This window comes from Epinephelus lanceolatus, chromosome 10, assembly GCF_041903045.1.
Source record: "Epinephelus lanceolatus isolate andai-2023 chromosome 10, ASM4190304v1, whole genome shotgun sequence".
Lineage (NCBI taxonomy): Eukaryota > Metazoa > Chordata > Actinopteri > Perciformes > Serranidae > Epinephelus > Epinephelus lanceolatus.
In genome coordinates this window covers 405-72,493 of record NC_135743.1, presented here as the reverse complement: position 1 = coordinate 72,493, position 72,089 = coordinate 405, and the positions used below count along the sequence as shown (strand labels likewise).

The following is a 72,089-nucleotide window of genomic DNA, read 5'->3' as shown; positions in this document are numbered from 1 at the left end:
CTGTAACAGTCCATGTCGTATCTGTCCCCACCGTTTTAAAAAGTAAGTTACATGACTGCATCCAGGTAGCCAAGCCTTCCTGTTGTACCAATTACATGAGAAGCCTCTCGTATACACTTTAGCTTTTTCACTGGCTTGTTGGCTAATTTTGATGTCCAGTTGATCTGGGCCAAGCTGTTTTATTTGTTATTTTTCCACCAATGTTCTTCTCTCAAATGGATTTTGGAGAAGAGACCTGATTGAATTAGGGGGCTGCTGCTGAAATCATCTGTCTTGAGTGTCCGCATCCATCATTGTCAGTGTCTTCAGATATCCACTCCGTCACCGACAGACTCAGCTGGGGCGATAAATTAATCGCCCTTTAGGCATCAGATCCGATGACGCTAATTGGATAAATTTCTGTTGCTATGTGCATATCTCATGTCAGCAACAGGTCAGTAATTGGCTGTGCTGCTGCACAGACTGAGCGCTTTTTCTAGGCCTATCGCCCCAGAAGCTCCAAAGAGGTTAGGACTGTGACTCTGAGTCCTGATCTCAACTCTGGGTTGTCAGGATTTTGAATTACTAATAAATTTTGCCAGGTTTCTAGATATGAAAGCAGCTCCATCCAAAGTGGGATGAATGCTGTCTCTCCTAATAAGACCAGGTTTTCCCCAGAAAGTTTGCCAATTATTAATGAAACCCACATTGTTTGCTGGACACCACCTGGACAGCCAGCGATTAAATGATGACATGCGGCTAAACATGTCATCAGTGGTCAGATTTGGGAGGGGTCCAGAGAAAACTACGGAGTCCGACATCGTTTTTGCGTATTCACACACCGAGGCAATATTAATTTTAGTGATCTCCGATTGGTGTAACCGGGTGTCATTGCCGCCGACGTGAATAACAATCTTACTGAATCTACATTTAGCTTTAGCCAGCAGTTTTAAATTTGATTCAGTGTCACCTGCTCTGGCCCCAGGGAAACATTTGACTATGGCCGCTGGTGTTGCTAACTTCACGTTCCTCAGAATAGAGCTGCCAATAACCAGAGTTTTATTCTCAGTGGGTGTGTCGCTGAGTGGGGAAAAGCGGTTGGAAACATGAACAGGCCGATGGTGAACCGTGGGCTTCAGTTACCCAACCTCCTGGCTGCATGGGGGTTACAGTGGGGCCGCTAGCAGAGGCTATGCTAAGTGGCTCCATGCCGGTTACAGGGGGCTGGCTAACTACCGCAACTACCGAGCGATTTTCCATGGTGCGGAGCTGCACTTCTAATTCACTAAGCCTCGCCTCCAACGCAGCAAATAAACTACACTTGTTACAATTGCCACTGTCGCTAAAGGAGGCAGAGGAATAACTAAACATCTGGCACACCGAGCAAGAAAGAGCAGAGGGAGAAGGAGAAGCCATCACTAACTGTAAAGCTAATGTAGCTATCAAGGCTAGTAACATGCAAACAACAGCTAAGAGATTAGCAAGAAAATTGTAAAAAAGAGGAGAGCTATAAGTGCTTAAACAGAACTAGTGTAGGTTAAGACGTGAATTAGATGTTAAGCAACTGAGGTGGGGAAAAAAAGAAAGCAAGCTGGTAGGAGTTTGGTAGACAACACGCTTACTACAGTACGTCAGCACGTCAGCACCTGACTCCTTCTAGTAGTTGATTGTACTACACTGTTGTTTTTATCATTTGTTTTGTAGCACTTTGAGATTCCTTGGAATGTCAAGTGCATTATGAATAAAATGTATTATTATTATTATTATTATTATTACTGTTATTATTATTATTATTATTACTACTATGTTGTCTCGTGTTTGAGCTTTGGACGTCACAGTGATGAGTCCTATCTGTAGTGATGACTAAGTGTGCAGTCACGCTGATTACGTCTACATGTCAGCATCAAATCTTCTATTTATTTCAAACATGTTTACAGTGTTCATATTTGACATTTAGAGTAGTTTCCAGCGTTCGTGCTAAGCTAAACTAAGATAAGCTACAGGGATGATACTGTCAGCCTGTCTGTAAACTGCCCTGTGTAGATTCATTAAGGTGAAACCGACGTATGTTACATATGTCACGTGTCTGAACACAAAAATAAGCTGAGAGGAAACTGAATGAATGATTTCTGACTCCCAGTAAACATCAACATTAAACTGGTTTCTGTAAGCATCACCAGTCGCTTGTTTCCTAGCAACAGTGTTGTGATTAAACTGAGGCCTCACACACGACGTGCCAGACAAAACGAAGGGTATATAGACTGATTGTGCTGTAAGTATGTAACCATCACCATAGCAACAGGCTGCAAGATACACACACACACACACACACACACACAGGAAAACATTTCTTCCTTCAGTTTTGAGTCTTTTCATTTTATAATCATTTTTAGCAGGTGAAAGTTTGTAGACAAATTTTGAATGAACAACTTGAGAAAACAGGTGAGCAGGTACAGGACAATGTACCTGAGCAGTACCTGATTAGGTAGAGGAAGGAGTGCCTGAGCAGGTAGAGTACAATGTACCTGAGCAGGTAGACTACAAAGTACCTGAACAGGTAGAGGACAGAGTACCTGAGCAGGTAGAGGACAGAGTACCTGAGCTGGTAGAGTACAGTGTACCTGAGCAGGTAGAGGACAGAGTACCTGAGCTGGTAGAGTACAGAGTACCTGAGCAGGTAGACTACAGTGTACCTGAGCAGGTAGAGTAAAGTGTACCTGAGCAGGTAGAGTACAGTGTACCTGAGCAGGTAGAGGACAGTGTACCTGAGCTGGTAAAGTGTACCTGAGCAGGTAGAGGACAGAGTACCTGAGCTGGTAGAGTAAAGAGTACCTGAGCAGGTAGAGGACAGTGTACCTGAGCTGTTAGAGTACAGTGTGCCTGAGCAGGTTGAGGACAGAGTACCTGAGCAGGTAGACTACAGTGTACCTGAGCAGGTAGAGGACAGAGTAACTGAGCTGGTAGAGTACAGAGTACCTGAGCAGGTAGACTACAGTGTACCTGAGCAGGTAGAGTAAATTGTACCTGAGCAGGTAGAGGACAGAGTACCTGAGCAGGTAGGGGACAGAGTACCTGAGCAGGTAGACTACAGTGTACCTGAGCAGGGAGAGTACATAATAACTTAGAGTACAGTGTACCTGAGCAGGTAGAGGACGGAGTACCTGAGCAGGTAGAGGACAGAGTACCTGAGCAGTTAGAGTGCAGAGGACCTGAGCAGGTAGAGTACAGAGTACCTGAGCAGGCAGAGTACAGAGTACCTGGGCAGGTAGAGTACAGAGTACCTGAGCAGGCAGAGTAGAGAGTACCTGAGCAGATAGAGCACAGAGTACCTGAGCAGGTAGAGTACAGAGTACCTGAGGAGGTAGAGTACAGAATAACTTAGAGTACAGTGTACCTGAGCAGGTAGAGGACAGAGTACCTGAGCAGGCAGAGTACAGAGTACCTGAGCAGGTAGAGGACAGTGTACCTGAGCAGGTAGAGGACAGAGTACCTGAGCAGGTAGAGGACAGTGTACCTGAGCAGGTAGAGTACAGAGCACCTGAGCAGGGAGAGGACAGAGTACCTGAGCAGGTAGAGGACAGTGTACCTGAGCAGGTAGAGTACAGAGCACCTGAGCAGGGAGAGTACAGTGTACCTGAGCAGGTAGAGGACAGAGTACCTGAGCAGGCAGAGTACAGAGTACCTGGGCAGGTAGAGTACAGAGTACCTGAGCAGGCAGAGTAGAGAGTACCTGAGCAGATAGAGCACAGAGTACCTGAGCAGGTAGAGTACAGAGTACCTGAGGAGGTAGAGTACAGAATAACTTAGAGTACAGTGTACCTGAGCAGGTAGAGGACAGAGTACCTGAGCAGGCAGAGTACAGAGTACCTGAGCAGGTAGAGGACAGTGTACCTGAGCAGGTAGAGGACAGAGTACCTGAGCAGGTAGAGGACAGTGTACCTGAGCAGGTAGAGTACAGAGCACCTGAGCAGGGAGAGGACAGAGTACCTGAGCAGGTAGAGGACAGTGTACCTGAGCAGGTAGAGTACAGAGCACCTGAGCAGGGAGAGTACAGTGTACCTGAGCAGGTAGAGGACAGAGTACCTGAGCAGGTAGAGGACAGTATACCTGAGCAGGTAGAGTACAGAGCACCTGAGCAGGGAGAGTACAGTGTACCTGAGCAGGTAGCGGACGGAGTACCTGTGCAGCTAGAGTACAGTGTACCTGAGCAGGCAGAGTACAGAGTACCTGAGCAGGTAGAGTACACTCTACCTGAGCAGGTAGAGTACAGAATAACTTAGAGGACAGAGTACCTGAGCAGGTAGAGTACAGAATAACTTAGAGGACAGTGTACCTGAGCAGGTAGAGGACGGAGTACCTGAGCAGGTAGAGTACAGAGTACCTGAGCAGGTAGAGGACAGAGTACCTGAGCAGGTAGAGGACAGTGTACCTGAGCAGGTAGAGGACGGAGTACCTGAGCAGGTAGACTACAGTGTACCTTAGCAGGGAGAGTACATAATAACTTAGAGTACAGTGTACCTGAGCAGGTAGAGGACGGAGTACCTGAGCAGGTAGACTACAGTGTACCTTAGCAGGGAGAGTACATAATAACTTAGAGTACAGTGTACCTGAGCAGGTAGAGGACAGAGTACCTGAGCAGTTAGAGTGCAGAGTACCTGAGCAGGCAGAGTACAGAGTACCTGAGCAGGCAGAGTAAAGTGTACCTGAGCAGGTAGAGTAAAGTGTATCTGAGCAGGTAGAGGACAGAGTACCTGAGCAGTTAGAGTACAGAGGACCTGAACAGGTAGAGTACAGAATAACTTAGAGTACAGTGTACCTGAGCAGGTTGAGGCCGGAGTACCTGAGCTGGTAGAGGACGGAGTACCTGAGTAGGTAGAGGACAGAGTACCTGAGCAGGTAGAGTGCAGAGTACCTGAGCAGGTAGAGGACGGAGTACCTGAGCAGGTAGAGTACAGAGTACCTGAGCAGGTAGAGGACAGAGTACCTGAGCAGTTAGAGTGCAGAGTACCTGAGCAGGCAGAGTACAGAGTACCTGAGCAGGCAGAGTAAAGTGTACCTGAGCAGGTAGAGTAAAGTGTACCTGAGCAGGTAGAGGACAGAGTACCTGAGCAGGTAGAGGACAGTGTACCTGAGCAGGTAGAGGACAGAGTACCTGAGCAGGTAGAGGACAGAGTACCTGAGCAGTTAGAGTGCAGAGTACCTGAGCAGGCAGAGTACAGAGTACCTGAGCAGGCAGAGTAAAGTGTACCTGAGCAGGTAGAGGACAGAGTACCTGAGCAGTTAGAGTGCAGAGTACCTGAGCAGGCAGAGTACAGAGTACCTGAGCAGGCAGAGTAAAGTGTACCTGAGCAGGTAGAGGACAGAGTACCTGAGCAGGTAGAGGACAGAGTACCTGAGCAGTTAGAGTGCAGAGTACCTGAGCAGGCAGAGTACAGAGTACCTGAGCAGGCAGAGTAAAGTGTACCTGAGCTGGTAGAGGACAGAGTACCTGAGCAGGTAGAGGAAGGAGTGCCTGAGCAGGTAGAGGACGGAGTACCTGAGCAGGTAGAGTACAGAGTACCTGAGCAGACAGAGTAAAGTGTACCTGAGCAGGTAGAGGACAGAGTACCTGAGCAGGTAGAGTAAAGTGTACCTGAGCAGGTAGAGGACAGAGTACCTGAGCTGGTAGAGGACAGAGTACCTGAGCAGGTAGAGGAAGGAGTGCCTGAGCAGGTAGAGGACGGAGTACCTGAGCAGGTAGAGGACAGAGTCCCTGAGCAGGTAGAGGACAGTGTATCTGAGCAGGTAGAGGACGGAGTACCTGAGCAGGTAGACTACAGTGTACCTTAGCAGGTAGAGTACAGAATAACTTAGAGGACAGAGTACCTGAGCAGGTAGAGTGCAGAGTACCTGAGCAGGCAGAGTACAGAGTACCTGAGCAGGTAGAGTACAGAGTACCTGAGCAGGTAGAGGACAGAGTACCTGAGCAGGTAGAGTACAGAGTACCTGAGCAGGTAGAGGACAGAATAACTTAGAGTACAGAAGACCTGAACAGGTAGAGTACAGAATAACTTAGAGTACAGAATACCTGAGCAGGTAGAGGACAGAGTACCTGAGCAGTTAGAGTGCAGAGTACCTGAGCAGGTAGAGGACAGTGTACCTGAGCAGGTAGAGGACGGAGTACCTGAGCAGGTAGAGTACAGAGTACCTGAGCAGGTAGAGGACAGAGTCCCTGAGCAGGTAGAGGACAGAGTCCCCGAGCAGGTAGAGGACGGAGTACCTGAGCAGGTAGACTACAGTGTACCTTAGCAGGTAGAGTACAGAATGACTTAGAGTACAGTGTACCTGAGCAGGTAGAGGACGGAGTACCTGAGCAGGTAGACTACAGTGCACCTGAGCAGGTAGAGGACAGTGTACCTGAGCAGGTAGAGGACAGAATAACTTAGAGTACAGAGTACCTGAGCAGGTAGAGTACACTCTACCTGAGCAGGTAGAGGACAGAGTACCTGAGCAGGCAGAGTACAGAGTACCTGAGCAGGTAGAGGACAGAATAACTTAGAGTACAGTGTACCTCAGCATGTAGAGTACAGAGTACCTGAGCAGGTAGAGGATGGAGTTCCTGTGCAGGTAGAGTAAAGTGTACCTGAGCAGGTATAGGACAGAGTACCTGAGCTGGTAGAGTACAGAATAACTTAGAGGACGGAGTACCTGAGCAGGTGGAGGACAGTGTACCTGAGCAGGTAGAGTACACTCTACCTGAGCAGGTAGAGGACAGAGTACCTGAGCAGGTAGAGTACACTCTACCTGAGCAGGTAAACTACAGTGTACCTGAGCAGGTAGAGACGATACAAAGCAAGTAAAATCTGAGATGAGCGTCAGAGATGATATGAGGCAGTAAAAATATGTGGTGAGCGTCAGAGACCATACGAAGTAGAGCGATGTGACAGTCTGTCACATCGCTCTACTTCGTATGGGGATAGCTAAGATGGCGCTAGCGTGTGAGACGTGCCGTCAGCTGCTCCGAATGTTGCATGTGTCTGCCGCTTGTAACACTTGGTACACATACTGTCAACACTCATGTCAACATACCTCTGTTGTACTCCAGCATCACCCCCGCGGCAAAAACGTCACCGCCACTGGGGTAAGCGTAGTGGCTGTCTGGTGAGGCTGAGGGCCATGTTGGTACATCCTGATCACGGTGGTTATGGAGCAGTGTCTTGCCTTTGTATCTCCCAGCGTTCGCTGGACCCTGTTGCTGCCTGGTTGGCACCGGTGGCCAGCTCGGATGAGGTGATCCAGCCCTGCGGACTCTGCTCTCCACATCTCCGGTGGCGCAGAGTGAATCTGGGGAACCTGCGGCCTCTGTGTCATCTTTGCCCTGACCGGCCAGCTCCTGCCAGATTTGGCCTGGTAAATGCCAGATCGCTTGCGAATAAATCATTCATCCTTAAGGATTTCTTCATATCCTGGGAACTGGATTTCCTCTATATCCACGAGACTTGGCTGAGACTTGGTGAGTCCAGTGTCTTCATAGAACTTTTACCTGGCGAGTGCTGCTATTTTAACTCTCTATGGACGTCTGGCCAAGGAGAGATTGCGACTACTTTTAAAAGTGACTTTAATTGTAATCAGACATCACTTTCATCCTCCTTCACCAGCTTTGAACTGAGTTTATTTGAGCTGGGGCGTTCTTACACAGTGCTGTGTGCTGTGGTTTGTCGGCCTCCCAAATATAACAGAGACTTTTTAACTGACTCCTCTGTGTTCTTGGCAGATATTATGCCAAATATGACCGGGTCCTTATTGTTGGAGATTGTAATATTCATGTCTGTTGTCCTGATAACCCTTTGGCGAAGGACTTTTTAAACATCATTGACTCTTCTAATCTTGTGCAGTCTGTACTTGGACCTACACATGAACGTGGACACACACTTGATCTTGTTTTATCATATGGTTTGCCTGTTTTTAACTTGGAGCTCTGTGAGGCTTTTTTCTCTGATCATATGCCTGTACTTTTTGAAGCTGCTGTGTGCTGTAGCACAGTAAAACATCATGCTGCTGCTTGCAGATGCAGAGTTATTAACCCTTCCACTGCTGGTCACTTCTCAGCTGCTTTCAGTCAGAACTGCATCATTCCTGAATCTGTGTGATGATACAAAGGCTCTTAGCTCATGGTTTATCAACACCTGTCAAACTGCCAGCTCCATTAAAGACCAGGAAGCATAACGCTAAATCAGAGCCTTGGCTGAATGAAACAGTCTGCACTGCCAGACAGGAGTTTCGTAGAGCTGAGCACAAGTGGAAAAAGGACAAACTGCAAACGTCATTTCAAATGTTGAGGGATTGCTGGTGTCGTTACCAATCCATTGTGAAAGAGGCTAAAAGAAAATATTTCTCAGATATGGTAATGTTAAATTGTCATAATCCTCGTGTGTTGTTTAAAGTTATCAACCGTGCTCTGAATGCACCACAGACTGTCGGAATTGAGGCCTCCCCTGCTGTGTGTGAAAACTTTCTTCACTTCTTTATTGATATAGTCACTTCTACCAGAGCACTTATTTCACCTCCTGCTTGTGATCCTTCAATGTCTGTCCCCTGCTTTGCTGCTTTTGACACGTTTGAGTCTGTGACCCTGCCCTTTGTGCAGGAGATTGTGGGTCATTTGAAGCCATCAGGTTCTCCAAATGATGCTGTCCCTCCCTGACTTTTTAAGGAGGTTTTCCCCACTGTTGGGCCATCTATTCTAACAATTATTAATAGCAGTCTGTCCTGGGCTGGATCCTACTGTTTTGGCTAACTCCGGGCCAATCTCTAAATCGCCTTTCTTTTCTAAAATCTTAGAGAAGATTGTTCACTCTCAGCTCATGGACTTTTTAAATGAACAAAATATTCTTGAAATTTTCCAATCCAGATTTAAAACATTCCACAGCACAGAATCAGCGCTTTTAAGAGTTTTTAATGACATCTTTTTAGCAACTGACTCTGGTCATTGTGTTATCCTTGTGCTTTTAGATTTGACTGCAGCATTTGACACAGTGGACCATGACATCCTGATTGCTCGTTTGGAGCAGTGGATGCGCATCAGCGGCACAGCACTCGATTGGTTTAGGTCCTACCTGTCACATCGGATTTTCTGTGTCAGCCTTGGAGACTCTGTGTTCACCACTGCTCCTCTGTCATGTGGGGTTCCACAGGGCTCTGTGCTAGACCCTCTTCTGTTCTCTCTCTGTCTATTCCCACTTGGTTCCATTCTCAGGAAGCATGGCATTTCTTTTCACCGTTATGCGGATGACAGTCAGATCTATGTGCCCCTTAAAAAGACTGACTCCTCCTCTGTTAAGCCACTGCTAAACTGTCTAGATGACCTCAAAACCTGGATGGCTTTAAATTAGCTAAATTTTAATGAAAAAAAGACCAAAGTGATGGTCTTTGATGGCACCTCAGTGACCCCCCTAGTTGATCTGGGTTCCTTGGCACAGTATCTCAACCCAACTGTAAATAATCTGGGGGTAAAAGTGGACACAGAACTTAAATTTGACAGCCAGATTAAAGCTGTGGTGAAATCTAGCTTCTAACTTTGAACTGAATGCATTGAAGAACTGGGAGCCAGTGGAGGTTCTGAAGGATGGGCCTGATATGGTCGCGGGAGCGGGACTGGGTGAGGAGACAGGCAGCAGAGTTCGGGATGTACTGTATTTTATGGAGGACTTTAGAAGATGAACCATACAGAATGCTATTGCAGTAGTCGAGTCTGGATGTGATGAATGCGTGAATCAGAGTTTCTACAGTGGCGAAGGTGAGTGAGGGGCGGAGCCGAGCTATGTTTTTTTAGATGAAAGAAAGCGGTTTGGTGATATGATTAACGTGCGGTTCAAATGAAAGGTTGAGGGTAAGGAAACTGGGGCTGATTATGATCATTTGTCACAGTTGAGTTCTAGAAAGTTAGTTCGCATCTAGGATTTTATTTCAGTGAGACAATTTTCAAGTGTGGAGAAGATTGCTGTCGTGATGGATTTGGTGGCGATGTAGATCTGGATCTATCGTCGGCATAGAAGTGGAAATGCCATATCGGCGGATGATGTTAACAAGGGGGAGGATGTAAAGAATGAAAAGGAGAGGACCAAGCACAGAACCATGGGGGACGCCTTGGGACAGAGGAGCGGTGGAGGAGGTGCATTTATTGATATGGAGGAATTGCTATCTGTTGGAGAGATATGATCTGAACCAGGAGATAGCTGTGCCAGTAATGTTGTAACAGGTTTTAAGATGGGAGAGGAGGGTGGAGTGGTTAATCGCATCAAACGCAGCAGTGAGGTCGAGCATGATGAGGATGTTGAAGTGTCCAGAGTCGGCGGAGAGGAGGAAGTTGTTGGTGACTTTGAGAAGAGCTGTTTCAGTGCTGTGTTGTGACAAGAATCCGGATTGAAACATCTCAAATAGGTCCTTGCAGGTGAGGTGGGTTTTGAGGTGAGTGGCAACAATGCGCTCCAGGATTTTTGACAGAAAGGGGAGGCTGGAGATGGGCAGGAAGTTGGTCATGATGTTGGGATTGAGCCCGGGTTTTTTGAAGATAGGAGTGACAGTGGCAACTTTCAGAGGACCTGGGACTAAGCTGGAGCTGAGGGAGGCTTTGACGATTCTGGATTCTGGACTTAACCCTATGGGCCCGAAAGAGGCATTGTGCGTCCAAATTCACACCTGTTCTTCTCTATTGATTTTCTCCGCAACCGTGCGTCATAGCGATAATCCACGCATATCACATGAAACAGCAGAATCATACCTTTCCGACAAGACCAAGCACTTGTTGGTAGTCCAATGTTTTCACAGCGAAAAAAAAGATAAACTTACACTAAAATGATGTATAACAGAGCTTTCATGCAGCGCTGCACACACATTACTCTTGGATGGATTACTCACGAATGCAGGGTCGCACAGAAATGCCACACATATCACATGAAAGCGCAGGAGCAGAGCTTTCCAATGATACCACACACATCATTGTGCTGTCATCCCATCATGCTATAAATACAGATTGATTGTCTACAAAATAAAAACCTGACGAATTTCTTTACAACTCATTATACAGATCTTGTTATCAGTCACTTCATATAGTGAGGAAAATCATATCTTACCACGTCTTAGGCTTGCGTGTGTTTCTCCCTGTCTATCCACATTTGTAGTCCGGCTTTCAAAATGCAGACATCTCCATATTGTCCAGTTGATACTCCATCAAACTTTGTATGACAATACAAGCGCACTTCACCTTTGCGCACCCAGACAACTGCAGCCTAATTATGCATGCTGACAGGGCTGTAGTCACCATATACACTGAGGGGGACACGTGCCCCCCCACCAACAACAACAGACTTTGTTTACTGCAAACAAAGTGGCAAATATTATCTTGGAGGACATTATTGCACTTGGTTGACTATTTTTCTATGATCTTAGATGTAAATATTGCATGTTTCTTTCAGATAAAACACATTTTTGACTTGTGAATGAGTCAATGGAATTTCTTGCAATAATGAAAAAATACTGGCAATCATGTCCGCCTGGCACAAACTACATGTTTTGGACAACTGTGAAGTGACAGAATGTCCCACCATCATGGTTCTTATATTGCCAGATTCCAGAGAGTCTCCCCTCTTCATATATGGTAGAATATGTCTTTTTCCAACTTGCTATGGTGAGATACATGTAAAAATGTAAGAATTTAGTCACACAGATTTGTTTTTTTCATTGATATAAAAATTAATATAAAATACAGGCACATAGAAGGACATGAAATGATGGCAAATCTGGTTAGCCCAGATTGTCCTGAAAAAAACAAGATATAGCATGTGTATGTAGCCTTTATGACTGTGATATGAGCTTAAAAGTAAAGGCAGTAAAAAATACCCCAAAAACGCCTAGGGCCCATAGGGTTAAGAAGTGAGGAAGGGATTGGGTCGTGAACTGATGTAGAGTTACTCATACCTGTAGTGGCTTTTGTGAGGTCCAGAGGGGTCAGTGTGGGGAAGTGTGACAGTGGCGGAACGGAGGTGAGGGGAAGAGTAGGTGGACGGGTCGGGAAGGTGGTCAGGTTGCTGTAGATGGTGTTAATTTTTGTTTGGTAGAATGACAAGAATGAGTTGCACTTGTCGACTGTGAAGAATGTGGAGGTGTTGTCGATGGGTTTGAGAAGTTTGTTGTGGAGAAAAGAGTTTTGGGGTTGTTGGAGCCAGAGTGTATGAGATGAGAGTAGTAGTTGGACCGGGCTGTGTTGAGGATGTTCTTGTAGTGCAGCAGGTGGTCTGTGTAGGCTTGAAGGTGAACTGTTAGGCTAGTCTTCTTGTAGAGTCTTTCTGGTGGACGTTTTCGGGATTTCATGGTGTGGAGCTCAGGGGTGTACCAGGGGGCAGAGTGAATGAAGGAGACAGTTTTAGTGTTGATGGGGGCCAACTGATTTAGGCAGGAGGAGAGGGTAGTGTTATAATAGTGGACAAGGTCAGTGGGGTCGTCGGAGAATGGGGGAGGGGAGGTAGATATTTTGCTGGTGAGTGAGGCTGAGAGAGCTGAGGGAGTGATGGATTTGAGATTTCTTAAGGATATTGTGCGGTTTACTTTAGGTGTTTCATAATGATTTCCAGGTGGTCAGAGATATGGAGATTGATGCTGGAGACGTGGTGTAATGTTAGACCAGTTGAGCAGACCAGATCCAGGATGCGTTCATGTGAGTGAGTGGGGAAGTTAACATGTTGTGTCAAGTTGATGTAGTAGATCCAGAAATTCAGTGGCACATTTGCAGAAAGTAGTACCAATGTGGAGATTGAAATCGCCGAAGAGAACAGAAGGTGAAATGCCGCAAGAAGGGTAAAATAAACAGAAATAAACAAAATCAGACAGAGCTTCGGATCTGGACTAAAGGTGAAAGTAGCCTTTGCACTCCTTGAGCTGGAACTGAGGGGGCCGGTGTAGGTGAGGCTGAGGCGGCATCATCATCCATATGGGGCTGAGGAGCTGGAACTGGCTGGTCAGCCAGGGCTGAGTCGGTGGAATTGACGACAACTTGTGGCGAGGAGCCGGTACCAGGCTCTGGGATGGTGAAGTCCAGATCTGCTGGGTTTGCAGGAGGACAGGTGATGCCTATGGTGCCTATGGTAACCACAGAGTCAAGGCGATCTTCTTCATTCCAGATCCAGTAGAGGTTGGAGATGCATTGCTCTAATTTAGCGATGATCTGGGACTTGTGGAGGCAGCTGTCACAGTCGTGGGGTGAGGTGAGTGGACCCATGAAAGCAGATCAGGTGGCTTAAGAAACAGATAACTATGGCATCAATGGTGATGTGTGATGGCGTAGCGAGTTTATATCTCACAAGAAGCTACTTTCTCTAGCTTACAGCACTCAGTGTAAGCCAGCGCAGAGAGAGAAACCTTACATGCGGAGACTCCAGAGGAGTCCGCTGCATTTTGTAGTCACAGATCAATAGGAGGAGGGTGGGTTTGGATACAGCAGAGAGTGGATGATATGGGAGAATATTATCCAGGATTGGACAGGGAAACTTCCCCCTCTGCTGGTGAAGGTTTCAGGTAAGTTTCCATGTTTTTCCCACGCTGTCAAGAGGCAGTCGGCTGTTTTGGCAGTGACTCGAAGTGAAATCAGTACCCAATGGCTATCACTTCCTTCCTCGATGTAAGATAAGGTTAAAATCTAACAGTTCAAACTGTATGTTAGAATAAAGCCAAAATCATGGCAAAAATTGGGTTGGTTTTAGACAGAGCGGCTGACGGGAGAACACAGATGCCGACGCATGCGCGTTACTTACATCTTTAGATGTTGTTTACCGTCAACAAGAGTATGGAAAGATGCAGCTTAGACCAAGACAACAAAATAGAAATTAACTTCTTTTGATCAACTAGCATAAATTAACATTTTCAGCTGCTCACCTGCAAAATGGCAGCATAAAGAATATTTTTATCCTAAATGTGTCATTGTTTCTGTCATGAATCAGTCCAAAAAATTAACATGCTCAGTGATACGGAGATCTTAGTGTGATAAGACCACAGACAGTGTCTCATGCCATGTGAGGGGCTTCATGAGCTTTTTTACCTCTCTAACACAACTCAAACTGACTGTCGTTTGCATTACTAAGTGACCTGAGAGCAAATCTCAGCAGATATGCGTCTGTCATGTCGCTGTCCACTAAATATGGAAGAAAGAGATGGTCAAAACCTCGAAGAATACCATATCCATACCTAAATATAGATTCATCAGACGTCAGCATGACTGCGGACCGTTAAGAGACGGACTGTCTTGTAACTATGTGACAAGTTGAAATGCCCTCGTGTAAAACACTCGACCTCTTCATCCTCGTTCGCTGTCAGATACTCTCAGTAGGAGCATCAGCAAAATGTAAATTGGTCCATTTTTCTGGCAGACAGCTGGTCTGTCCTCGGTCCTGATCTGCAGTCAGACTTCAGACTAAAAAATACTCCAACACACAGAGTCAGAGTCAGAGGTCTCAGGTCCAGGTGATAGGTGAAATATGAACCAGAAAGCCCAGTTTTAGGAAACAAGGTTTATCAAAGACTGAAGGAGCTTAAACGGTTTGACAAAGTTTTACACACCACTGACAAAATGGTACAATTAACATATTGTCCTCATACAGACGAGGCTGAGCGATGTCTAATGTGGGAAGTTATGTTTCTCTCAGTTAGGATTAACAAAATGGAGAAAACAGAAAGAAGCTCAGAGAGTTAGTGTGACTGAAAACTGTTAGCACGTTCCTCCTCAGTAGTGTGTTAAGCAAAATTTATGGTTATGCGTAGACCCTACACACGTCGCCTATACATATCGCCCACACACATCGCCTATGCACGTTGCCTACACACATCGTCTACACACGTCGCTTACACACGTTGCCTATGCACATCGCCTACACACGTTGCCTACACACATCGCCTACACATGTCGCTTACACATGTTGCCTACACCCATCACTTACACACGTTGCCTACACCCATCGCTTACACATGTCGCTTACACATGTTGCCTACACACATCGCTTACACACATCGCCTACACAGGTCGCTTACACATGTTGCCCACGCACATCGTCTATACACGTCGCTTACACACGTTGCCTACACACGTCGCTTACACACATCGCCTACACACATCACTTACACACGTTGCCTACACACATCGCTTACACACATCGCCTACACAGGTCGCTTACACATGTTGCCTACGCACATCGTCTATACACGTCGCTTACACATGTTGCCTACACACGTCGCCTACACACATCGCCTACACACGCTGCCTACACCCATCACTTACACACGCTGCCTACACCCATCGCTTACACATGTCGCTTACACACGTTGCCTACACCCATCGCTTACACATGTCGTTTACACATGTTGCCTACACACATCGCTTACACACATCGCCTACACAGGTCGCTTACACATGTTGCCTACGCACATCGTCTATACACGTCGCTTACACACGTTGCCTACACACATCACTTACACACGTTGCCTACACACATCGCTTACACACATCGCCTACACAGGTCGCTTACACATGTTGCCTATGCACATCGTCTATACACGTCGCTTACACATGTTGCCTACACATGTCGCTTACACACATCGCCTACACACATTGCCTACACACGCTGCCTACACCCATCACTTACACACGTTGCCTACACCCATCGCTTACACACGTTGCCTACGCACATCGCCTACACATGTCGCTTACACACATTGCCTACACCCGTTGCTTACACATGTTGCTTACACATGTTGCCTACACCCATCGCCTACACACGTAGCTAACACATGTTGCCTACACACATCGCCTACACATCTAATGTGGGAAGTTATGTTTCTCTCAGTTAGGATTAACAACATGGAGAAAACAGAAAGAAGCTCAGAGAGTTAGTGTGACTGAAAACTGTTAGCACGTTCCTCCTCAGTAGTGTGTTAAGCAAGATTTATGGTTATGCGTAGACCCTACACACGTCGCCTATACATATCGCCCACACACATCGCCTACACAGGTCGCTTACACACGTTGCCTACGCACATCGCCTACACACATTGCCTACGCACATTGCCTACACACGTCGCTTACACAGGTCGCTTACACACGTTGCCTATGCACATCGCCTACACACATCGCTTACACACGTTGCCTACACACATCGCTTACACATGTTGCCTACACACATCGCCTACACACATCGCCTACACACGTCGCCTACACACATCGCCTACACACATCGCCTACACACATCGCTTACACACGTTGCCTACACGCATCGCCTACACAGGTCGCTTACACACGTCGCCTACACACATCGCCTACACACATCGCTTACACACGTTGCCTACACGCATCGCCTACACAGGTCGCTTACACACATCGCCTACACACATTGCTTACACATGTTGCCTACACACATCGCTTACACACGTTGCCTACATGCATCGCCTACACAGGTTGCTTACACACGTTACCTATGCACATCGCCTACACACATCGCTTACACACGTTGCCTACGCACATCGTCTACACACGTCACTTACACACGTTGCCTACGCACAACGCCTTCACACGTCGCTTACACACATTGCCTACACACGTCGCCTACACAGGTCGCTTACACACGTTGCCTATGCACATCGCCTACACACATCGCTTACACACGTTGCCTACACACATCGCCTACACATGTCGCTTACACACGTTGCCTATGCACATCGCCTACACAGGTCATTTACACACGTTGCCTACACACATCGCCTACACAGGTCGCTTACACACGTTGCCTATGCACATCGCCTACACACGTCGCTTACACACATCGCCTACACACGTTGCCTACACAGGTCGTTTACACACGTTGCCTATGCACATTGTCTAGACACGTTGCCTACGCACATCGCCTACACACGTCGCTTACACACGTCGCCTACACAGGTCGCTTATACACGTTGCCTACGCACATCGCCTACACACGTCGCTTACACACGTCGCCTACACAGGTCGCTTATACACGTTGCCTACGCACATCGCCTACAGAGGTCACTTACACACGTTGTCTACGCACATCGCTTACACACATTGCCTACACCCATCGCTTACACATGTCGCTTACACACGTTGTCTACACCCATCGCTTACACATGTCGCTTACACACGTTGCCTACACACATCGCTTACATACGTTGCTTACACACATCGCCTACACACATCGCCTACACAGGTCGCTTACACACGTTGCCTACGCACATCGTCTACACACGTTGCCTTCCTCCAAGATTTATGGTTATGCGTAGACCCTACACACGTCGCCTATACATATTGCCCACACACATCGCCTATGCACGTTGCCTACACACATCGCTTACACACGTTGCCTACACACATCACCTACACACATCGCTTACACAGGTCACTTACACACGTTGCCTACGCACATCGTCTACACACGTTGCCTACACACATCGCTTACACACATTGCCTACACAGGTCACTTACACACGTTGCCTACACACATCGCCTACACACGTTGCCTACGCACATTGCCTACACACGTCGCTTACACACGTTGCCTATGCACATCGCCTACACAGGTTGCTTACACACGTTGCCTACACACATCGCCTACACAGGTTGCTTACACACGTTGCCTACACCCATCGCTTACACATGTCGCTTACACACGTTGCCTACACCCATCGCTTACACATGTTGCCTATGCACATCGCCTACACGTAGCTAACACATGTTGCCTACACCCATCGCCTACACATCTAATGTGGGAAGTTATGTTTCTCTCAGTTAGGATTAACAACATGGAGAAAACAGAAAGAAGCTCAGAGAGTTAGTGTGACTGAAAACTGTTAGCACGTTCCTCCTCAGTAGTGTGTTAAGCAAGGTCACTTACACACGTTGCCTACACACATCGCCTACACATGTCGCTTACACATGTTGCCTATGCACATCGCCTACACAGGTTGCCTACGTAGTTGTGAGCATTTTTACTTGAGTGGTGGTGTGTCTGTGTCACTTTGCAGTTACACCTCCAAAACACTAGTCAGCGGTGGGGTTTATGTGAAGTGCTGTAAAGTTTAGTTGATTCAAAACACACATCAAACACACACACATTAAACACACATTGAACACACATTGAACACAATAAACACAAAACATACATTGAACACACAGTAAACACACATTAAAGGAATACTAACTTTTAATGACGTTCAGCTAACAGTACGTGTTCCTCAACTGTCAGCAGGATTTCTAATGAAGAACTTTATTTTCAGTTTACTTTTATCTGACAAGCTCACCTGGGCCTTCCTTTGGGAAGGAGCCTTTGTTTCATCTTTGAGTCAGTGGGTTAATTTTAAATCATGATTTTGTTTAAAATCATGATTTTAAGAGTCAAACTGGAAATCAATAAATTTTTCTGTTAACTCAAAGATTTAATAAATACTGGTTAAAATGTGTTTGGTAGATCCCGCATGTTTGGTGAGTGACTGAACCCAGAGTGCCACAAGGTTTGTCCAATCACAACAAAGATGTTTTTTTAAAAAAAAAAAGTTAATGTAATGTTAACGTAGTTTTTTAAAAAAACATATTCCTGCGTGTCTTCGACTGAAAGAGAAGTCGTTTTTTTGTCTCTTTATTTCTTACATTACTTTTTATTTTATATTTTGTAAAATGTTACTCGTTAAGTTTTCTTTGTAAATGAATGAACTTTTTTTCCTTTGGTTTTCAAACAAAAAAACTTCAGAGCAGCCGCTGTTTTCCAGACTTATTAGATTTTATTTGTCTTTAACCTGAGCGAGACGTTGAAGGGCGTCTAAGGAGATATTCTTTTTTCCTTTTATCTTGGTCGGAAATCTCTCGACTCTTAGTAAAATCTTCTCAGAGAGCAAAAATAAAAAATCAGATATCAATAATCTCAGAAATCAGCAGAGACTAAAAATAAGAACAAATCAGTGGACACAAACAGAAAGAAGACAAAATGAGTTACTATTGTTAAGTGCATGAGGCCTGATGTCTCATTAGCGAAGCTGCAGCCTCAGAAGTCGGGTGTTAGAAGATTTTATGTTGTGACTGTATGACTTTCAATTCATGTTCTATTTTACATGAGTAAATGAGTGTGTAAAACATCACATCAGCAGCTTTTACAGGACAAATACTCAGATTTTATGGTGGCCTGTCGACAGTGTCACAGTATGGTCTAGTTTATTGAACCTTAACGGTGGTGTGATGATGCGTCTCGTAGGTCATCACCAACACTCAGACATCTGTGTGTTTTACAGGGAGACGTGGTGTGTGTTTTGTTGTGTGTTCAATGTGTGTTTGATGTGTATTTATTGTGTGTTTTGTGTTTAATGTGTGTTTAATGTGTTTAATGTTTATTTATTGTGTGTTTTGTGTTTATTGTGTTTAATGTGTGTTTAAAGGAATACTCTGACAATTTGGGAGTTCTGCCCTTTCTCTATCATTTTCATATTGAGACAACATGATCGATATCTTTTTTGTGTCTGTACGTCCAGTGCCTGGGTCACAGTGGTTAACACTGCGGTTTAGCTTAGCGAATACAACTGAAGTCTATAGGGGGTCAGTAGCCTACAGTAAAAGTGAACATATAAATGTTACAGAAACCCTGAAGCTGGCATTTCTGCACGTGCATTTAAAATAAACATGTTTAAACATTAATTCGAAAAACGAGTCCTTTTTAGTCGTTTTAGAAGAAGTTTGATACACAGAACTATAGTGTGTTTACGCCCTGCGCGGAGGGATACACCGGTGAGCAACAGCTGCAGCTGGCTCTGGGACAGGTACGCTAGGTCACTCGGTAAAAGCAAACAAAGAGACGACACAGAAGATCATAAAGCGATATGACTCACTCGACTGAAAGCTGTCCATCAGCTCCTGCAGGCCTGGGGCGTTTTTTTTCCAGTTTATCTTAGGAACATGAATAAATGTTTCAGTCACGCCAGGATTAGTGATTGCTACAAAGATTTCACTCCTTGTGATGCACTCTCTGCGGCGGTTTTTTTCCTGATGATGATGATATATCACCCCAGCGATGGTAGCACCGAGTCCCATTCTGTGCAGCAAAATGATTCCACCTCCGTAGGAATATGTTAGCTAGCCCCGCAGCTACAGCACTAATCCTCCCCTGACCTCCGTCTCCCCTCAGCCCCTTGCTGTTCCGCTGCCTCGGAGGATTCAGCCTCTCTTCTTGCCTGCTCAGCATCCAACACCTGGAGTTCCTCATCTGTATGCTCCAGCTCAAACAGGTATGGCTCTGGATCTGTGTCCGCTACAAGCAACTCTTCAAAATCGCATTCAAAGTCGTCCATTGCAGCTACTGTAGTCCGGAGATATTGTTAGGCTAAATAAACAACTGAGTTTTGTTTACAGGCTACGTCTGTGCCTGTGCCTGCTCACCGGTGTATCCCTCCATGGATCACAGCACAGGGCGTAAACACACTATAGTTCTGTGTATCAAACTTCTTCTAAAACGACTAAAAAGGACTCGTTTTTTTAATTAATGTTTAAATATGTTTATTTTAAATGCACGTGCAGAAATGCCAGCTTCAGGGTTTCTGTAACGTTTATTTGTTCACTTTTACCAAGTAGGGTACTGACCCCCTATAAGCGCAATGCTAACTGCTGAGACCCAGCCACTGGACGTACAGACACAAAAAAGATATTGATCATGTTGTCTCGATATGAAAATGGTAGAGAAAGGGCATAACTCCCAAATCGTCAGAGTATTCCTTTAAACACACATTAAACACAATAAACACAAAACACACAATAAATACACATTAAACACATTAAACACAAAACACACAATAAATACACATTAAACACACATTGAACACACAACAAAACACACACCACGTCTCCCTGTAAAACACACAGATGTCTGAATGTTGGTGATGACCTACGAGACGCATCATCACACCACCGTTAAGGTTCAATAAACTAGACCATACTGTGACACTGTCGACAGGCCACCATAAAATCTGAGTATTTGTCCTGTAAAAGCTGCTGATGTGATGTTTTACACACTCATTTACTCATGTAAAATAGAACATGAATTGAAAGTCATACAGTCACAACATAAAATCTTCTAACACCCAACTTCTGAGGCTGCAGCTTCGCTAATGAGACATCAGGCCTCATGCACTTAACAATAGTAACTCATTTTGTCTTCTTTCTGTTTGTGTCCACTGATTTGTTCTTATTTTTAGTCTCTGCTGATTTCTGAGATTATTGATATCTGATTTTTTATTTTTGCTCTCTGAGAAGATTTTACTAAGAGTCGAGAGATTTCCGACCAAGATAAAAGGAAAAAAGAACATCTCCTTAGACGCCCTTCAACGTCTCGCTCAGGTTAAAGACAAATAAAATCTAATAAGTCTGGAAAACAGCGGCTGCTCTGAAGTTTTTTTGTTTGAAAACCAAAGGAAAAAAAGTTCATTCATTTACAAAGAAAACTTAACGAGTAACATTTTACAAAATATAAAATAAAAAGTAATGTAAGAAATAAAGAGACAAAAAAACGACTTCTCTTTCAGTCGAAGACATGCAGGAATATGTTTTTTAAAAAACTACGTTAACATTACATTAACTTTTTTTTTTAAAAAACATCTTTGTTGTGATTGGACAAACCTTGTGGCACTCTGGGTTCAGTCGCTCACCAAACATGTGGAATCTACCAAACACATTTTAACCAGTATTTATTAAATCTTTGAGTTAACAGAAAAACTTATTGATTTCCAGTTTGACTCTTAAAATCATGATTTTAAACAAAATCATGATTTAAAATTAACCCACTGACTCAAAGATGAAACAAAGGCTCCTTCCCAAAGGAAGGCCCAGGTGAGCTTGTCAGATAAAAGTAAACTGAAAATAAAGTTCTTCATTAGAAATCCTGCTGACAGTTGAGGAACACGTACTGTTAGCTGAACGTCATTAAAAGTTAGTGAAGTAAAAATTTGGGGGGCTGTGAGATGATTCGTGGTGATTTATTATTAATGATGATTATTAATAAAGGACAGAAAAAGGAATCAGAGTCTGGCTCCACAAATTTGTTTCCATCGTTCAGAAGTTTTATTTTTTGAGTCGTTGAATAATAATAATTTGTCCAAACCATCTGAGATGAGACAGGTTTCTCACAGCTCCACACAGTTCTTTAAAAGGTCACTGAAAACTAACAAATCAATCAATCAATCAATCAATCAATTAATCAATTTTATTTCTAAAGCTCAGGAACAGCAACTGAGGAGGGATCCCTCTTCCAGGATGGACAGACGTGCAATAGATGTCATACAGAACAGATCAACATGATAAATTAACAGTAATCTGTATGACACAATGAGACAGAAAGAGAGAGAGACAGAGAGAGAGAGAGAGAGAGAGAGAGAGAGACAGACAGAGACAGAAAGAGAGAGAGAGAGAGACAGAGACAGAGAGAGAGACAGCGACAGACTCATATTGCTGGCTCCATCAAATGAAGCACTACAACAGCAACTGGATCATCTGCAAACCTTCTGTCAGACCTGGGCCCTGACAGTTAATCTGGACAAAACCAAAATTATGATATTCCAGAAACGACCCAGGGGTCAGGGAGACCAAACCAGGTTTTTCCTGGGCTCTCATGAGGTGGAGCACACACACGACTACACATACTTAGGACTACACATCACGTCCACGGGAAACTTTAACCTGGCTGTTGATGATCTCAGAGAGAAGGGAAGAAGGGCTTTCTATGCTATAAAGAAATCTTCAAACATTAATATACCCATTAGAATCTGGCTCAAAATATTCAAATCTATAATTGAACCAATTATTCTGTATGGTAGTGAGGTGTGGGGTCCTCTTGCAAATCAAGATTTTGAAAAATGGGACAAACACCCCATCGAAATCCTGCATACAGAGATTTGCAAGAGCATCCTCAGAGTGCACAGGAACACCCCCAACAACGGGTGCCGAGCTGAGCTAGGCCAATTCCCCCTTTTAATTAGAATTCAAAAAAGAGCCATCAAATTTTATAAACACCTTAAAACAAGTGACCCCAACTCCTACCACTACAAAGCTCTGCAATGCCAAGAGGAGAGCATGGAGAAGAGCCCCCTCAGCCAGCTGGTCCTGAGGCTCAGTTCCTCTAACAGCACAAGACCTCAGGACAGCCCTCACACAATCTGGACCCACCAAATTATAGAGAAACAAAAAGAACATTACATTAACTATTGGACATCGACCACAAAAATGCAAAGCAAACTTCAGTGTTATTTGGCTCTAAACAGACAGTACACGGTGGCAGAATATCTGAGCACCGTGACTGATGAGAAACTGAGGAAGACTTTGACCATGTACAGACTCAGTGACCACAGCTTGGCCATAGAGACGGGCAGACACAGGCAGACCTGGCTGCCCAGAGAGGACAGGTTGTGTGAGCTCTGTCCACACAGACAAGCGGAGACAGAGACACACTTCCTGTTGCACTGCAGCAAGTATGAACACATCAGAGCCGACTTCCTCTCAAAAATAAAACATAAAGTCACTGACTTTGATTCTCTGCCTGATCAAACTAAAATGCAACACATCCTTGGAGAGAACAGAGTCAGCAGCTTAGCAGCAGCAAAATATGTCAGGTTATGCCACAGCCTGAGGGACAACCATCACAACACCTGACATACCTGTCTATATTTACAGTCCTTGTAACTCACAACCTACATTTTTCTGTATTCATTTTTTTTCTATATTATATATTGGTGTATTGTATTGTAGATTGGTGTATTTTGTATTATATATCATATATTTAATCTTTTTTTATAGTTTACTGACTTACTTTTATTATTGTACTTTATTTGTAAATTTTTAATGCCTTTGGCAATATTGTTAATCTACAGTCATGCCAATAAAGCTTATTGAAATTGAAATTGACAGAGAGAAAGACAGAGAGACAGAGACAGAGAAAGAGAGAGACAGAGACAGAGAGAAACAGAAAGAGAGAGAGAGAGACAGAGATGCAGGACAGACGGTAATGACAGTAGCTTACAACAACATTAGTATACATTAGTATACATGTGTGACAATAATCATATGTGTATAATAACAGTAGAAATATGACTAATGATAACAGCAGCAGCAGGAGGCATCTGGCAGGACCACGGCAGCAGCACAACCACACACGTCACGCTATCCAGGCACCGCTGTGATAGAAGTTAAAGGATAACTTCGGTATTTTTCAACCTGGGCCCTATTTCCCAATGTGTATGTGTGTATGATTCAGGGGTACAACTCGTACTAAAATTGGTTCAGTATTGAGGGAAGCGGATGTGGCCGGCAGCCGTGAAACGAGCTAAAACTGAAACGGGGGCAAATGCGTCCCGTATAAGTTTGTGCATTAAAAGTGCTTTTTTTCGCCACCGGTTCAGATCGCCAGTGCTATCTCTGTAAATAGCATACTAACTTAGCTTTTCCCTTACCTCTGAGCTGTGTGATGTCATCTCACGAGAGCTTTGCTCCACTGTGTCTATAGCTCTCTCTACTCATGGGACAGCCGTTTCCTTGAGGAAGAGGTGTTTCGAGATTGGATGTCTTCTCTTCTTCGGCTGGCAGTAGTCATCTTGGGAGAAGTGAGCACTGCAGACCCGATGGTCTGCAAGGCGCAGTGTCTGGACAGGAGTGTTAGCATCCATTTGTAGCACAACTAGCCACAACTTCAGCATCTCGCCGTCCGACAAAGGCAGCCTATGAAAGCTGTATGGGGTGTTGCGCGACATCCTGTTCTTGCGTTCGGGAAAAAAGCCTGTTTATTTGAGCACTCCAAAAACTCCGGTAACACTCCAGGGGGTAGCACATAAAAGACTCCATCCCATACTCTGACTGTTCTGGCGTAACACACACTTCATACACACATACTCACTTACAGTACCCAGCGGGGCAGCCCTCCCCCTCTCTGCTCCAACACTGACTGACAGCTGACTCCACTCATAGCACTGGCGATCTGAAAAAAAGCACTTTTAATGCTCAAACTTATACTGGACGCATTTGCCCCCGTTACCGTTTTAGCTCGTTTCGCGGCTCCCGGTTGCATCCGCCTCCTTCGCCTCCCTCAATACTGAACCAATTTTAGAACAAGTTGTACCCATGAATCATACGCACACATACACATGGGGAAATAAGGCCCAGGTTGAAAACTACCGAAGTTTTCCTTTAACCTGAGAGACAGTGGAGCACAAAGGCTCTGGAGAAGAGGCTGAGTTAGTGACATGCAGTAACAGGACATGAGAGAGAGAGCGAGAGAAAGAGAGAGAGAAGGAGAGAAGGTGCCCGGTGTATTATAGGGGGGTCCTCCGGCAGACTAGGCCTAAGTCAGCCTAACTAGGGGCTGGTACAGGGCAAGCCTGAGCCAGCCCTAACTATAAGCTTTATCAAAGAGGAAAGTCTTAAGTCTAGTCTTAAATGTGGAGACGGTGTCTGCCTCCCGGACCGCAACAGGAAGATGATTCCACAGGAGAGGAGCCTGATAGCTGAAGGCTCTGGCTCCTGATCTACTTTTTGGAGACTTTAGGGACCACAAGTAACCCTGCGTTCTCAGAGCGCAGTGTTCTGGTGGGATAATAAGGCACTATGAGCTCTCTAAGATATGACGGAGCTTGACCATTGAGAGCTTTATAAGTTAACAGTAGGATTTTAAATTCAATTCTGGATTTTACAGGGAGCCAGTGCAGAGAAGCTAAAACAGGAGAAATATGATCTCGTTTCTTAGTTCCTGTTAGTACACGTGCTGCTGCATTCTGAATTAGCTGAAGAGTTTTTAAGGACTTACTAGAGCTACCTGATAATAGAGAGTTACAGTAATCCAGCCTTGAGGTAACAAACAAACTCCTTCCATCATTCCATGACTCCTCCCCTTACAGGCAGATGGTGCTGACTCCTCCCGTGTTGTGTACAGGGGTTAAAGCAAGAAAAAATTTGTGCCTGAAATGTGGAGCACGTAAGATTTGTGTGCCTGAAATCTGAAATCTTTTCCGGAGCGGGGGGCTTGGTGTTGCGGTCACAAAATGAAGAAATAGAAATGTGTGTTTCAAAGGAACATGTTTAGTATTAAAACTAACAAAAAGATTATAGCTTTAGTCGTTACTTTACAGATTAAACTTTTATAGTATAATGAGTTTATAAATAAAGATTAACTTTCAGTGGTTACCAGACTTTTTGACTTATAGCTCCTACATCTCTTTTTTGCCTTGGTGCTATTTATTTTTAGAAGCTAAATCATTTAGGCTGTTTGCAAAATTGTATCGCGCTTGATGTGAATTAAACAGGCAGTTGCGTCGAAATTTCGCCTCTGGGCAAGCATGTAGCGGTTGCTGGTCTAATACCGGTGTGCCAGTCAGAGGGTCATTCTGACAAAAAAAAAATAGGATCTCTAATTGAACACCAGCAACCCTACAAAGGAGTTGGCAGAGCCTCCAACTCCCTCACCAAACAATTGTACACCAGAAAAATGAGCAGCAAGCCACAAAACACCCAACACCATTCAGCTTCCCCGCAGTGTATTATACAAAAGCCCAAGTGCAAACAACAACCAACAACAATGCAAACAATAATATCAACCCGCACAGTTCAAACCCCAGAGTCACTCTCTCAGTCTTCTTACCCCTTCCCCAGTCAGTCAATGTTTATTCAAAAAGAGTCTCTCCAAAAGTGTCACGAGTGAGACCTCCTACTTTCAGGGCATCTTTGCACATGAAAGCCAAACCAGCGTTACCTCCCCTTCAAACAGTGCTCTGATGCAGAGAAGACGGCAGCAGGCTCCCGGGAATTGTCGTCCAGGGCGTTGAAACGGCAGTTTATGGGTGGAACGGCGGGATGAAAGGGTGAATCCGGATGGTGTAAGCAGGCAGACTAAAGAAATGGCGGACTTTACACGCTGCCAGGGATTGACAGACTGGAACGCAGACACTGGGACGGTATGAGCCTCTTCCTCGTTGCGTCACCTGGTGAGTTTGCGCCATCTTGTTTTAAGCAGCCATTCATCCCATTGGTGTGCGTGCGTGACGCAGGAGAGGTGTGTCCTTAAAGGTGCCGGTCGCCACATTCCCCCCCCCTAGGAAAAACCCTGCATACCAGCAGGCTGCCATTCCGTCTCCTATCGTCATCCTCCTCATCGTCTGTTTCTTCCGTGGTGGCCAGTTTCCTCTCTGAGGCAGGTGGGTCAGCAGGGAAGCCCAGAAAGTCCTCAAGGCCGCTTTCCTCATTAAAGATGTCCAAGAGGTGCCGCTTCTTCAGCTCATCTATCTCCTTTGCAGTGGGATGGCAGGGTTTTAACCGTGCAACATGCACCACCTTCCTGTCCTCTCCACTGTCCTCCATCACAATGTCGTAGTTCACTGGACCCACCTGGGCCACAACACGGTATGGACCGAGCCACTTGGGGGCAAGTTTTGCGGTAAATGATTTTTCTGCTTTGGATAATGGATAAGACCGGAGCCATACCCTGTCTTCTTCCTGATATGCTTGATCTCGGTGAGTTTTGTCATAATTTCGTTTTTGTCTTTCTCTGCTTTTGGTGAGGTTAGACTGGGCAAACTCAGTGAGGTCCTGAAGTTTGGTGATTGTTTTGTAGTTGGATGAGTCGGGTGTGGCATCCCTTGGCTGGAGGAAGGCATCGGCTGGTCCTCGGAGGGTCCGTCCGAGGTTCAGCTCAGCAGGGGTGACTCCAGTGGATTTGTGGACTGCCGAGTTGAGAGCAAAACGGAACTCAGGTAGGTGTTTGTGGTTTTCTCCTACATAGGAGGCAATCATTGTTTTTAATGTCTGGTTTATTCTCTCCGTCATGTTGGTTTGTGGATGGTAGGCTGAGGTCAGTTTTTGTTTCAGGCTCCATTTTTCACAGATGGCTTTGAAGAGAGAGGAGACAAACTGGCTTCCCTGGTCAGACAGGATGTAGTTGGGTACACCCCATCTGGTGAGGATTTCCTAGGTGAGTATTCGTGATATCGTTTTAGCTGTTGCTTTTCTTATGGAGAATAGCTCCACCCACCAGGTGTAGTAATCCACAAAAACCAATAGGTAGACGTTTCCCTTAGAGCTCCGCGGAAGGGGGCCCATCAAATCTACCCCCAGCATCTCCCAGGGTTGGTTGACCACAGTCTGCTGCAGTTTCCCGGCGACTTTCCGGCTCTCAGGTTTGAAGCGTTGACACACTTGACAGTTTTGCACATAGGTTTTGACTTCAAGGCTCATTCGAGGCCAATACACCAGACCTTGCAGTCTCTTGTAGGTGTTGTACCTGCCAAGGTGGCCAGCCAGGGGGTCCCCGTGGAACATGTGACGCGCAACGAGGAAGAGGCTCAGACCGTCCCAGTGTCCGCGTCCCAGTCAGTCAATGTTTATTCAAAACGAGTCTCTCCAAAAGTGTCACGAGTGAGACCTCCTACTTGTCAGGGCATCACATGAAAGCCAAACCAGCATTACCTCCCCTTCAAACAGCGCTCTGATGCAGAGAAGACGGCAGCAGGCCCCTGGGAATTGTCGTCCAGGGCGTTGAAACGGCAGTTTATGGGTGGAACGGCGGGATGAAAGGGTGAATCTGGATGGTGTAAGCAGGCGGACTAAAGAAATGGCGGACTTTACACGCTGCCAGGGATTGACAGACTGGAACGCGGACACTGGGACGGTCTGAGCCTCTTCCTCGTTGCGTCACCCGGTGAGTTCGCGCCATCTTGTTTTAAGCAGCCATTCATCCCATTGGTGTGCGTGCGTGACGCAGGAGAGGTGTGTCCTTAAAGGTGCCGGTCGCCACAAGCATGTCATCATTGACATGGATCATATAATGTTGTGGTGGTGACTTTAAGACTTCAGCATAGAGCATTTTTAGTGCAACTTTCGTTTCTGTTACCTTACCTTTCAAAATTACCTCTGGCTTACCGGAGCCTCTCCCGCTCCGTCTGTGCTCTGTCTCTCAATGTGACATGATGTGAAAGCATGCACAGGCGTCAGTGTTGACTGGCTATCACTTGTGAGGTGTAACCAATCAGAGGGGGCTGTAGGCGGGACATTGTTACAAAGCTCAGTGCAGTGGAGACTGCAGGCAGGGAGGGAGATGGCTGTATCAGAGCCAAAGGAGTGAGTTTTAAAACACATTTATTTGATAAGTGAGATGAAAAAACGTCCGATGCCGATTATGGTAAACAGTAGGTTGTGTTTACTCACACACCGTGTGCCTAAATCATTTTCCCGGTTCACACATATATATATATTTTTAGGAGCAAATGCAAGTGAAATGCTCGCACTGCAGAGCACTTCTGCCCGTGCTGGACAGAAACTTCGCCATGCCAGGAATCAAGCGCTGTGCCGGAGAACTTTAATCCCTGTGTGTAAATTACATCATCGTCAGCGCAGCGAGAAGCTGTGGTCAAAGTCAGATTTCATAGTTTAGTTAAAAAAGCCATCACAGTGTCATAATGTTAGCGGTCAACACGTGGCTGAAAGGCTCAGCAGGTGGCCCTTGACACAGAAAACAACGTTGATCGAGTCATTTAATTGAAGCGTCCACAGGCGGTCTCAAGTCAAATCTGCAGTTAATGATGGGTTTTCAATAAGAAACCAGAAACAGATGTTTTCTATATGAAAACTGAATATTGGCCGTTTATTTTGACCCTGAGCACGTGTCACACTGAGCATGTCGTACACAGGGGGTCCCACACAGCGAGTCCCACACAGTTCTCCATTCAGAGCACCGTGTGGCGCCGTGTGTGAACTAAACGTAAATGCAGAGGAAACCACAGAACTACTGATTCACAGTCGACCAGACTTTAAATCATCATTTTTCTCTGTGTTCAGGTAAATTAAATAAAACACATCATGTTGTCAATAAAAACAAATCACGCCGTCAGGTTCATATAAAACATTTTATTCGACAGTGTCCAGGTCCAGGTACCAACAGACCAAATACAAAATGAAAACAGATGCTACAAACTTCCATCTACACAAAACTCGTCCTTAAAAATACATCAACACAAAACATATCATTAAAGATGGTAAATATGTGGGGGTGGTGGGGGGGGGGGGGGGGGGGGGGGGCGCCCATCCTGATGGGTGGAGGGAGGGCGCCATGAATGACAACAGTCAGTGATGTCGCAGTCACGTGGGCGGGAACAAAAAGAGGAAATGTGAAGGAGAGGTAGTGAAGGGGTGAGCAGAGAGGTAGCAGAGAGAAGGAGGAAGAGTTCTAGAAGAGGAGGTAGCTAACAGGTGAGCAGGTGAACAGGTGAGCAGGTGAAACAAGAAGAGGTAGCAGAGATACTAACAGTGCTAGCGAAGGAGGAAGAGGAGGAGTTTCACGTTACGACCACGTAATCATTAACCTGTGTCGACTGAACGTTGCTGCCGACATGCATCTTTAACTTAAGGGAAAATTTATAATTCATGTCACTGATGGAAACGAACTTAGATTTTAAGAATGAACTTTTAATTTGTTCAACAAAAATCTGTTTCATTATCTGAAAATCAGCTGATGAATCCTCTGACCAATCAGAATTCGGATCATTGTTTCAGTGACATGTGCTTCTTACAGACTCCTGAAGGTCACCGTGACGTCTGTAAACATCTTGTTAAGTTTCTCTTTGTATCGTAGATGACCAGCACAGTGCGTTCGCTGTCCACTTTTAGCTCCAGTTTTTTCCACTACATCACCAGACGTGGAACTCTAAGACTAAACGCTGAGTCACAACTGCTTCTCGTTGCTGAAACACAGGAATGAGGATATTGCTTAGTTTTCCCGTGACGGTGTGTGTACGAGAGGCGGGGTTAGCGAGGTAGGCAACACTAGGTGAGAAGAGGGAGGGGTTAGTCGCTACGGTATCAGCACCTAAAAACATCTAGAAGCCCATGGCGCCGACGAAGAGCAAAGAGCGTCACTCATGTGGTCACGTTTCAGGTGTGTGAAGGTCAGCAGGAGATTATACCTGTGTGTGTGTGTGTGTGTGTGTGTCCGTCCAGTGTTTCGTGGGGGGCGGGGGGTCTGTGTGTGTGCGTGCGTGTGTGTGTGCGTGCGTGCGCAGCCTCCAGTGTGAGCCTCAGCTTAGTCTACATGTCTGAGTGTGAGAGTGTGTGTGTGTGTGTGTGTGTGTGTGTTGATTAAGCTGATTAATAAAAATGATCCTCGACAAAGTCGACAGCTGTTGAGGAAAAATCGAACTCTGTATTTCTGGCACTTTTTTTTAAAGATTTGAATCTTCAGCAGGAAACGACGCAGCTGACAGTCGAGAGCCAATCAGATCCTTCCATCTGTATTAACATCAACCCACCTTCTACCACCTGTCTGCACCTGACCAAAGATGACATCAGAGGCAGACGAGTGAATGACATCACACACACACACACACACACACACACACAGACAGTACAGTGTATCATTTTAAGAGGAGCGAGAGGTAGATACTCGACAAGACAGAAGAGGGGCGGGGCTCACATCATCACCTGTGTGTGTGTGTGTGTGTGTGTGTGTGTGTTATGGAGAGTTGGCGTGGGGGCGGGGCTTACAGTGTCATTGGAAAGAGGAAAAAGATGAGACAGAGTTTCTGTTGTTTGAGTCCAGTCGTTTTCTCCTCAGCTTCTGTGTGACCAGACAGTGTTTATTACTACATGACCTCAGTCACTGTGACGACCGTTGCCGCTGCGCCCTGAGAGGAAGTCTGCATGTGTGTACTGGGTTACCCCTGAGTGTGTGTTTGTGTGTGATGAAGATGATGATAAAGGAAACAAATGGAGCGGAGGCCGTCAGAGAGACAGAATTAGTTTTGTGTGTGTGTGTGTGTGTGTGTTTCAGTTGTCGGCCCCTCGTCCACTCGCCGGCACTGGAGGACCAACAGGAACAGGAGGTACAGCGTCGGGCTGTGCAGGTGGCGGTCCGGGGTCTGAGAGATGACAGATGGAGATTTTTAGAGACGATTAAACAACTCAGACTTTTTTTTATGTTGAACAATAATAATAAAAAAACAAAATCAGATCTTGTAGAAATAAAATCATTTTTATTGTAAATTGAAAATGTAAAAACTTCCTGTTTTGTTTGATCTGTCAACGATGATGTCATGTTTGATGACATGGTTCCAGTTCAAATAGTGACGCAACATTAAATTCACTGGTCACATGTGAAGGTTAACGTCTCGCCATATGATTGTAAACATAGTGATGCCATGTTGAATCAACATGTTTCTACATGACATCATGAGCTACATCAACAGCTGAGGGGGCGTGGCTTATTTTATCTTTACTTCTACAGGATTTATAACAACTCAACTATCAAGACTAAAGCAGCTTTTAATGTCCTGATGAGCTCTGATTGGTCAGCAGGGTCAGGGTTTTCTTTCACTTGATTATTGAACCCAGAAACGCAACCTGAACCCTAACCCTGCTGATACCCTGACCCGGCTGATACACTAACCCAGATAGATGAGATGTCAGCTCCCTTTTCGTATCTTTACAGTTTCAGAAGGACAGCAGAGGTGGAACCACAAACACAACAAAGCATTTATGCAAAAAAAAAAAACCTTTGTTGAATGGACATCTGAGCTCAGCTGCTGATTGGTTGTGGACTCAACATGGTGGAGAAACGAGCAAACCACAGACTAGTTGTGTGAATTGAAGGTGGAAACACAACTTCCCCCCCAAAACCTTTAAATCTGATGTAAACAAACACAAAGTTAACATGTTAACCAAACACAATGAGATCTGTACTCACACATGCCGTTAGGAGCTCCAGGGTGGCGTGGGGGCATCATGGGAGGCATGCCACCAGGAGGGGGGCCAGCGGAGGGCGGTCCAGCCATCATCCGTCCCGGCATCGGCTGACCCGGTCCCATCGGTCCTGTGAAGAGCAGGATGTCATCAGGAGTCAAATGGAACCAGATAAAAATAGAAACAAAGACACTTGATAAATAATAACGTTTTCTCTGCGTTGTCAGGAAAACCTCCGATTGTTGAACATACATCATGAGATCATGAACTGTTTCACCGCTACATTAAGGACAAGTTAAAGGTGATGTGTTTTCAGGTTAGCTGTGATTGGTTGTTCTGTCCCATCATGATCTGAAGGTTCTGCGAGGCTGCAGCAATCTGAATGTGTCTGTCCACAACGTCCTGTCTGTGTTACTGAACTCTGAACGCTCCAGAAGTCTGACTGTAAACCTGCTGTGTCTGCATCGCGTTAACCAAGGATCAGGATGGACTGCCTCCACCTGTTGTCCGTGCCTCACCTGTCTGTCCTGGGTGGTGGGGGGCCATGGGGTGGTGACCCATGGGGGGGTATCCGGGATGCATGGCGGCACCGGGTGGAGGCCCTCCATGGTGGGGCAGTGGTGCTCCGTGATGTGGTGGGGGCCCTCCAGGGTGCATGCCTGATGGAGGGGGCCCAGAGTGGGGTCCAGATCCAGGAGCCTGTCCCTGTCCTTGAGCCTGGGCAGCGGCTGCAGCGGCGGCAGCGGCAGCGGCGGCTTGCTGCTCCATCTGCTGCCTTGCCTTCATCTCGGCGTATTTGAGCTGCTCCATGTGGAACGCCTGGCGCTCGGTCAGCAGCTGCTGCCGCTGAAGCTCCAACTGCACAAAAGGGGAAACGCCATCAAAAATGATTCCATTAAGATGTTTGATAAAATAAATGACATGAACAACCGTCAGCATCTGGCCGACTTATATAGAATCACATCTGATTTTGTCCTTCAACTGGCGGATGGAGGAAGCCTCAGGAAGAGGACTAACGGACAGATGGACAGGAAACAGAATAACCAACACGATAATAAAGCCAGCATGGTAGGAACACGATTACATCATGATCTTTCCTGGGCCGCGCCCATCTTTGGAAACACTGTGACTTCCTGTTGGTCGAACGCAGAGCGCTTTAGTGATGCTTTATTAAGTTGGTTAAAAATATCCAGTGAGTTTGGTGATGTCATTGATTTATATGAAAGGCATATGCACTTGTTTGGAACAGGTGGCGCCCCCTACTGACTGCTGTCAAGATAATTTAACACACGTGGGTTAACATTATTAATGTTAAACATATCCTCAACATTTGGAGTTATGGTGGGGTCAGGGGCGGGGTTAAAATATGCAAGGGGCAGGGTTAAACATATGGGGCGTGGTTAGGGGTGGAGAAACAGTTTCTGATTGACAGTCTGGTCTGTGTTAGGCCGCACCCAGTTTATGCAGTTGTCGCGCCCCCTGGTGGCTGTTTTAAAGGAAACTATGTTCTTGATACCTCTTTGACAATTTCGTTTCAGCTTTGTGATGATTGACTCAACAGTTGTGGAGTTAGGTCTGTTTATGTGCTAAGCCACGCCCACTCTAAAGTTCATTGGTCGATATCGTGGTGCGAATCTGACCTCTGTTTTAGGAGTCAAAAATGTGATTTTCAGAGAGAAAAAAGAAACTATTTCTACGCATCATAAATTAATTTCACGCTTGTTGCAGGCGTGATGTTTGTGACTTAATCCTGGAGAAATTACAGTGGACATCTTTGTTACCAAAACAAAAACATCATCATATTTTGTTTATTACGGCCTGATGAAGACATAAATTGTTAATTAACTTTATTTAAATCAAACACGTTATTTAAAACACACATGACCTGTCTTTGTATGAGACGTACTCTGGCTCCCATGTGACCACCTTAGGTCACAGCGATCGACCTCTATCTGACCCCGATCCGCCATTAACGATTATGTCAGATCCTGTCTGCACCGATAAATCAACCTCCAACAGAACAAAGTTTGACCTGCCATCATCTTCAATGATCTCCATGACCAGATTCACCTGAACCCAGAGGACATGGTGCGTTCACGGACCTCTGAAGAGTCGGTACATTTTACTGGAGGACGAGAGGACACAGTGCGTTCACAGACCTAAAACTGACATGTCTTTAGAAAGCTTCATTAAACCCGTCTTTTCATGCTTTATTTACAGCTGTGAGACTGTCCCTACAGTGTCTCTGGTGTGTCTACCATAAAGACAGAGTCCTACAGTGTCTCTGGTGTGTCCAGGATTTGCCCAGCAGCAGGACACAGAGCTCAGAGTGAAAGTTTCAGTATTTGGATTTTTGTAGTGACATAAAAAGCTTTTGAAAGATAATTCATCTTGCCTCCATCAGTCAGCTGTTCCATGTCCACCGCTGCGACATAAATAAATACAAACGTTAGCTAAGAACGGGAGTGCCATGTCGCTAGCGGTTTTTTCGGACACCCCTGTTGTCTTATTAGTGCAGTTTTAGTTTTTTGTCACGACTCCTCTGGTCACCCAAAAACACAACACCTTAATTGTTAACAAACTGCATGTGCCGCTCTGCTCTTAATCAAGAGGAAGTCCCGCCCCCACCTCCTGAAATGTGAGTGAGTGGGCGGGACTTCCTCTTGATTATTAATAAACTAATGCAGCTGTGTTGGGTCAACGCAGGACCAGAACTTTAACCACAGCTGGTTGTTGACTTACAGCCTCTTTCTCTCGGTCCATGATCGTCTCCAGCTCCTCGAAGTGTCGCAGCTTGATCTCCAACTTCTTCATCTGGGTCTCCACCAGAAGAGCCACCAATGACTTGATCTTCCTCTCCTCCACCGCTGCCAGGTGCTGAGTGGACGCAGACAACCCATAAACATGTGATCCATGTCCAACTTTTAAACCCCCCCCCCCCCCCCCCCCCAGGTGACAGTTTCTGCTGTGGTGATACCGTACAGACAGATCAGGTGAGCACTGGGCAGATGTCACAATGTGTGTTGTACTCTCACCTTGGCCTTGGTGGCGGCAGACGCCAGCGCAGCAGCTGCCGCAGTAGCGATGTTTCCTTCTCCAATGTCATGCTCCAGTTTCTTCCTCTTGTCATCTCCCTCCTCTGTAGCTGCCTTCTCCTCTTTCTCCTTCTCCTGCTCTGAGGACGACGTCTCCATCGCTTCCTCCTTGTCTTTGTCTGATGGGAACCGAGACAGAAATTTAACAGCTCTGGACACAAACGTGGCTCTGCGCTCATGCATGGTTTTAAATATTTGAACTCTGCGACAGAAAAGTTTTATATCTCTAAAATCTGCATGACCTGAGCTAAAAGGTTGTGAAAGTCAATAAACCAGAATAACTGACAATAGTACTGACATGTTGTTTTCATCAGGTTTTACAAAATAAAAACACAAAACATTTTATTCCCCATTATGATCATTTTTATGGGCAAACTGAGAAAGCATTCCTTGTTCCTCTGGCGCCACATCACAAGTGGTACAAGGACGTCATTAGTGTACATCATGACGGCGGTGAAATAGAAGCCTTCGGTTTCTGCTGCAGAAAGAATCAAAATTCTTCTTTTAGATCTATTTCAACAGGATCAGTTAACACTCGATCGTCTGCAGCCGTCTGTTTTTAAAGGGTTAAAGGTAAAGTTTCCACCTACAGGACGAATATGTAGCTGCTGACCTATGTCATTTCTTCTTCACCAAAGTTAAAAGGTGAAGTTTCCACAGGTGGAATTAGTGAGCTCTTCTTTATCATCAAACAATCGATCGTGTTGTTCCACGGAAGAAAATCAGTTTTCTGATTTTAAAAAGTATCTTTTTTACACTGTCTCGTTCTAGAGGATTTCACAGTGCAGGTGGCGGTCCAGGGTCTGAGAGACAACAGATGGAGATTTTTAGAGATGATTAAACGACGATGGGTTGTTGTTTGTTGGACGTCATAAAAGATGCCATGCATATGGGATTATTTATTTTGTAAACGTCTTTAAATGTCCCCCTGACGCTCAGAGCTCAGTAACACTCTTCTTGTGAACCTGAGCTGTTGAATGAGCTCTGAGCTTATTGTTATCATTTTTATTATTATTATTATTATTACTGGGGCGGCAGTAGCTCAGTCCATAGGGACCTGGGTTGGGAATCGGAGGGTCGCCTATTCAAGTCCCCGTCCGGACCAAATATGGAGCGTGAACTGGTAGCTGGAGAGGTGCCAGTTCACCTCCTGGGCACTGTCGAAGTGCCCTTGAGCAAGGCACTGAATCCCCAACCGCTCGTGGCACCTATCCAAGGCAGCCCTTCACTCTGACATCTCCCCACTTAGTACATGTATAGGTCCTGTTAAAAATATTAAGGAGTAATCATTATTTTTCCTCGTTTTTGCCTTTTTGGGGGTTTCAACATACTCGAAAACGCGCTAATTTTGGCATGCGCTTCAGTCGCCTTGTGAATTTACATGTGATATGGCTTTAGTTGGTGGGCAGAGCAAAACGGCCCCTTAAAGAGCAGCCCCTGCTGCACGTTTCACTGTCAGGCAAAGAAAACAGTACATACATGTATCATGCCCAGATGCAGAAAAAAAGTCTCTTGAACCCATCGCCTAAAACCAACAGGAAGTTTCCCACGTGTTGAGTTTTAATTCAATTCAATTCTTCATTTCAATTTTATTTATAAAGCCCAATATCACAAATCACAATTTGCCTCACAGGGCTTTACAGCATACGACATCCCTCTGTCCTTATGACCCTCACAGCGGATAAGAAAAAACTCCCCAAAAAAACCCTTTAACGGGGAAAAAACGGTAGAAACCTCAGGAAGAGCAACTGAGGAGGGATCCCTCTTCCAGGACGGACAGATGTGCAATAGATGTCGTAAATGGTCCGAACTCCACCAAACTTAACATGATTCATATTAGTCCCACCCTGAACACATTTTTTAACGAATATGTGCTACAGATTCAATCTCCCTGGCTTCAGACTTGGTTTACGTGAGCCTGACTACCTTGTGATCAAAACAGGGGTTAAATCTACATTAACAAATCTGAAATCTTTTCCGGAGCGGGGGGCTTGGTGTTGCGGTCACAAAATGAAGAAATAGAAATGTATGTGTTGCAAAGAAACGTGTTTAGTATTAAAACTAACAAAAAGATTATAGCTTTAGTCCTTACTTTTCAGATTAAACTTTTATAGTATAATGAGTTTATAAATAAAGATTAAACTTTCAGTGGTTACCAGACTGACTTATAGCTCCTACATCTCTTTTTTGCCTTGGTGCTATTTATTTTTAGAAGCTAAATCATTTAGGCTGTTTGCAAAATTGTATCGCGCTTGATGTGAATTAAACAGGCAGTTGCGTCAAAATTTCACCTCTGGGCAAGCATGTCATCATTGACATGGATCATATAACGTTGTGGTGACTTTAAAACTTCAGCATAGAGCATTTTTTGTGCAACTTTCTCTCCCGCTCCGTCTGTGCTCTGTCTCTCAATGTGACATGATGTGAAAGCATGCACAGGCATCAGTGTTGATTGGCTATCACTTGTGAGGTGTAACCAATCAGAGGGGGCTGTAGGCGGGACATTGTTACAAAGCTCAGTGCAGTGGGTACTGCAGGCAGGGAGGGAGATGGCTGTATCAGAGCCAGAGGAGCGAGTTTTAAAACACATTTATTTGATCAGTGAAATGAAAAAACGTCTGATGCCGATTATGGTAAACAGTAGGTTGTGTTTACTCACACACTGTGTGCCTAAATCATTTTCCCGGTTCACACATATGTATATTTTTTGGGGAAAATGCGAACGAAATCCTCACACTGTAGAGCACTTCTGCCCGTGCCGGACAGAAACTAAGCCATGCCGGAAATCTGGTGCTGTGCCAGAGAACTTTAATCTCTGTCAAAAGTTATAACAAGATATGCCCAATATTGAATGGCACACTCGCTGCGGAGTGTTAAATTCTGAGGTCTCGTCATTGCTTTAATTTGGAAGTAAATGGTCCGACCTCCACCAAACTTCATATGATTCATATTAGTCCCGCCCTGAACACATTTAAATGACCATATTTTCTGATAGTCATAGCGCCACCTAGTGGCAACAGGAACTAGGTGTTATCAGACACTTTGATTTACCTCAAATTTAAATGCTGTGGTCAGTATTTGATGAACAAAATCATGACATATCATGAGTGTGTTCTTCAGTGCCCTCTAGTGGAAAGAGGAAATTGTATTAAATGTGAAATAGGCCATTCCAGCGCCCACACTTTATGAAGGACATGCCATGCGTGCAGTGTTCTACTATCACAAAATCGAACTGTCGTGTTAGCTGGCTGTGCGAGGGCCCGTTCACCGCTGGTTGCAGCTTTAATTATTATTATTATCATTAACCTGCTGAAGATGTCTTAGACTCCCCTCCGTCTTCACTCTCCTCCTCGCGCTCCGACGCCTCCGCCCCTTCCTTCTTCACCTTGTCTGTGGACTCCATCTTGTCGCTCTTCTCTGCAGACTCACTGGGCTTCTCCGCCTCGTCCTTCAACTCCGCCTGAAGGATGAAGACACAATGTGTCAATGCCAGAGGAAGTAGGACGCGCGCTGCAAGTCTGATTTGGAGATCTGACTTTAGATCGAGTCAAAGACACGATGACGTGAGACCATTGAAATGTGACGAAGAAAAAAACAGACCTCAAAGATGATCCAGGTACAGAAACTATGACAGGTAAATAAGACAGGTAAATGTATCTGAGGTAACTACAACAGGTAAATAACTATGACAGGTAAATAGCTACGACAGGTAAATGTGTCTGAGGTCGTAGCTGGTAAACGCTGTGACGTTCAGGGCCAATAGGAAATAGGTTGTATTGTGACCCTGTGCACTTTTTGGGGACAGTCAGTCAGTGTGATGTGGACTCAGTGTCTGATGCCGGTTAATGAACGATACTGAGAACGCCATCAGCAGAGCGAGGATGGTGTGAAAGTCACATCCAGCCGCCGGGACTTTCCAAACCAGAACACAAAGTGGGACAGAGGAAGAGGGTTCGGTCTGCTTATAAGAAACTAAACTTCATACTTGGGACCAGATTTTAAAGATGTGTTTTTGATAAAAGTTTTAATATCTGAGTTTAACAGACTGACGTCTCATTAGTTTCAGTCTTAACGTGTGATTTGTTGACAATAAGAAAAATAATAATTAATGTCAGTTTGATCCTTTGATCAGCAGAACTTCACATCCTCCCACTCAAACACACAGGTATATACGACAGGTGTTCTTACCTTATCGGCCTGCTGGGAGTCTGAGTCCGTCTCCAACTTCTCTGTCTCACTGGTTTCTGCAGGTCACAAGTGTTGGACACGATTTAGCTCCGAGTCACAGACGAGAACTGGTTTATTCACCACACGTGAAGCAGGCTGAGACTGTGTTCGTTCATTCATACATTCATTCAGTCATTCATTCATGTTGGTAAACGTAGTTTCTAACAAGAGCTGTTGGTAACTGTTAATAGTTTCTTCTATGAATCAATCAATCAATCAAATTTATAAAGCCCAATATCACAAATCACAATTTGCCTCACAGGGCTTTACAACATACGACATCCCTCTGTCCTTATGACCCTCACAGCTGATCAGGAAAAACTCCCCAAAAAACCCTTTAACGGGGAAAAAAAACGGTAGAAACCTCAGGAAGAGCAACTGAGGAGGGATCCCTCTTCCAGGACGGACAGACGTGCAATAGATGTCGTACAGAACAGATCAGCATGATAAATTAACAGTAATCCGTATGACACAATGAGACAGAGAGAGAGAGAGACAGAGACAGAGAGAGAGAGAGAAAGAGAGAGATGCAGGACTGATGGTAATGACAGTAGCTTACAACAACATTAATGAAAGTAATAATATCATAATAATAAGTTTGGTGAGCTGTTTGGTAAACATAGTAGTTTCTAATGAGAGCTGCTTGGTAAACGTAGTTTCTAAAAGAGCTGTTTGGTAAACATTGTAGTTTCTAACGAGAGCTGCATGGTAAACATTGTAGTTTCTAACGAGTGCTGTTTGGTAAACGTAGTTTCTAACGAGAGCTGCTTGGTAAACATTGTAGTTTCTAAAAGAGCTGTTTGGTAAACATTGTAGTTTCTAACGAGACCTGTTTGGTAAACATAGTAGTTTCTAATGAGAGCTGCTTGGTAAACATTGTAGTTTCTAACGAGAACTGCTTGGTAAACATTGTAGTTTCTAAAAGAGCTGTTTGGTAAACATAGTAGTTTCTAACGAGAGCTGCTTGGTAAACATTGTAGTTTCTAACGAGAGCTGCTTGGTAAACATAGTAGTTTCTAACGAGAGCTGCTTGGTAAACATTGTAGTTTCTAACGAGAGCTGCTTGGTAAACATAGTAGTTTCTAACGAGAGCTGCTTGGTAAACATTGTAGTTTCTAACGAGAGCTGTTTGGTAAACGTAGTAGTTTCTAATGAGAGCTGCATGGTAAACATTGTAGTTTCTAACGAGAGCTGCTTGGTAAACATTGTAGTTTCTAAAAGAGCTGTTTGGTAAACATTGTAGTTTCTAACGAGAGCTGCTTGGTAAACATAGTAGTTTCTAACGAGAGCTGCTTGGTAAACATTGTAGTTTCTAACGAGAGCTGCTTGGTAAACATTGTAGTTTCTAATGAGAGCTGCTTGGTAAACATAGTCGTTTCTAACGAGAGCTGCTTGGTAAACACTGTAGTTTCTAACGAGAGCTGCTTGGTAAACATTGTAGTTTCTAACGAGAGCTGCTTGGTAAACATTGTAGTTTCTAACGAGAGCTGCTTGGTAAACAGTAGTTTCTAACGAGAGCTGCTTGGTAAACATTGTAGTTTCTAACGAGAGCTGCTTGGTAAACATAGTAGTTTCTAACGAGAGCTGCTTGGTAAACATTGTAGTTTCTAACGAGAGCTGCTTGGTAAACATAGTAGTTTCTAACGAGAGCTGCTTGGTAAACATTGTAGTTTCTAACGAGAGCTGCTTGGTAAACATTGTAGTTTCTAACGAGAGCTGTTTGGTAAACATAGTAGTTTCTAACGAGAGCTGCTTGGTAAACATTGTAGTTTCTAACGAGAGCTGCTTGGTAAACATAGTAGTTTCTAACGAGAGCTGCTTGGTAAACATTGTAGTTTCTAACGAGAGCTGCTTGGTAAACATAGTAGTTTCTAACGAGAGCTGCTTGGTAAACATTGTAGTTTCTAACGAGAGCTGCTTGGTAAACATTGTAGTTTCTAACGAGAGCTGCTTGGTAAACATAGTAGTTTCTAACGAGAGCTGCTTGGTAAACATTGTAGTTTCTAACAAGAGCTGTTTGGTAAACGTAGTAGTTTCTAATGAGAGCTGCATGGTAAACGTTGTAGTTTCTAACGAGAGCTGCTTGGTAAACATTGTAGTTTCTAAAAGAGCTGTTTGGTAAACATTGTAGTTTCTAACGAGAGCTGTTTGGTAAACATAGTAGTTTCTAATGAGAGCTGCTTGGTAAACGTTGTAGTTTCTAACGAGAGCTGCTTGGTAAACATTGTAGTTTCTAAAAGAGCTGTTTGGTAAACATTGTAGTTTCTAACGAGAGCTGCTTGGTAAACATTGTAGTTTCTAAAAGAGCTGTTTGGTAAACATTGTAGTTTCTAACGAGAGCTGCTTGGTAAACATTGTAGTTTCTAACGAGAGCTGCTTGGTAAACATTGTAGTTTCTGAAAGAGCTGTTTGGTAAACATTGTAGTTTCTAACGAGAGCTGTTTGGTAAACATAGTAGTTTCTAACGAGAGCTGCTTGGTAAACATTGTAGTTTCTAACGAGAGCTGCTTGGTAAACATTGTAGTTTCTAAAAGAGCTGTTTGGTAAACATTGTAGTTTCTAATGAGAGCTGTTTGGTAAACACAGTAGTTTCTAACGAGAGCTGCTTGGTAAACATTGTAGTTTCTAACGAGAGCTGCTTGATAAACATTGTAGTTTCTAACGAGAGCTGCTTGGTAAACATTGTAGTTTCTAACGAGAGCTGCTTGGTAAACATTGTAGTTTCTAACGAGAGCTGCTTGGTAAACATAGTAGTTTCTAACGAGAGCTGCTTGGTAAACATAGTTTCTAACGAGAGCTGCATGGTAAACATTGTAGTTTCTAACGAGAGCTGTTTGGTAAACGTAGTAGTTTCTAATGAGAGCTGCATGGTAAACATTGTAGTTTCTAACGAGAGCTGCTTGGTAAACATTGTAGTTTCTAAAAGAGCTGTTTGGTAAACATAGTAGTTTCTAACGAGAGCTGTTTGGTAAACATAGTAGTTTCTAATGAGAGCTGCTTGGTAAACGTTGTAGTTTCTAACGAGAGCTGCTTGGTAAACATTGTAGTTTCTAAAAGAGCTGTTTGGTAAACATTGTAGTTTCTAACGAGAGCTGCTTGGTAAACATAGTTTCTAACGAGAGCTGCATGGTAAACATTGTAGTTTCTAACGAGAGCTGTTTGGTAAACGTAGTAGTTTCTAATGAGAGCTGCATGGTAAACATTGTAGTTTCTAACGAGAGCTGCTTGGTAAACATTGTAGTTTCTAAAAGAGCTGTTTGGTAAACATAGTAGTTTCTAACGAGAGCTGTTTGGTAAACATAGTAGTTTCTAATGAGAGCTGCTTGGTAAACGTTGTAGTTTCTAACGAGAGCTGCTTGGTAAACATTGTAGTTTCTAAAAGAGCTGTTTGGTAAACATTGTAGTTTCTAACGAGAGCTGCTTGGTAAACATAGTAGTTTCTAACGAGAGCTGCTTGGTAAACATTGTAGTTTCTAACGAGAGCTGCTTGGTAAACATTGTAGTTTCTAATGAGAGCTGCTTGGTAAACATAGTAGTTTCTAACGAGAGCTGCTTGGTAAACATTGTAGTTTCTAATGAGAGCTGCTTGGTAAACATTGTAGTTTCTAACGAGAGCTGTTTGGTAAACATAGTAGTTTCTAATGAGAGCTGCATGGTAAACATTGTAGTTTCTAACGAGAGCTGCTTGGTAAACATTGTAGTTTCTAAAAGAGCTGTTTGGTAAACATTGTAGTTTCTAACGAGAGCTGTTTGGTAAACATTGTAGTTTCTAATGAGAGCTGCTTGGTAAACGTTGTAGTTTCTAACGAGAGCTGCTTGGTAAACATTGTAGTTTCTAAAAGAGCTGTTTGGTAAACATTGTAGTTTCTAACGAGAGCTGCTTGGTAAACATTGTAGTTTCTAAAAGAGCTGTTTGGTAAACATTGTAGTTTCTAACGAGAGCTGCTTGGTAAACATTGTAGTTTCTAACGAGAGCTGCTTGGTAAACATTGTAGTTTCTAAAAGAGCTGTTTGGTAAACATAGTAGTTTCTAATGAGAGCTGCTTGGTAAACATAGTAGTTTCTAACGAGAGCTGTTTGGTAAACATAGTAGTTTCTAACGAGAGCTGCTTGGTAAAGGGAGTTTCTAAAAGAGCTGCCTGGTAAACGTTGTAGTTTCTAACGAGAGCTGTTTGATAAACGTAGTAGTTTCTAACGAGAGCTGCTTGGTAAATGTAGTTTCTAACGAGAGCTGCTTGGTAAACGGAGTTTCTAAAAGAGCTGCTTGGTAAACGTTGTAGTTTCTAACGAGAGCTGCTTGGTAAACGTAGTTTCTAACGAGAGTTGCTTGGTAAACATTGTAGTTTCTAACGAGAGCTGCTTGGTAAACACTGTAGTTTCTAACGAGAGCTGCTTGGTAAACGTTGTAGTTTCTAACGAGAGTTGCTTGGTAAACATTGTAATTTCTTAAAGAGCTGCTTGGTAAACGTAGTTTCTTACGAGAGCTGCTTGGTAAATGTAGTTTCTAACGAGAGCTGCTTGGTAAACATTGTAGTTTCTAACGAGAGCTGTTTGGTAAACGTTGTAGTTTCTAACACTAAGCGAGAACTCGATGCTGCAAGAGCCAAAACTCGGGTCAACGTCAGCTCTGCTTTCGAGCGATGGCAAAGACTGCTGCAGCTTCATCCTGAGCTAAAAAGGGACGAGATGGTCACAGAGTTTCTGCTGGACAGGTATTTTTAGTTTGCCTCTAATGTAACATAGGCTATAACATTATATATATATGACAACACAGCATCAAGTTGCCAATGGCTAACATTAGCCTACTGTAGCCTACTGTAGCTTGAGCCTCTGTATTATGTTTTTTGCCAGTCACCAGTACTATCTAACGCTAGTGCTTATGTTATATTATAAAACTCATCAGTTATCACTGACCCCGAATAAGTTTCAAAACTCGGGGTTGCGTTTGACTGTGCAGGACAGGTAACGTTATGTTTAGTTTGCTTCCAATATAACATATAATGTTAAACGACAACACAGCATCCAGTTGCTAATGGCTAACGTTAGCCTACTGTGGCGTAGCCTCTGAAACATTAACGTTATCTTCCTTGTGCGTTTCCACTTACTAGTAACGTTAAGGCTACTATCTAATGTTAGCACTGTATCCTTATTCTAAAACTCATCAGTCATCACTGACTCTGGTTGAGTTTTAAAACTCCGGGGTTACGTTATACTGTCTTGGTTATAATGTAACACTCGCTCTCCTTGTTGCAGGAGGTGGGGGATGGGACTTTGGAGGGAGGCAGGAGTTGTGGATGTTCAAATTTTTTCTAAGTGCTGTGTGAAATGCAAGAAAGGTAAGTGCTGCTTTAATGGTCTTAATATTGACTGAGTGTGTGTGTTGTGTGGTGTGTGTGTGTGTGTGTGTGTGTGTGTGTGTGCTTAAGTCCAGGCGACATATTCAACCCTTTCAGTCACTGCTGTATCTCAGGAAGTGTTAATGAGGGGAAACCAACAACTCGTGTGTGATTTAAATATTTTAAGGAGCTCAGATTGGATGAAACACAAAGAGATCAGCACAGTGTGATGACCCAGTTTACAGTTGCTCCTCCTCCTCCTCCCCATCTGCCACTGTTGTTTTTAATCCGCTGGTTACCACAGCAATATGATGCTCAGAAGCCCCCCACCCCCTTGGAACAAACTGAGATGTGTCTAATCTTCAGATGAAAACGACACAGACTCATCGTGTCAGCGTCATGTTAATTCAAAGATGGAGGAAAAAGAAGAGATGATGATGTCCAGTGCTCCGTCAGCACCAACATGTCATCTCACTCAGCAGTAATCTGATACTATCTGCTGCCCTCTGGTGGCTGCAGGTGTCACTACAAGTAATGAGACTGTATGCGACACGACAACACGCTCTGCTTCTTCTTCTACTGTTAGAAACTATGTTCCTGCTCCGTTTCTAACACTAACCAGTCTTTTCTGGTTCCTCTGGGGCGGTGCCTGCAATGCCACTGCTCTCCAGGCCGAAGGCGGGGTCCACCTTCCCTGTGCTCCTGGCCGCCTCCTGCACCTTCTTCACGTGAGCCTCCACCAACTCAGCTGGCACCTCCTCACGTACTCGGGAGAACTCCTCTGCAGAAAGACAGAGGACAGTTGAGAAGACACTGATCTGTTAGAGACTGATTTAATCCAGGTGTTCCCATATGGCCTCAGTTCTTTGTCTATCTTTATTAAAACTCCAGTGTGTCAGATTCAGGAGGACTACAAATTACAGATTACAACCAGCTGAAACTTCTCCTGGTCAGAATTCCTTCAGTGTTGATTGCTGAGGAGCTGAATTATCCACAGAGGTCTCTTCTTCCTGTCTGAGACAGGCCGCTCGCTCAGCACCTGTTCATGTGTGCTCACCCTTTATCTCTGTTAACTTCAGATCCAGATGTTCAGGGGCTGAACTATCCACAGAGGTCTCTTCCTCTCAGAAACACACACACCAGCTCATTTACACCAGGAAACACTGTCAGTGTTTCTTTGATGCTGCTCATTTGGAGGAGCTGCAGATTATGAACACATGAATGTCTCTATCTAGAGTCAGTGTCTGGTTTGTCCGTTCTGGGCTACTGTAGAAACATGGCAGTGCAACATGGTGATCTCTGTAGACAAGGACCTGCTTCCTGTGTAGATATAAACGACTCATTCTGAGGTAATCAGAACACAACCATTAGATTAGATTTAAATCTTTAAAGCTTTAAGACTCGGGGTAGGGAAATGTAGAGTTCTTTATTATTAATTCCACATATAGTTTTTAAGCTCACAAGCTTTGACTAATTTTATTGTTTTCTTTTTTTTTATTCTTCTATCAACTGTGAGTGCATATGTTGATCTGGAGAGCTGCTGCGTACAACTGGCCGTACCTAGAGCTGCTCTGGCGGCAGCAGATGCCACCCTGGGGTCAACCACAGAGGCCAGGAAGGCGACAGTGCTCATGACTGGGTTTCCAGACTGGCTGAAGGGTATGGGCTGGTAGGCCAGAGGGCCCAGGGCCGCCTCAGTGCTCTCTATGTATGGGTCCTCAATGGGCAGCCGCAGGAAGTGCAGGATACACTCGTCCTGGGTGCGTGAACCGATGTGCTCAGACACTTTGTTCCAGTCGTCTTTGAACATCTCCAGGGCCTGCAAGAGACAAGGGGAGTCATATTATCTTGTCAAAGATGTGTTCAAGATCACACAGAGACTGAAAGATGGGAGGACAGACGTACAGACAGAAGGGTCAGATGGATGGATGGAGGAAGGGAGGGAGGGAGGGAGGGAAGTAAGGAGGAGGCTTATGTACTGTGGAAAGGAGGACAATTGTAGAGAAAAAATAAGGACAGATGATCGCAGGCGGGCACAAAGGAGTCATCTGACATCATAAGAGGAGTAACGGTCACATGTACAGAAGAGACACAAGAGGTGTGGAGAATGGAAGGAGACAAACTGGAGAGGTGACAGAGGATACAGATGAACGACATGAAACAAGTGAGATTAACACATTTAGTTTCCATCAGTATTTATGGAACAACAGTTTGAGTGATCAGAAGAGATTTACCTCCAGCAGCAGCAGAGTCTCCTGCTCCGTCCAATCCCTGGTGGAGTTACCTGTTTTACCCTGCAGGGAACCAAAACCAAATGATCACATAAAGCTTGATGACAGAACTACGAGAACACGAATTAGAAAAGGTTTGAAATTATTTTGATTGACAGACTCCAATGAGTGAGAACAAAAGGCTACTTGACAGGCTTGTTTCCTGTTTACTCCTTCATCCATCATCTCAAGTTTAATTATTACACACATAACGTATTACATGTTGTGAAGTGAGTCGTGTGCCGACCTTCAGATTTTTCTTGTTGTAGAGGTCGGTGCGGAGGCCAAAGTTCTGCAGGTCGATGGCCTTGTCTTTGCCTTTGTCTGCAAAGTTGGGCATCGGCTGCTGAGAAGGAATCTAGAAGAATGAAACCCAGAATGGGCGAAGCTCTGTTTTAGTCTGTTTTCTTCCATCACTCCCTCAGGTTTATTTTAGCTGTCCTTACCGGTGGGGGTCTGTGGTTCAGGGGCATGAGACCAGATGGTGTGTCCGCCAGCACGGTGAAGTGAGGAGTGGGTGGAGGTCCCATGGGTAATGGGCGGCTCTCAGAGTCCACCTGGTAGTTCACCAAACCCCACTGCTCCAAGAACGCGTGAACTCTGGAGACACACAGCACGGACATTTAATATACTTTAATTCAGTTCATTAAATGTTTGTAGTCTGTTTAACTACGTGTCTGTGACATCACATCGCTGTGGTTATCTTCACTTTAACCCTAACCACAGCCAATGTCACATTATCAAACTAAAACAGTTGTTAGAGTAACAGAAGAAGCAGCAGCTGTGGAATTAAACTAACCCAGGACCATCATTTCATAATAATCTCTCTTTCAGGAAGACTAACCCTAACTCTGTTTTCTGTATAGCACCAGATCACAACAGAAGTCATGTAAGGTCACCTTTCCTGTAGAACAGGTCTATACCCTGACCTTTTATTAAACTAACTAAATAGCCTTATGTTTTTTATCTTGTTTATATGACGGCATGTCGTTTCTGTCTCTACATGGTCGTGCATTTACATTTCTCCTTTGCTCTCTGTATCGCACATGGCTGAGTTTCGGCACACACGGATGCACGCATGCACGCACGCACGCAGTTTGTTACCTGACATAGTTATTGTTATGGACAGTGAGTCAATGACCATCAAAAGACTGCTGTTACGCACAGTAAAACACGCTGCTACACACACTCAGTTGGAGTGGAGACTGTGTGGCATTCAGGTGTTGTCAAGTAAATTCCAGCACTTGTGAATAGGCCATAGCCTACAGACACAGCAGTATGTCAAGTGGGCCGAACCCAAACAAAATTTTTGATGTGTTATCCAGGAGGAGCTGTGTTTGCGTTTCAGAAATGTTTTAAAATTCACAACTTGGAAAATAAAAACAAATAAATACAAATCTTTGCTCACCTCATGATGGCGCAGACGTCCCCAGTCAAGTTCCTGCGACAGGAGGTGGAGGTGAGGTACTCCTGAGGGTTCAGCCGATATGTGTCGATCATGAAGTTACGGTAAGCCAGGTATCTGTTGGAGACCACCATGACAGATAATCTATTACTGTGAGTCTGCAGCAACACGTCATACAAAAACCACACCTCTGAAACACGTCTGCTTTGGTGTCATTTGTAAAATTGTGTATGAGCTCACATCTCTGGAGTCTTGGATTTGTTCTTTCCATTGAAAAACTCTGGCAGAGCTCTTCTCTCGATCTCATGGATGCTGACAGGAAACAGAACAAAAATTTAAAATGACTCCTTGTGACCTGCTGTAACTGTTGTTCTTCTCAGACCTATGAGTCAGACTGATATGACCCAGTGTTTAATCTTGAACTGTGGTTTATTCAGATGAATAAAAAGATCAGTGTTGTTACCAACCCTAAAAAAACAGATGTACAGGAGTCCGAGGCCTTCTGTTCTCACTACAACTAGGGATGCACCAAAATGAACATTTGTGGCCGAAGCTGAATAATATTAAACGCTTGGCCGAATACCAAGTACTGAATACCGAATATCGTTGTTTAGTTTTTCATCAGTTTTTGCAGATGAACCCCCTCCAGATTAGTGTTGTCACGGTACCAAAATTGGATTCCATTGTACAATACCAATGAAAATATCATGGTTCTGACTAGTATCACAATACCACAGCGAAAATGAGGCAGATGTGCCTTTTGTCATTTATGAAAAGATAAATCACTTTTCTATGATTTAAGCCTATTTTGCTCGCTCAAAACTATTTTTAGTCGCAAATGCGAGTGCAGCGAGGGACGGATCGCCACACTGCTGACATTTTACTCCGCGCGTCACGGCACGCTGTTTGATTGCGTTATCAAAACACGCCGCTATTATTCGGCCTTGCTTTTAACTTATTCCACCGAATACCGAATGTGTGTTTTTTTGCAATATTCGGCCGAATATATTCAGTTACCGAATATTCGCTGCATCCCTAACTACAACACAAGAGACATCTGAAAAGTAAACCCATGGTCATTCCTCAGCACTTACCAGTTGTAGTCAAACCAGGCGCTGTAGCTGGGGATTATGATGTGGTGAGTCTGCTCAGTCACATTGTCCTCGCCAGCGTCCATCAGTCGGTTGATTTCAGCTTTGCCCTGTTCCTCCTCGTCCTGCACAAAGAGTCAGCCACCAAACGATGCAAATAAAAACCAACATCCTCAATCAACACCAACACAAGATGATCTTCCAGAAATATTCCATGCTGGAAAAAATATTTTCACAGAACTCCACCTTCCTCCTAGCCTGGCGCTGCCAGACCCAATTTGCAAAACGCGAATGGGTCTGGGCATGGAGTGTACATTTCCTCTATCCCCGAGGGGCGGTATCAACGGCTGTCACTCAAAGTGCCCCTTCATGCAATTGGAAAGACGGAAAACCAATCAGAGTAAACGAAACGTGTGACGTAGGCTGGCACAACACCACCGTAAACAGACCAGCAAGCTGCAGTGGAGATGAGCTGTGATGATGTCTGGCAAAGAGTGTTGCCATCTTTGCGGATTTCCTCCTCATTGTGGACTCTGAGTTGCATGGCTGTGATCTGTGATTCCCAGCTTGGTCGCATCCCTGACCTGCTCCTCCATGAGAGCAACTAGCGGAGAAACAATAGCCACTGGGTTTTCACTGAGTCCCATCTTTTTCCCGATCAATGGAGCCAGTTGGTAAATTAAACTTTTACCAAACCCTGTAGGAAGGACGGCAAACACATCCTTTTTTTCAATAAAAGCTTTCAGTGCAGCCGTTAGTTCTGCTTTTAAAGAAAATGTACGTTCCAGTTCGTTCAACACATTTACCATCGCAGTTTCAAAATCAGAAGCCATGTTGGTTGTTTATGAAATGCATTCACTCTGCTCCTTGTCCCTCCTATTCTGATGATGTGCCCGCCTCAAAGTAATAAACAGTTGTGATGGTAAGCTTTAACCAATGCCAGAATGCGCCTCTATGACTGCATGGCCAGACCGATCTGTGGAGCGAAATCGAATATGAGCTCGCAAAATTAGGATGGTTTCCCCAGGCTACCGTCCTCCACCAGTGTAGTGGGAAATAAAGACCAGAGGAGCTCTGGAGCTAAAGGTAGGTGTGTGGATATGCTAATGACACGTGAGACAAGCAGGGCTGTAAAGTTCTGGTCGACCGTTTGGTCGTTATGCTTTTATCTGGTCGGACTATTGTCAGGCCGTGTGAGGGCCCGGTGTTGTTGAGCACTTGTGTTCATCCTCTGTGATAGCTGATCTTTGCTGTGTTTGTTCTGCCGCTTCTCCACTGCGATTGGATGAGTGGTGATGACAGTGACGAGTGCAGACGAGTCGGCGTTTCATTAACGTCACATTTAGTGATTCAGGTTTTAAGGTTCATATGACAGAAAACTAAACTGTTAAGAGAGACTTGGAACTGACGTGATGTCACTCTGACCACATCTGGCGATACACTCTCACTCCATCTACCTCCATCTACAGACATCAGCCATCTTACTCTGTCTCCACCTACCTCCATCTACAGACATCAGCCATCTTACTCTGTCTCCATCTACCTCCACCTACAGAGATCAGCCATCTTACCTTTCCACCGGACACCACAGAGTCATCCTCCATGTCATCTGGAAAAAACAGAAGAACTAATTTTAGTTTAGAAACATGACAGACATACTGACACTGAAAAAATGTAGAAATCGATCAATATAAATGATGTAGGAATCGATCAATATAAATGATGTAGGAATTGATCAGTGTCATCGATCCGTCAATGAACAGATGAGTTATTGATACATACCCAGGTCGGCCACATTCCCTCCCTTGACTGGAGTGTTCTCACTGTCTTTCTTTGAAGTTGCTGTCAACAGAACAAAGATTTAAAAAGTCGGCTGCTGAAAAAAATAAGATTATAAATATAATTTTAACAGAGACAGCGCACCGGGGTACTGATGGCTGCATTCTGCCGCGGGTGGAGGTATTAACTGTCACTGTGTTTTGTTAGTAGGATTGTGGAACACAGACTGTGATGGGGGAGGAGGTTTCTGTATAAGAGGGACAAACCAGATGGGACCTGGTCTACAGAGATCCTCTTCAGTCAGGACTGTGTGTGTTTTAATGATAATCTTTAAAGAGAACCTCTGATTGTTAATAAAATCAAACACAGGCTGCTTTCTGATGGTCAGTGTCGGTGGGACAATCTGAGGATCTTCTTCTGAACTGTGTGGATGTTCAGTGTGTAGGAACCACCCAGACAATACCAGACAGAGAGCACACCACAGATTAATTTTATAATAAATACATGAAATGAACGCATGAATGAATAGGGTTCATCACTCAGATAAAAACAACAAGAGTAAAAACAACAAGAGTCAAAAGAAAAAAAATCTGCACACCTTTAAAAATCAGATGAAACAGAATGTTGTTGTTCAGACGGAGACGGCCTCCGATCAGGTTCACTAATAATTACCATGTAAATGTATGAATTTAATATGTTGGCTGATATATTTAAGAAATGTATGATAAATATATAATGAATATATGATAAATATATAATGAATATATTAAGGGTGCACGATAACAGGAAATTATTACGTCATTCCGATAAGTCCAATATCACGACGAATAGCCCCGATAACATATATAATTTTGTCAGCACGGCAGTGCCCGCTCCCACTATGACACCTGAATGGTCTGCAGTATATGCTGCGTTCAAGTGACGTCGGCATAATCAGAAAAACTCTTTCTGACTGGGAAAATTCAAGAATACCCCCTTATGTCGGAAAAACAACTCGTTAACTCGGTCATAATTTTGGTAGTTGCTGACTTGAATTGATATCCACAATATTTTTCCACGTTACACATAAACAATAGAAACATGAACTTAAAAAGGCAGAAAGAACGACTAGCAAACGTGGGAACAGGGAATTTCCGTCACACCGTGAATGCAGCACAACGAGCATGCAGCACAGCGTCAGCATGTTTATGTTTGAAAACAGAGAAGATGGCGTCGATTGTGTGAGACTTCTTCTCAAAGTTTCCGAACAAGACAGCTTGCTGGTTATTTGTAACAAATTTTCCAAGCGAGTTCCACGAGGAAGGGAAAGTAGCACAAGCTTCAATACTTCAAACATGATCAGTCACCTGAAACATAACCATTGCTTCAACGGAGTATTGAAAGCATATGAGGACGCCGGGGCTGCTAAAGACGCTAGCAACTTAAAGCCAGCCGCAAAGAAGCCACTGGGACTTACACACATCGGCGAGGCTTTCGAAAAAGTAAAAGAAATTTGCCAGAAATGACCCACGGACTAAGGCTATTGAAGATTTAATCATGGAAATGATGGCGCTTGATGACCAGCCCTTCACCCTCGTTGAGGACAGAGGCTTTTCTCGTTTGATTAATCACTTGGAGCCACGGTTTACAATGCAGAGTCGCCGCTACTTTTCTGATGTGTGCCTTCCAGCTAAGTATGATGCGATCTCTAAATGTATTCACACTTTGACTGATAACAACGTGAAAGACATAAACTTCACCATGGATATATGGACTTTTGATGTCAGCCCTGTAAGCATGATGAGTCTGACCGCGCAGTGGTTAAATACAGACTTTCAACTATACAGAGCGGTGTTGCAGTCCCAGGAGCTGCCTGGCTCACACACAGGTACAATGATTCACCGGACTTTTGAAGCTATGCCACAGCAGTGGAATATTAAGAAGGAGATGGTGCATGTTGTCTTACGAGATAATGCGCGTAATCTGGAAAAGACAATGAATGAGTGCGGTGTTGCAAGCCTCGGCTTCATGGCCCACTCTTTACAACTTGCTGTGAACGAGCAAGCGCTTGTTTTCTGCTGCTAGACACGTGATGACCGAGGAAAGAAACAGACTTGCATGCGAAAAGGCAGAGACACTGCTTTTCATTAAAAAAAAATCTTGCCCTGATCCATCAAGAGGTACAAGGCTAGATAAATAGTTCCCCTGTAAGTCATTAAGGAACCAAAAGTTTGAGTGTTGAGAATACGGTGCGATATCAGGTCAGAACCCTCTCTCTTTTTGTCTCTCTCTCTCTCACACACACACAGACAGACACACTCTCTCTGACACACACACACAGACGTGCACACTCACTCACTCACTGCTGTCTCTCTCTTCTAATATGAGATAAAAGAACTGAACCTCATTTACCTTAGTGAAAAAGTATTCATTTGAATGGAACAATAAGCCAAAATCCTTTCAACTTATTTTTTTTTTTACTATGAAATGCACTTTTTCCAGTTTGTTTACATAATCAAGTCTAACTTGTCAGTATTTTTTATTGTTATTGAGGAATGCACTTTATTAATTTGTTTACATAGACAAATCTAACTTGTGTCAGTGCATTATTATTTTTGTTTAAGAACGCACATTTTCAGACTGTGTTTACATAGAAATGTTTGAATCTAACTTGTTCAGTGCAATCATTTTCTATATGTAGTTATTTTTTTGAACTTCTGGAATGAACTTTTTCAGTTTGTAATCCCGATGCATGTATTTGCATCAGTTCAAGGGGCCTTTATTATTATATCAGTAAGTAATGCACCTTATTTAAATTGATGTTCATTTGAGATATCAAATGTTTTTTTGTTTGATATCTTTTCAAAAATGTTTGAGATGCTTGCCAATATTTTTTCATTGGATAAAATAAATATCTCTTCATTTAAAGGGTCAAAACTGTTTTGGTTTTGTTTATAGTATTGATGTCATGATATATATATATATATACATATACACACACACACATATATATATATGTATATATATATATATATATATATATATATACATACATAAGTGTGTGTGTGTGTGTGTGTGTGTTATCGGTATCGGTTTAAAAGAAAAGTTATCATGCAGCCCTAGAATATATGATTAATATATAAAAAATATATGATAATATATTCATGATACATATACAATAAATATATGACAAATATATGTTGGCTGCAGCTCGATGTCACATTAACAACTTATCATTGTTACTGTTACAAAGGTTCTTCCTCATGTCTCCTCCTCCTCTTCCTCATGTCTCCTCCTCCTCCTCCTTCTCATGTCTCCTCCTCTCCGTCAACTTAATTATATTTAAATCAATCTGAGTTTTGGACTGTTTGCCAGAATGATGTAAAGATGGGATGATGTCACTGTTTGCCAGAATGATGTAAAGATGGGATGATGTCACCTTGAGCGTGATCAGGCTGACAATTAGGAAGAGTCCATCTTAGCCCCTCCCCCGGCACGTACCATTCTTAGACATGCTGCCCTCCTCAATGCTGGCACCAGCTGAAGAGTCGTCCATGTCCTTGGTCATGTCCTCCTCCGTGTCCTCCTCTTCGCCTCTGTGGCCCCGACGCTTCCAGTGAGGCCCCGGGTTCCTGACACCAAACACAGAGTCACAGTCAGTGAGACGACATAGGAAGTGGACGTGTCTCAGACATTCAGCTGTACAGACCATAACAAGTCAGTGTTATTAGTAGGGGCCACATTAGTGACAGGACAGGAGACCGGGGGCCACATTAGTGACAGGACAGGAGACCAGGTGCCACGTTAGTGACAGGACAGGAGACCAGGTGCCACGTTAGTGACAGGGCAGGAGACCAGGGGCCATGTTAGTGACAGGACAGGAGACCAGGTACCACGTTAGTGACAGGGCAGGAGACCAGGGGCCACGTTAGTGACAGGACAGGAGACCAGGGGCCACATTAGTGATAGGACAGGAGACCAGGGGCCACATTAGTGACAGGACAGGAGACCAGGTGCCACGTTAGTGACAGGACAGGAGACCAGGGGCCACGTTAGTGATAGGACAGGAGACCAGGGGCCACATAAGTGACAGGACAGGAGATCAGGGGCCAGTTGCAGCAGTCTTGCACAGGTAAGGTGTATGCAGGGGTGCTTGTAGTATTTTAGGATATTTGGGGCCCCTTGATCGGCCCCTGTTTGATAAACCAGCTGTATTTTGATATCGTAATATTTATCACCATATTTACATGAGAAAAAGTTTCAGTTGAATCAGTTTATGTTGAGTGAGTTAGAATGTGCTGGGAGACCTGGCCCCCTGTCATGAGCCAGATTTGGCCCACGAACCATAAGTTGAGTATCAGAGCTGCTTACACACTGGTGACCTTTTTGTCTATCAGGTACAATCTGAGGAGGAAACGGTGTGTTCAGGACAGGAAGTAACACAGTATCTGTTTGAGTTTGGCTTTTATCCCTCATCATTCACAGACCAAGTTGTAAAAGACAAATATTCAGCCTTTAAATCTTGGCTCTACATCTGAATATAAAAGAGAAGATGAGAAAGTGGCATCCTTACCCCTTCTTTCCTCCCTTCTTGCGGGACTCAGCAGGAGTGCTGGGCGGTGAGGGTGAGCGCCTCCTCTTCTTCCCCGCAGAGTTGGCCTTGCGCTCCTTGCGATCGGGTGTACGGGAAGACTGATCAGACAAACGCCGTGCAGCGCAGGGAGCGAGGGATGGAGGATGAGAGAAAGAGCGGCAGAATGAGAGGATGGATCGGTTTCACACACAAGGAGGGGGAGTGGTGGGAGAACAACGGCGGCGGGGGGGTGGGGGTGGGGGTGGGGGTGGGGGGGGGGGGGGGGGGGGTGCTGTGGTGGTGGAGGAGACAAGCAGGGTTCCTGTTTCCTGTCGTTTAATTCAAAATACAGAGCTACAGGGACGATGTTTGTCTGTTAAAGTAGTAAAGTAGCTAGTATTTATGATCAGTCAGATGATCTTCACTAATGAACACCACAAACTAGACCAAGGTCACATAACCCAACGTCATCGACACCACGGTCACATGACTCAATGTTAACGCCACAACCAGGCCGTGAACAAACTACACCACGATCACATGACTCAATGTTACCGCCACAACCAGGCCGTAAACAAACTACACCACGGTCATATGACTTAGTGTGTCCGCCACAACCAAGTGGTAAGCGAACTACACCATGGTCACATGACTTAACGCCACTGCCACAACCAGGCTGTAAACAAACTACACCACTGTCACATGACTCAACGTTACCACCACAACCAGGCCGTAAACAAACTACACCATGGTCAAATGACTTAACGTCACCGCCACAACCAGGCTGTAAACAAACTACACTGACCTGGAAAACCTCGCAGCCACTTTTATTTGTTATAGTGTACCGTGCTCCTGGCCCGTATTCTGAGTTTGTATCTGAATTCTGATATGGTTAGGGTTAGGGTTAGTTTAGTTCTTAAATCAGATAAAGTTATTATTGTAGGCGATTTTAACATTCATGTTGACGTTGATAATGACTCCCTGGCTACTGCGTTTATCTCATTATTAGACTCCATTGGCTTCAGTCAGGGTGTACATGAACCCACTCACTGTTTTAACCATACCCTTGATCTTGTTCTGACATATGGAACTGAAATTGATAACCATTCCATTGTTGTTAAATTTAATACCATGTTCTTTAGTAACAGAGGTTTCCCATACTGACTTCAAACTCTCCCGAAGTGATCATCTTGTCGATAGCGCCGTAGGCTCGCTGCGAACAACACTCGACTCCATAGCTCCTCTTAAAAAGAAGTTAACAAAGCAAAGAAAGTTTGCTCCTTGGTGTAACTCTCAAACCCGTAAGTTAAAACAAATATTGCAAAAATTTGAAAGGAATTGGCGATTAACTAAACTGGAAGAATCTCGTTTAGTCTGGGCAGACAGTCTCAAAACGTATAAGAGGGGCCTCCGCAATGCCAAACCAAACTATTACTCAGCATTAATAGAAGACAATAAGAACAACCCCAGGTTTCTTTTCAGCACTGTAGCCAGGCTGACTCAGAGTCAAAGCTCTATTGAGCCTTGTATTCCTTTAGCCCTTAGCAGTAATGATTTTATGAGCTTTTTTAATGACAAAATTCTAACTATTAGAAGCAAAATTCATGACCTCCTGTCCTCAGATAGTACCTATCTAACCTCAAACACAGCTGTAAGACCTAATATATATTTAGATTGCTTCTCCCCAATTTCTCTTCAAGAACTGACCGCAGTGATTTCTTCATCTAAATCATCAACGTGTCTCTTAGACCCCATCCCAACTAGGCTACTTAAGGAGGTCTTTCCTTTAGTTAACACTCATATATTAGATATGATCAATATATCCTTATTAACAGGCTATGTACCACAGTCTTTTAAGGTAGCTGTAATTAAACCTCTACTAAAAGAGCCCACCCTGGATCCAGAGGTGTTAGCCAACTATCGACCAATATCTAATCTTCCCTTTCTGTCAAAGATCCTTGAGAAAGTAGTCGCAGACCAGCTGTGTGATTTTCTCCATGATAATAATTTATTTGAGGAATTTCAGTCAGGATTTAGAGTGCATCACTGTGCACTGAGACAGCACTAGTTAAAATTACAAATAACCTTCTGATTGCTTCAGACAAAGGACTTGTTTCTGTACATGTTTTATTAGATCTTGGTGCGGCGTTTGACACTACTGACCATCAAATTCTACTGCAGAGACTGGAACATGTAATTGGCCTAAAATGTTCTGCACTAAGCTGGTTTAAATCTTATTTATCTGATCATTTTCAGTTTGTTCACGTTCATAATGAATCATCCTTGCGTACTAAAGTTTGTTTTGGAGTTCTGCAAGGTTCTGTGCTCGGACCAATCCTATTTACTCTATATATGCTTCCTTTAGTTAACATAATTAGAAATCACTCTGTAAATTTCCATTGTATGCGGATGATACTCAGTTGTATTTATCGATGAAGCCAGAAGAAAGCAATCAATTAACTAAACTTCATAATTGCCTTAAAGACATCAAAACCTGGATGAGCACCAATTTCCTGATGTTAAATTCAGACAAAACTGAAGTTATTGTTCTTGGCCCCAAACAACTCAGAGACTCTTTATCTGATGACATAGTTTCTCTAGATGGCATTGCTCTGGCCTCTAGCACTGCCGTAAGAAACCTCGGAGTAACATTTGATCAAGCTTTGTCTTTTAATTCTCATTTAAAACAAACCTCACGGACTGCATTTTTTCATCTGCGTAATATTGCGAAAATTAGGCCTATCCTGACCCGAAAAGATGCAGAAAAATTGGTCCACACTTTTGTTACCTCAAGGCTGGATTACTGTAACGCTCTATTACCAGGTAGCTCTACTAAGTGTTTAAAAACTCAGCACGTGTACTAACAGGAACTAAGAGGCGAGAACACATTTCTCCTGTTTTAGCTTCTCTGCACTGGCTCCCTGTAAAATCCAGAATTGAATTTAAAATCCTACTGTTAACTTATAAAGCTCTAAATGGTCAAGCTCCATCATATCTTAGAGAGCTCATAGTGCCATATTATCCCACCAGAACACTGCGCTCTGAGAACACAGGGTTACTCGTGGTCCCTGAAGTCTCCAAAAGTAGATCAGGAGCCAGAGCCTTCAGCTATCAGGCTCCTCTCCTGTGGAATCATCTTCCTGTTACGGTCCGGGAGGCAGACACCGTCTCCACATTTAAGACTAGACTTAAGACTTTCCTCTTTGATAAAGCTTATAGTTAGGGCTGGCTCAGGCTTGCCTTATACCAGCCCCTAGTTAGGCTGACTTAGGCCTAGTCTGCCGGGGTACCCCCTATAATACACCCGGCACCTTCTCTCCTTCTCTCTCTCTCTCTCTCGCTCTCTCTCTCTCTCTCCTTTGCTAACACTCATGTCCTGTTACTGCATGTCACTAACTCGGCTGTACTGCATGTCACTAACTCGGCTTCTTCTCCGGAGCCTTTGTGCTCCACTGTCTCTCAGATTAACTCATATCACAGCGGTGCCTGGACAGTGTGACGTGTGTGGTTGTGCTGCTGCCGTGGTCCTGCCAGATGCCTCCTGCTGCTGCTGCTGCTGCCATCATTAGTCACACTTGTACTGTTATTATACACGATTATTGGCACATATGTATACTATCAGATATTAATATATACTTTCAACATATTGTACCACAATAGCCGTAATCATAATTATAATATTATTACTTTCATTAATGTTGTGGTAAGCTACTGTTATTACCGTCTGTCCTGCATCTCTCTCTGTCTCTGTCTCTCTCTCTGTCTCATTGTGTCATGTGGATTACTGCTAATTTATGATATTGATCTGTTCTGTACGACATCTATTGCATGTCTGTCCGTCCTGGAAGAGGGATACTTCCTCAGTTGCTCTTCCTGAGGTTTCTACCATTTTTTTTCCCCGTTAAAGAGTTTTTTGGGGAGTTTTTCCTGATCAGCTGTGAGGGTCCTAAGGACAGAGGGATGTCGTATGCTGTAAAGCCCTGTGAGGCAAATTGTGATTTGTGATATTGGGCTTTATAAATAAAATTGATTGATTGATTGACACAGGTCTGGGCGATATGGTCCAAAAAAAAAAAAAAAAAAAAAAATTTCTCAGATTTTTTCACAACAAATCCGATTCACGATTTAAATCGCAACCAGTCTGTAAATACATTAGACACTTGTTAGCAACCGTCTGTTTAGGAAAGAAAAGCGTATAAATTCACAGTTGGGTTAGTAGTGACGTAGTAGTTGTAGATGTAGTAGTTTCAGTAGTCGTAGATGTAGTAGTTGCAGTAGTCGTAGATGTAGTAGCTGCAATAGTTGTAGTAGTTGCAGTTGTCGTAGTCATAGTAGTTGCAGTAATTGTAGTAGTTGCAGTAAGATGTAGACGTAGTAGTTGCAGTAAGACGTAGACGTGGTAGTTGTAGTCGTTGCAACTACTTGCAGTAAAGGGCATTTAATTTTAATTTAAATTTAATTTTATATACTTCATTAATCCCCGAGGGGAAATTCAATTTTTTCACTCCGTTGCCATTAACACACCGGTCCGAAATACACACACATGCACAAACAGGACCTACACATGCACAAAGTGGAGAGGTGTCAGAGTGAGGGGGCTGCCTTGGTCAGGTGCCCCGAGCAGTTGGGGGGGTTCAGTGCCTTGCTCAAGGGCACCCCGGCAGTGCCCAGGAGGTGAACTGGCACCTCTCCAGCCACCAGTCCACGCTCCGTATTTGTTCCGGACAGGGACTTGAACCGGCGACCCTTCGGTTCCCAACCCAAGTCCCTATGGACTGAGCTACTGCTAGGGTTGGGTCGGTATGAGGAGAAAAAAAAAAAAAAAAAACGGTCCGGTTTTTGTGAAAAACCGCCTCAAGTTGGTAATACTGTATTTTCGCCACTTGGGGACACAATTGACTCATTTAAAATAAAAAATGACAATAGGACAACAGAGTGACAGTAACACGTTGTTTCTTTTATTCCTTACAAATAAATTTTGCAGCTTACTCAATCAGTGCAAACAAGGGTTGCCTCTTTCGTCTGGCTCAAAGCCGAAGTGTTGCCATAGTGGCGCATTCTTTGATTTCTTCGAGACTAAATTGTCCGCCATTATTGACTCCCCGTCACTATTAAACAAACTCCAGGCTACAGTAGAGGCCTCGGCGCATGCGCACTCGCACCCCCTAGCTCAGTCCCCGCCCCACCCCCACCCCCCTCTCTCTCCTGCTCGCTGTGCGCTTGGCGAAGAGGCAGACACAGGTGCTCACAGACTCAGGCGTACTATAAGCGGAGTCGAGCGCACTTCCGCATTGTAGTTTCCTGTAAAAATGTCTGTGAAAAATCCCCATGATGTGAAAAATACATGCTGAGCAGTCTTGTGTGACACAGGTGCGCGGAGCGGAGTCCGCACGGTCGTGCTTTGCACACACAGAGCTTGCGGACGTCCGCTTTTACCGGGCAGACCTCCACAGAGTCCGCTCCGCCTACGTTCTGCCCAAGAATTGGTATTACCGAGAACCGACCCAACCCTAGTTACTGCCGCCCCTAATCCCTAACCCACCCTAACCCGCCCCTTTATGGTTGTGCGTAGACCCTATGCACGTAGCCTAAGCACATCGCCTATGCCGTTGTGAGCATTTTTACTTCTGTGGTGGTGTGTCTGTGTCACTCTGCAGTTACATCTCCAAAACGGTTGGTGGCGGAGGTTTCTGTGAAGTGCTGTAAAGTTCAGTTGATTCAAAACACACCCAAAACACACATTAAACATGGCTTAATAGAGACAATTTCAAACACAAGTACACAAATTGGCTTCACTATAACTCGCAGCATTGACAAACACTTGTGTTAATCCGGACACATTTTCCCCACAAATATAACTTGCTAACGTCATTAGCACAAGCCTATGGCATTTTACATTGTATAAATTAGCCTAGCAGCTAGCAATCTTTTCATCTTGTCATAAAACCAGGGACAACGGTAACATTTAACAAAGGTAACAGCACACAGTTTGGTTCCATTACAACTCACAAAGTTAACTGACAAAACAACTGTCTTATACTAAACATGTTTTTTTACACAAATGCAAAATGCTAATGTTATTAGCGCCAGTCTAGGGCATTTTGCATTGTTTAAATTAGCTTAGCACCGAGCGGAGATTTCCTCTTCTCATGAGAGACCTGGATAAATCCCTAAGTATAAATCCCTGAAGGATAAATCACACACAAGACTTAAAATGCTATTTTAGTGGAGGCTTTACTGTCTTCACAATTTATTGTTTATCTATGAAATACAAGTAAATACAAGCTTCATTTCCACTGAGGGAAACGGTGTCACTATACAGCGACAGACAGGAGGTCTGCGTGACCGTGACACGTAGTTACAATTCTGGGGAGGTGCACGTCAGGCTACGGCGTAGGCTCCACGTCGCCATAGAGCCTATGCTGTAACCTACACGCCGATTCAACGCAGAACCATAAAATGCGTGGTGGTTGTAGACGTAGTAGTTGCAGTAGTCGTAGTAGTTGTCGTAGTAGTTGCAGTAGTCATAGACGTAGTAGATGCAGTAGTCGTAGTAGTTGCAGTAGTCCCAGACGTAGTAGTTGCAGTAGTCATAGACGTAGTAGATGCAGTAGTCGTAGTAGTTGCAGTAGTCCCAGACGTAGTAGTTGTAGTGAAAACAAAACAAAAGGTGAACGTCCCAGCTTGTGCTGGGGGGGGGGGGGGGGGGGCGACAGTAAGTGCTAACATGTTAACTCATCCCTGCAGCCCTTGGTTTGTTATGGTGAAAGATTAATCTGTCGTATGTTATCTTTAGCTGACTGATCCTCACCTAGCATGTACTTTGTTTCGATCACTGCTGTTTCCTCTGAATCAAAGCAGCTTTTGATTGGTTGAGATTATGTGGAAACGTGATTGGCCAGTCGACTTCATGTTAGCAGAAACTGTGAGGGTCGTCACGAGGAGTCAGTGACCAAAACAGAGTATTTTCATCTCTAAAGTCTTCCATATGACATTCATGTGTAGTTACTAATCCCTCTGTATTCACCAGCTCTAGTTTGATTTTAAATCCTGGAAATTAATAATTTTCCAAAATTGGACAGAAACCCTGAGAAACATCCGAAGGAGACAAAGAGTGAGAAAAGGTTGGAAAGGATGGGCCAGACAGAGGAGGATGACACGCCATCCACAGACATATGCAACAACACACACAATTACAGAGAAAACACACACACACACACACACACACACACACACATACACACACGTCTACACAAACCAGCACTCAGTTTGATGTTGATGTATCGATGAAGTGTGAGCAGTCTATTCATGTATCTGATGAAGAGTGTGTGAGCAGTCTGTTCATGTCTGTGTCTTCTGTGCTACATTCAAACTAACATCAGGAAACAAATATCTACCTCCTCTTCTTTGGGAAAAATCCTCTGTCGGACGCTGACGGGCTTCTTGTTCTCGTCCACCTCGTAGTCTTCTTCGTTCATCCACTCATTGAAAGCATCAGTGTCTAAAACCCACCTGGCGTGAACCTGAGTGGGAGATGATTTATTAATCTTTGAATCCTCCCTTCACACCGCCGCCCCAATCTCTTCTCATCGTTTAACACTGACAGGGATGAGGTTTAGATCTCACAGCAGCCGTCAGAGTTAGAAATACAAAACGATTTCAATCTCTACAAAATGTCCTTATTTTACAGACGCAGTGTTAACCTTAACATGTTGAATAAGTCCTTATTTTACAGGTGCAGTGTTGACCATAACATGTTGAATAAGTCCTTATTTTACAGATGCAGTGTTGATCTTAACGTGTTGAAGAAGTCCTTGTATTACAGACGCAGTGTTGACCTTAACGTGTTGAATAAGTCTTTATTTTACAGACGCAGTGTTAACCTTAACATGTTGAATAAGTCCTTATTTTACAGACGCAGTGTTAAGCTTAACATGTTGAATAAATCCTTATTTTACAGGCGCAGCGTTTTTCTTAACAGCTTGAATAAGTCCTTATTTTACAGACGCAGCGTTAACCTTAACGTGTTGAATAAGTCCTTATTTTACAGGCGCAGCGTTAACCTTAATGGCTTGAATAAGTCCTTATTTTACAGACACAGTGTTAACCTTAACATGTTGAATAAGTCCTTATTTTACAGACGCAGTGTTAACCTTAACATGTTGAATAAATCCTTATTTTACAGGCGCAGCATTTTTCTTAACGTGTTGAATAAGTCCTTATATTACAGATGCAGCGCTGACCTTAAGATGTTGAATAAATCCTTATTTTACAGGCGCAGCATTTTTCTTAACGTGTTGAATAAGTCCTTATATTACAGACGCAGCATTGACCTTAATGTGTAGAATAAGTCCTTATTTTACAAACGCAGTGTTAACGTTAACATGTTTAATAAGTCCTTATTTTACAGACGCAGCATTGACCTTAATGTGTAGAATAAGTCCTTATTTTACAAACGCAGTGTTAACGTTAACGTGTTTAATAAGTCCTTATTTTACAGACGCAGTGTTAATGTTAACGTGTTTAATAAGTCCTTATTTTACAGGCGCAGCGTGAACCTTAACATGTTGAACAAGTCCTTATTTTACAGACGTAGCGTTAACCTTAACATATTGAATAAGTCCTTATATTACAGAAGCATCAGCAGCAGCCGCAGGCAGCGTGGTTAAAAGATCATAATTCATACCAAATCAATCAAACTGACAGCTTATTCACTCCAAACATTTTTTCTTTAAGAAAACCAAAGTATGTTAGAGGTTAAAGATGTCGCTCACCTTCCATGGTCTGTCAGTGCTTGGTGGCTCCTCCACATCACCGTCCACCTCACTGGCTGACACCCAGGTATCATAGCTGACAAAACAAAAACAAAAGTGGGTCAGAACAACAATTTAAACATTTTATTAGGTATGAAAATAATTATCATATCAGGTTATTACTAAAATACGAATAAAAATGTATTAAACAGGTTCATATAAAAGTTTTTAAACAAGAAAAAACAGGACTGTAAAAATCTGGATGATTAAAAAAAAAAATCTTTTTGATATGGAACAAAATGTTAGATTTGATGTAATGTTTTCACTGCTGAAATCAAACTGAGACTGAAATAATTTTTTTTTAATTGTATACGACACTGTCTGGCCTCCCCCTTTTCCTCCTTGTAGTTGTTCTAGTTGTAATCATTTTAAAATGTCTTCCATGTAGGATGTTATAAATGTGACCAGATGTCCAGAGCTGGTTGGTCATAGATCAGGTTTATGAGCTTACCTGTCTGGAGACAAACCCCAGTGCACCAACACCTGTTTGTCTTTCCTCATGACTGGACGAAGCCACTCGTCTGCAGCACAAACACAAAAACCAAATATGATTAGATGAGATCTAAATCTGACATCACGTGTATCATCACATCTGATGTCACTTCCTTCTTTCTTCTCACTGGATTTATAGTTTGTGTTTCTTAAATGAATCAAAGTTTGGGTTTAGAGACAGAACCTTCTTCCTGTTGGGGTGGAGACGGATAAATGTGGTGGGTGGCTTTGGACTTGTCATCAGTGATGGAGCCCTGGACGAGACAGAGAGGACAACAACAGTAAGACAGAGACAGGTGCTATGAGACAGAACCTTTTATTGGACAGAGTCAGGACTCACCTGGTGCCTCTTGATGATGTCTTTGAGCTTACTGGATTGTTTCTGCTCCATGTCCGGCGACAGAAACACAGTGGGTCGAGTCAGACAGTTATTCTACAAGTTACAGAAAAACATGACGTTAGAACCACAGACAGTGTTTCATTATCAGTGTGTAATCATGTGTGTTTCATGTGTGAGTCAGCTCAGTTATAGCTGAAAACATCAGGAACATTAAAACATAAAGGTTAAATCAAGTACAAATTTATGTTCGTAAGATAAAACAGTGAGTTTCTGTCTAATAAACTAAAGCTGTAGTTTTAAAAACTTTGTGTTTGTCTTTGAGCATGTGCACAATAAAGTTTATTTCACTAATCAACACATGTGAACTGAGGCAGTCTGAGTCGTACCTGGACCAAGTTCTTCTCCACGTTCAAGAACATTTCCACGTTCCTGTCCATGCGGGATGGATTCTGCAGGTCAAATCTTCGCCTGCGTGTTGTATAAACAATAATAAGACATACAGTGAGATGAGGCTGCAGCAGCTCAGATAGTACATTTCATGTTTACATCTCAGGACCACTGAGGGCTAAAGGTCAACTCACCAGCCCTGCTCGCTCTTAAACTTATAGACTGACCCTAGGATGTGACAAAGAGCTCCACCCGCTTTAAAGTCCAGGAAACACTTTGCCTGAGAACACAAGAAAGTGATGACATAACCTTTATTATAAAGAAACAATAATATTTAATAATGTTAATATTTATTTATTAAAGCCACAGAACACAAACATCTGTGGTTTCTATAGAAACCTAAAATCATGTGCTCACAGGAAGTTTGGTCAGAGCTGGATTATTGACTCTACGTCCAAACGCGTCCTCCTGGAACTGCAGCAGCTGGACCACCAGACCCGCCAGAGACTTACTGGAGGGGGAGTCGTTCTGGACGTACTGGGACCAGTAAGAGACAACACCGTCAGTAACACACACACGCACACAGCTGCAAGAGCACTGATTCTCACATGGAGTTGAAAGCTGATCAGCAATAACAACTAACACCTCTGAGGGATCACAGACCATCAATAAATCAGTAAATATACTGTGATCAGTCAGACTGTCTGAGGGTCGATCAATTTATCACTTTCATTCGGTCTGAGTCTAATCTGCTGCTGCACAAGAGGTCAAAGGTCAGAGTCAATAACAGGTTGCAGCAGACATCCTCCACCTAATGTTCATGTTCTCCACCCTTCAGGTCACGACCCACTCCTGATGTTATATATATATATATATATATATATATATATATATATATATATATATATTATATATATATATATATATTATATATATATATACACTATACTGGATACTTTTGTAAATTTGTACTAATTTACAAAAGTATTGATACTAACAGTGCACGCCACCTCAGCGCCTGTTGGGTGCGTGCGATGGGTCCAACGATCACACGCTGTGCAGGCAGCGTCTGGCAGGCACAGAGCCCTCGCTGCAACCCGGCTTGTTGTCGTCGCTGTGCATGCATGCACACATTTCTGTTGCAGTACAATGGCCAGTGTGGCTGCAGGAGGATCAGAGCAGCCAGTTTTGGTCAAAAATTATCAAGGAAAATTTATATTTAGTGAACACAGCACGCTGCAGACGGCAGGTACCGCTCCTCTCCTCAATAGCAGCTGAGCAGCTGGTGTCGCCAGCATCAAACTAAAATATAACTTCTAACGTTAATGTGGGAGCTAAGCAGAAAACTTTATCAGTCATGCCCATCTGTAACATTAATAGACAATGTTATGTTAACTGTAAAGTCACAGATTGAAGTTGAAAAAACGTGATTTCTCCCGTAACCCCTGGTTCTCTGATCACATAGTGAGGTAGAAACAGGAGCATCCTGAGCCTAAACTACCAAATCCATTTGATCAGCAACGAAAATATGGTGCCAATTCACCAGAAGCACAGAAAATAAACAGGGCTGTAGATAAATACATTTGTATGGACATATCTTGTTTCTGGTTGTTATTTATTTTGGGGGATTTTTTGTTGATATCATTGATGTTACTGTTCTGATCTTTATTTAAAAAATGACATGCCTCTTAATTTTTTGCTGCTGTATCGAAAATGGTATCGAGTATTGAATATTTTCCTTGGTATCGATATTGAGTTTGAAATTTTAGTATCGTGACAACCCTAATATATATACAGACACACACAGACACACACACGCTTATATATATATATATATATATATATATATATATATAAAAATATATATACACATACATATATACATATATATATTTTAGTATCGTGACAACCCTAATATATATATATATATATATACATATATATATATATATATTAGGGTTGTCACGATACTAAAATTATCTATGTACACAGTGGCCTCTAAAGCATCAATGAATCGTTACATATATACACACACACACACACATATATATATATATATATATATATATATATATATATATATATATATATATATATATATATACAGAAAAGGCCTCCCCATGAGTTAATGTCCAATCACTGTTGTGGCTCCGCCCACTCACCCCCTCACACTGTTTTAACTGGAGCCGGGGAAAGTGACGCTCGCCTCACACAGAACAGAAGCGGGAAAAACAAACAGAGAGCCATGGCAAGCGCAAGCAGAGGAGTGGAGAGACAGAAGTTTGAAGAAGCACCGGCTTCATTTAAATGTCCGGTGTGTGATCATTTCGGTTCCGCTGTTGAATAAAACGACGAGGGAGTAAAAATAGTTAACAGACATTTCACTGTCTGTGCGAGACCGTGAGACATTGGCACCGCCTTCATGTGAGTTTGCGTGCTTTCGCTGGTCTCGCACGCAAGTGCACACACGTCAGCGCAGTGTACACAGAGGCAGTCAGAGCTACAGGCTACAATGAGGCAAAAAACAGAGTTCAAATGACGTTTTTCCAAACAACTTTTTATGTCGGGGCTTCAGGACACTTGGATCACTACGGATGAGCAGTATGGAGATATTTTGTGGTTTTAATTCTGTGTTCCTGGACATTTTAATCTGGGGCGCCGTCAGCCATTAGGTGTGCAGTTTGCTGCTAGCCACTTCTCCCTCGGATTTCCGTAAGTGTTGTGAGGACTCTAAAACTTCACCAGAGCCTCCCTCGGTATATGGGTGAGTAGATAATGGCTAAATTTTCATTTTTGGGTGCACTATCCCTTTAAACAAACGAAATAGCCTTATGTTATTTATCTTATTTACAGAATGGCATGTCGTTCCTGTCTGTACATGGTCGCACGTTCACAATCCTCCTCTGCTCTCTGTGTCACGCATGGCAGAGTTCAGCAGCGATGCGCACACCAACACGTGTGCGTGCACAGACAGACAGACAGACAGACAGACACACACACACACACACACACACACACACACACACACACACACACAAGCACAGAAGAGCGCAACCCGGGTTGCATTTTCATGGCCGACAATTATAACCGAGTTCGTAGGACCCGCAGGACGGCACTGAACATACAGTCTATGGAGTGGATCCTGTGTTGCGTTCAGACATTGTCACATAACAAATTCCAGCACTTGAATAGGCTGTAGCACAACACAGCAACATGTCAAGTGCAAAGTCAACTAAAATAAAGAGATAATTTTGGGGAAAAGAAATTGTTCTCTTTATGCACAAAACACGTACTGAAACCGAACCAAAACCGTGGCTCAAAAATCGAGGTAGGCTACCTGTACCGTTGCATCCATAATGTATTCACAGCTGTAAGAATAACACATCTGCAGGAAATAGGGCGAGTCGAAGTATAAAGGACACAGGCTAATATCAGGTCTGTTCTATTTTTTAACAAGGACGACAGCTATGTCTGCTCTTGAAACACCTTCACTTTAGTTACAGATAAAAAGTTGGTGTTGGTGCACCAACCGGCGGAAATCTGTCTGTGGGTCTGACAGAAAGGAGACAGGAGGAGACGGACAGGAGTCAGACAGACAGGAGGACACAGGGGTGTTTGTGTGTCCAAGTCTGACCTGCTGTGATGACGTCATCACCTGAGACTCCTCAGCAGTAAACATTATTTTGAGACTGTTTATTAAACTGCGACTGTAATTAAAATGTGCCTGTCCATGCGGTGACGACATGTTTATCAAATGAGCACCGTGTAATTTCCGGGTGATTAAAATCATGTTTGGTTTTATTTGATCAGTTAAATCAGGTAAAGTGTTTCGGTTGTCCCGTGACGAACACCATAGTTAGCGCGTCGGGCCTTTGGCACATTACTGAGTTTCACTGAAACTTTGTATAAAGTAAAAAACATGAATAAAACTTAATCAGTACCAGATAATGCATGAAACTTCCGTTTGTTTGTAAACATTTCCAATCCGGTAACGTGATTAATAACGGCGCTGAATGAGCAGTTAGCCTGCTAACGGTGAGCTAGCGTTAATAGTTTGGCTAAAGAAAAGTTAGAGTTTGATTAATGCTATGCTAACACGAACACGAGCGTCACCCGTGACTCTAATAAAACGTAACGTTGGTATAAACCTCTTAAGGTTTGTCTGTAGCCGTTAACATTTACGTTTTGTGTGCTAACACAAGCATTTAGCTGTGATAACTGTTAGCTCTATTGTGCCAGCGGGAGGCGGCGGGCCGAAGCACTGCAGCTAACTGCCGTTAGCCCGCTAACTCCCGTTAGCTCACCTTCTTGTAGTGCTTTCCGATCCACTGCCGCACCGTCTCCAGCTGAGATATCGTTTCTGAACTTTCCCAGAACTTCGTGGACGGACCACCGTCTTTCTTCCGTCCCACTGCGGTCCCGCTGCTTACCGGGCCGGTGGCCGGTCCGCCCGATCCCGTTCCGCCTGCCGTTGTCGCCGCCGTCGCCATTGTGTGTTTTGTTCGTTGTCTTTCTTTCACCGTGCAAGTTTTCCAATGATATTGCGCATGCGCAGACGTGTTGCAATTTAAATCTCGCGAGTCTCGAGCACTTTAGGACTGGGAAATGTAGTCAATCGTCTCTATAATGTGGGTACGTCCCAAGTCCCTTAAATTTACTGCTAACCACCTAACCTAGCCACCTTACCTAACCGTTTAGTCCCTCCCACTTAGGAAAACATGCAAGGAGTCAGGAGTTAGGAGTGAGGAGCGAGGATTGCTGATAAGAGACATGAGACGGCCTTACTCTGAAGCGTCACGTAAAGTGACGTCCTTTTCTGATGACGGCGGCACAGCTGGATCTGCTGCATAATGGAGCCAGCGTTTGGCGTACATCCCAAGTTACATTATATCCACTGATCAAAGCCGTACCTGTTAGGAAGCTCTCGTGTTACCTTACTCATCACACCTAACAGATCCCTCCTAACGGCTAATGCTGACTCCTTACTGGCAGGAATAAGAGACATGTGACGGCCTTAAAGATGGCGGACCTCTAACGACTTCCGGTTCAAGTAAGGAGTTAGGAGTTAGCAGTATAAAATAAGAGACTTGGGACGTACTCTGTATGACAGCGACTGAAGAGTCAGAGCTTTTATTTAAGTCTGCGGCAGTAACTCAGTCCATAGGCAGCCCTCCCACTCTCCACTTAGTGCATGTATAGGTCCTGTTTGTGCATGTGTGTGCTCGAACCTGTGTGTAATTGACAAGAGTGAAAGAATTGAATTTCCGCTGGGGGATTAATTAAGTATATAAAAAAATAAAAATATGTATTACAGTGTGGAATCATCACCCCACATTACCCTGAATCACCCCTCTTCACCCTAAATTACCTTAAATCCCCCCACATCAACCTACATCTCGTACCCCCTCACACAGTTCCCGGAGGATTGGTTGTGATACTCTTGAATTATGAGTTTGGTGGCTGATTTCCATCAGCCGTACCCTGTGGTGTCCATCCCCGTCTGTTGCTGTGTCGTACCACGATCCAGTCTCCTTCATAATTGGAAGCCATGATGGAAAG

General features: G+C 43.9%; 1 protein-coding gene across 2 annotated transcripts; it reads right to left on the bottom strand.

Annotated features, from left to right (window-relative positions):
* Positions 1 to 29,902: 29,902 nt before the first annotated feature.
* smarcc1a (SWI/SNF related BAF chromatin remodeling complex subunit C1a) lies at positions 29,903 to 71,082 on the bottom strand. Of its 2 annotated transcripts, none has more exons than XM_033639697.2 (28): positions 70,835 to 71,082; positions 66,948 to 67,067; positions 66,725 to 66,810; positions 66,530 to 66,611; positions 66,144 to 66,236; positions 65,988 to 66,057; positions 65,763 to 65,832; positions 65,273 to 65,348; positions 63,896 to 64,021; positions 56,499 to 56,617; positions 55,427 to 55,557; positions 51,950 to 52,009; positions 51,739 to 51,776; positions 50,171 to 50,292; positions 49,317 to 49,388; positions 49,080 to 49,193; positions 48,118 to 48,271; positions 47,919 to 48,029; positions 47,636 to 47,695; positions 46,962 to 47,220; positions 46,021 to 46,182; positions 40,027 to 40,082; positions 39,145 to 39,298; positions 35,779 to 35,957; positions 35,486 to 35,620; positions 33,262 to 33,601; positions 32,748 to 32,873; positions 29,903 to 31,923 (listed from the first exon to the last, which is right to left on the bottom strand). In XM_033639697.2, exons 1-28 carry the CDS (start codon positions 71,018 to 71,020, stop codon positions 31,832 to 31,834), a joined length of 3,393 nt encoding a protein of 1,130 aa, XP_033495588.1. In that variant the 5' UTR covers positions 71,021 to 71,082; the 3' UTR covers positions 29,903 to 31,831. The 2 variants fall into 2 exon arrangements, with proteins under 2 accessions (XP_033495588.1, XP_078027362.1); XM_078171236.1 differs by having other exon boundaries at positions 56,499 to 56,593.
* Positions 71,083 to 72,089: the final 1,007 nt, after the last annotated feature.

Bases quoted from the DNA above. Each gene is read 5' to 3' on its own strand.
- smarcc1a (XM_033639697.2), bottom strand. From the start codon at position 71,020: ATGGCGACGGCGGCGACAACGGCAGGCGGAACGGGATCGGGCGGACCG. The intron at 66,058-66,143 runs GTGAGTCCTGAC...TGTCTCGTCCAG, and splicing joins ACATCATCAAGAGGCACCAG to GGCTCCATCACTGATGACAA. The intron at 35,621-35,778 runs GTGAGAGTACAA...GCGTCCACTCAG, and splicing joins CTGCCGCCACCAAGGCCAAG to CACCTGGCAGCGGTGGAGGA.